Source organism: Caretta caretta, chromosome 6, assembly GCF_965140235.1.
Source record: "Caretta caretta isolate rCarCar2 chromosome 6, rCarCar1.hap1, whole genome shotgun sequence".
In the NCBI taxonomy this organism is placed as follows: domain Eukaryota; kingdom Metazoa; phylum Chordata; order Testudines; family Cheloniidae; genus Caretta; species Caretta caretta.
In genome coordinates this window covers 131,456,313-131,528,401 of record NC_134211.1, presented here as the reverse complement: position 1 = coordinate 131,528,401, position 72,089 = coordinate 131,456,313, and positions in this window count along the sequence as shown.

Genomic DNA, 72,089 nt, shown 5'->3' with positions numbered 1-72,089 from the left:
CAACCAGGAGACCATGAATGATATCTCACTCTCCTGAGGATAACACAAAGAGATAAAGAACGGATGTTGTTTGAACGCCAGCAAACATACACTGCAATGCTTTGTTGTTCAATGATTCCCGAGTACGTGTTACTGGCCTGGAGTGGTAAAGTGTCCTACCATGAAGGACGCAATAAAGCTGTCCTCCCCAGAAACCTTTTGCAAAGGCTTTGGGAGCACATCCAGGAGAACCGCGAATGCCAGGGCAAAGTAATCCTTTCACATGCTTGCTTTTAAACCATGTATAGTATTTTAAAAGGTACACTCACCAGAGGTCCCTTCTCCGCTTGCTGGGTCCAGGAGGCAGCCTTGGGTGGGTTCGGGGGGTACTGGCTCCAGGTCCAGGGTGAGAAACAGTTCCTGGCTGTCGGGAAAACCGGTTTCTTCGCTTGCTTGCTGTGAGCTATCTACAACCTCCTCCTCATCATCATCTTTTTCGTCCCCAAAACCTGCTTCCATATTGCCTCCATCTCCATTGAAGGAGTCAAACAACATGGCTGGAATAGTGGTGGCTGAACCCCCTAAAATGGCATGCAGCTCATCATAGAAGCGGCATGTTTGGGGCTCTGACCCGGAGCGGCCGTTCGCCTCTCTGGTTTTCTGGTAGGCTTGCCTCAGCTCCTTCAGTTTCACGCGGCACTGCTTCAGGTCCCTGTTATGGCCTCTGTCCTTCATGCCCTGGGAGATTTTGACAAAGGTTTTGGCATTTCGAAAACTGGAACGGAGTTCTGATAGCACGGATTCCTCTCCCCAAACAGCGATCAGATCCCGTACTTCCCATTCGGTCCATGCTGGAGCTCTTTTGCGATTCTGGGACTCCATCATGGTCACCTCTGCTGATGAGCTCTGCATGGTCACCTGCAGCTTGCCACGCTGTCCAAACAGGAAATGAGATTCAAAAGTTCGCAGTTCTTTTCCTGTCTACCTGGCCAGTGCATCTGAGTTGAGAGTGCTGTCCAGAGCGGTCACAATGGAGCACTCTGGGATAGCTCCCGGAGGCCAATACCATCGAATTGTGTCCACAGTACCCCAAATTTGAGCTGGCAAGGCCAATTTAAGCGCTAATCCACTTGTCAGGGGTGGAGTAAGGAAATCGACTTTAAGAGCCCTTTAAGTCGAAATAAAGGGCTTCATCGTGTGGACGGGTGCAGGTTTACATCGATTTAATGCTGCTAAATTTGACCTAAAGTCCTAGTGTAGACCAGGGCTTAGTGCTAAAGACAGTTAAATGCTTATGTAATATCAGTGTCCTTCAGGGGTTTTATTCAGTTTTAATTGATGAACCGGACAGATATAAAAAAAGGGACTTACAATACACTTTAACAGGGTCCCTTCTCATGTCAGCTGGCTGGTTTGAAACAGAGTGAAGAATCTAGTCATATCAGCCAATGTAAATGATGTCCATAGGTAAAAGAAATCACTGAGTGTGTTCAGTAAAACTTTCCTGGCATGGTGAAAGGTAAACCAAGTGCAGGATATTCCTTCCCCTCGTCCTCTCCTGCACAGAACAAAAGACATGAAGGCAAATGCCTGCTCAAAGCCAAGTCGAGGCACTAAAATTGAAAGGCTGCACTCTGCCACCCATACATTGAGTAGTGCTTTACTCCATGAGTGAAGTCAGCAGGACACTCACAGACGGAGGCTTTACTCAGTGTCAGGAAGGGTGGTAGAAGAAGGGCTATGGTCTAAAGATTTTGCCATCTGAAAGACCCATCTAACAAGAGTTCTGGGCCAGATTCTGATCTCAGTTATACCATTTTAAATCTGGAATAACCCCACTGATGTCAGTGGTGCTGCTCCAGATCCAAACTGGTATATCTGAGAACAGAACCTGGCTCAGAATTTCTGTTAGCATCCCTGCTGACAGTCAACCTGAGATCATAGAATCATAGAATATCAGGGTTGGAAGGGACCTCAGGATGTCATCTAGTCCAACCCCCTGCTCAAAAGCAGGACCCATCCCCAATTAAATCATCCCAGCCAGGGCTTTGTCAAGCCTGACCTTAAAAACTTCTAAGGAAGGAGATTCCACCACCTCCCTAGGCAATGCATTCCAGTGTTTCACCACCCTCCTAGTGAAAAAGTTTTTCCTAATATCCAACCTAAACCTCCCCCACTGCAACTTGAGACCATTACTCCTTGACCTGTCCTCTTCCACCACTGAGAATAGTCTAGAACCATCCTCTCTGGAACTACCTCTCAGGTAGTTGAAAGCAGCTATCAAATCCCCCCTCATTTTTCTCTTCTGCAGACTAAACAATCGCAGTTCCCTCAGCCTCTCCTCATAACTCATGTGTTCCAGACCCCTAATCATTTTTGTTGCCCTTCGCTGGACTCTCTCCAATTTATCCACATCCTTCTTGTAGTGTGGGGGCCAAAACTGGACACAGTACTCCAGATGAGGCCTCACCAATGTCGAATAGAGGGGGACGATCCCGTCCCTCGATCTGCTCGCTATGCCCCTACTTATACATCCCAAAATGCCATTGGCCTTCTTGGCAACAAGGGCACACTGCTGACTCATATCCAGCTTCTCGTCCACTGTCACCCCTAGGTCCTTTTCCGCAGAGATGGGTTGGACTAGGCCCAGTGCCCCCCTGCTGGAGGCCTCATTATAGAATCATAGACTATCAGGGTTGGAAGGGACCTCAGGAGGTCATCTAGTCCAAGCCCCTGCTCAAAGCAAGACCAATCCCCAATTTTTGCCCCAGATCCCTAAATGGCCCCCTCCAGGATTGAACTCGCAACCCTGGGTTTAGCAGGCCAATGCTCAAAGCACTGAGCTATCCCTTCCCCCACACTTGTCCCAGGAAAGAAGCAATAGAGAGGTCCTCCAAGCGGCCTAGAGTGGCTGCAGGAGAGGCAGCCAATGAGTGATGCTGCAGGGAGCAGCCAATCAGGGCCCAATAAGGCCCATATAAAAGGAGCTGCGGCGCCTGACTGAGAGCAGTCTGCTAGTAGGGAGTGGAGGAGGAAGAAGCGTTCTGGCTAGCTTGAAGGGCTACAAGGGCCAAGGCAGGTAGTTACTGGTGGAGATTAGGGGAGTGAGGGACTAGCTTCTGGCTGGCTGTGGGGACTCAACTAAGACAGGCTATGAGGAAGTGGCCCAGGAAAACATAGAACAACAATTACTAAAGGGACGCTGTATGAGGCTGCTATACTTCCAGGGTCCCTGGGTTGGGACCAGGTTCCCTGTCCCCACCAGCCGTGGGAGGGAGTGCCCATGCCCTAAGGAAGAGAATTAGAACTGTGGCACCCTCGGGAAGGGGGCTGCACTGGACTGACTCAGTGGGGAGCTGTGGTCAGCAAACTGAGCCCAAGAGGGGCAGCTCAGCAGGAAGCATAGGCACCAACTTTCCAGTGTGCCGGGGGTGCTCAACCCCGGCTCTGCCCCAGGCCCCGCACCTTCCTCCAAGCCCCCACCCTCACCCCATGATGGGCCCTGTTGGGCTAGTTAGAGACTGAGCCCAGGGAGGGCTGCAGGACATTGAGGACATTTTGGATTGTGTACCCCAGAAAGGGTTTGCCTCTTTCACACACGGACAGAGTGTGACTTGGCTGGAGGGCTGATTCACCAAAGAGCCACCCGACAAGCGTAGTGGCTGACGGGGTACCGTAAGTGGAGAAAATTCAGAAAAACCTGCAGGCATACACACACTCGACCCGGGGGCGCTCGCTCGAGGTGAGTGCACCCCGTTATTCAACCACAGCAAACTTAAATGCCAAAAAACATATTTAGTGGTGAATATATTAATAGTCTGGGGGTATCTGTGTATCATTGTGAGCTTATATATAAAGACCTGTGCAACTCCAAGTGCAAAACAGGACTGTACTGGACTCTCACTGAGTGAAGTAATTGTTCTCTGTTTTTTGTATCGTGTTTAGAAAGTCCGTTAACATACTGGAAAAATGCAAAGAGGTTTTTCTTTTCTTGTGAAAAGTGAGGGCAAAAATTTAGAAACCAAATGCTTCATACATAATGGGTTAACAGAAATACTTTTAATCAAATATGTCAACAACTAGAACGAACAGCAGCCGCACTGCTTCCTTTGTGATGATACTGCCCGACGTTGGCTATGGCAGGGATATAGCACCATGTTCTCTTTGAGTGCTTCCATAAGATTGTCTTGCATCAACAGAAACAAGCAGCTCTGAGATTAATACCTTCTAAATTTCACCCAGCTCCTGCAATAATGCAGCATGTCATTAGGCAGGGCCGTCCTTACGATTTATGGGGCCCTATGCAGTATTATTAAACTGGTGCCCCTGTGCCCGACAGCAGCCCGGGCTCGCATGTGTATTTTAGATAAGGGTGGTCTTCAGACTTTTTTTTTTTAAACAAATCCTTCAAAATAGCCAAGCATTTAAGGCTAAAGATGAATACTCAGATTGTGCATCTAAAAATCTATGCAAGAATTTTTTAGAGATGTGATTTTTATGATCTTCATCAACATACTAATGAAATATTTTTAAAGCAAATTTTAAACTAAGGTCCGGTAGACTGACATGTCATGAGTAAATATTACAGTAATGCACAACTGTTTTTGTCAGTAAATTCAGAAACTGACAGTATATACCTCCAGGTTGGCAAATGCCTGTTAAAGAGCCATTCAAATGGTCATGAAGCCATTTAACAGTTTCAGTGTCGTGCTAACCATAGAATATCAGGGTTGGAAGGGACCTCAGGAGATCATCTAGTCCAATCCCCTGCTCAAAGCAGGACCAACCCCAAGTCATAGTTCTGGAAGGCCTTTTCACTTTTAAGTTACAAGATCCCCTCCAGAGTAAGACTCAATAGGCTGCAGCAACTAGCTGTGGGAGCCTGCAGGAAGGGTCAGAACAGGAATAGGAAGAGGCGGATGGTGGACACAAAGACCCATGGGTGCCCCAAATTTTCAGGTGTCCTACACATCCGTGTATGCCGAAGGACGGCCCTGCATTAGTGCTTGCTTGTTTCATAGGAGGTTAAAAAAAGGGCGGTTGGGGGAGAGGCCTTGAATCCCAGCCCTCTGAATTGGTGAGAGTCGAGGCCCAGCTATGTGACAGCTCCTCCTTGTTCCTTTCAACCAACTGCTAGGAGGAAGCAGTGATAAGCCAACGCTCCATCCCATAGCTTCTGGCATGTCTCCTTTTGCTAGTCGCTCTTCTCCCTCACAACTGCATGGTCAAACAGGCCGATTTGTGTCCCAGGCTCTAGAAGGACCGCTGTCCAACCTGGGGCATGAAAACTGAGGTGAGCAGATGGTAGAATATTCTTAGCAGCTGGCAAAATGAGTATAGAGTGGTGGGATCCCCTTTCAGACCCTTCTACTGCCAACTGATGTGAGGTTAGAAAATTCTCCCTGTTTCGGCTCCATGAAATCACAAGTTTTATAATATGTGTTTTCATAGAATTTCAGGGTTGGAAGAGACCTCAGGAGGTCATCTTGTCCAACCCCCTGCTCAAGGCAGGACCAATCCCCAACTAAATCTTTGTGGTGTTGCAAGGACGTATGGTTAGCACCTGATTTAATCTGAATTTGGAAGTTTATCTTTGTAGGCAGAGGGAGCTCTTCATCATCATGTCTCTTTCTCAAATATTCATAGAATCATAGAATATCAGGGTTGGAAGGGACCCCAGAAGGTCATCTAGTCCAACCCCCTGCTCAAAGCAGGACCAATTCCCAGTTAAATCATCCCAGCCAGGGCTTTGTCAAGCCTGACCTTAAAAACCTCTAAGGAAGGAGATTCTACCACCTCCCTAGGTAACGCATTCCAGTGTTTCACCACCCTCTTAGTGAAAAAGTTTTTCCTAATATCCAATCTAAACCTCCCCCACTGCAACTTGAGACCATTACTCCTCGTTCTGTCATCTGCTACAATTGAGAACAGTCTAGAGCCATCCTCTTTGGAACCCCCTTTCAGGTAGTTGAAAGCAGCTATCAAATCCCCCCTCATTCTTCTCTTCTGCAGGCTAAACAATCCCAGCTCCCTCAGCCTCTCCTCATAACTCATGTATTCCAGTCCCCTAATCATTTTTGTTGCCCTATTTTTGTTGCCATATTGTCCCATCCAAGAGTCTTTTGAGGTCAGTGAGAATCTTCCCATTGATCTCAATGTGCTAGAGATTGGGGCCTTAGGCAAATTGGAAGGAAGTTTTCTGTAAAGCCAGCTGTGTCAAGGTACTAAGCAGGGCCTGCTGAACCAGCCCTCTGTCACACCAGCTCCAATTAAGGGAGGTAAATTGGAGCTGGCTAGAGAAACCTGTGCGTCATTGACAAAGGGGAAACAGCTGCCATCCCAATTAGCCTGGCGCTATATACAGGTCTAGAGGAAGGAAGTGGGGGGAGCCAGAGAGGGAAAGGAGAGGGGTAGTTCTTCCCTTGTGGGTGCAGTCCTCAAGGCTGAAAACCCCAAGCTGTATAGGGTGAGAAGGTGGTGGGATTGCACCCTGTAAATAAACTGCACTTGTGATTGCTGAACCTGAGGGTCTCTGAGTGGTTTTTGGAGCAGAGCAGAGGCAGGACCAAGGGGGGGGGGGGCCTTTACAGAAGTTGCCAGCTGGTGTAACATGTTTCAGCTTCCTGACCAGCTCAGCCCTTGGGTAAATTGGGTTTTGGTGCCTGGTTGTTTTCATACCTACCTCCACTATCTCTGTATCCTGGAGGGCTCTTCACTGGAGGCAAGAGTTATGCAGGAGGAGGCTCTGACTCAACTAGATGCAATCTATCTAAAATAGAGAAGATGCTGCAATAGGGAAAGGCTGAAAGGTGACTGCTCAATATTGCCGACTCGAAGTGGTGGACTAAGTGTAACTGAATGAGTCAGTATATCAGCATGAAAAACAATGGTTGGTTTAATGGAAAGTTGAGAGATTTAGTATTTCCAATCAATAGGCTTGTTATTATCATAATCACTTGCATATCCTGATCAATAATTATAAGAACATAATCTGCTTACAACTGAATGACAGATACAGGGATGAAGTTAAGTGGCAACTTGCAACTTTATTAACATTACACTGGTGAGCGGTGTTATTCATGCCTTCCCCACCCCTCCCCCTTTGCCAGCCATTTAATTGGGCCCAGTGTAGAGTCACAGACCTTCCACCATATAACCAATACTTGGGGTAGCCCCTCCTCAGCCAGACCGCAGGACTCAGCTCACTGCTGACTCCTCTCGTCCTTTACCCGCCCTGTCAGGGACAGGATACATGGGGGGTCTTCAGTCTGCCAAGGTCCAGGTCTCTTTCCCCTTATGGCAAAGCCCCCCCAGCCATATCCCAGGCCCTGTTCCCCTCTGGGAGCTGGCCCTGGAAGCCTCTATCCGCAGGGGACACCAGCCACAAGTGGTGATGAACTCAACGTTCCCTTGTTATTCCTAAAGTTTGCATTCCTATTCGTACCCCTCCGGACCAGAGCTGGGCCTCCACCATACTGCCAGGAAGGTGAAAACCCTCCAGTCCCCGCCAGTTTATCCCACCAGAAAAAAATCCCTTCCTGATCCCCAAACAGGCACTGGATCAGCCACCCTGAATCCTGCAAAAACAGCTCAGTATCCCCCAGCCGCAGGGTGGGGGAGGGGAGCAGCATGGCAAGATGCCCCATGGAAGCCTCGGGAGGCTTTACATTTTGGGGGGGCATGAGAGCCAATCCGCTCCCCTCATACCCCGCTCTGGCAGGCTGGCCAATGGGGGCAGAGAAACCCTGGCTACTACATACAACCTGAGGCACAAGGAGGGACTCGGCTCCAGCATGTCCCAGGAGCTAGCCCACTTCCTGTTGGTCCAACCAGCTCCCCCTTAGCTGAGACTGGAAGGGAAATGCATTTAGTTTCCTCCCAGCGAAGGTCTGTTCTACCCAGCTGAATGTAGAATAGCTCTAAGGGAAGAGAGATCAGCAGGCAAATGCACCTCCTAGGATTTTAAACATTGTTTCTAAACAAAAAGGGCATTTTACTATCACTGCCGAAATGTTTATAATTCAAATATGAATCAGTATCTGTACTCGCATTGTGAATACAAATAATGTCTCCTTTCCCCTCATTGGTGGTCTATTTACCTTATGACTTGCACCAGTAACCTTAAATGCTGTTAAGAGTTTTGCATAGAGATTGCATATCAGATGTGCTAGAATGAGAGAATGTAGAAAGTTTTTCAAGGTTTTTTTTTTTACTTTGAGTTTGAACTCACAGATGCATTAAACAAATCCTATCCAAGTATGGGAGAATACTCTTGGTTCCTGCTTTCCATCAAACCTATACATTTACAATTTATTTATACATTTAATACAAATATTCTCCCTCTGGGGTGGGGCAAGCTGCTTCTTCCCTCAGGCACAGACCCAGCCATCCCCACCATGTACATGAAGACAAAGGCAGCAATGTGAAGTAGCCACTTATTTTAGACTTTCACAAAGTTTGAATCATTTCAAATGATGTTTTTCAACTGACATTTCCCAGTTGGGTGAGAGGCAGACTTGAATTATAGCCTGAGGTCCTGGGATTTCAGAAAGCACTCAACAGAGGAGACTGTCGTCTAAGTCAGGAGGAAGTCTCTTAGTGAAGACCTTTGTCGTAAATCCTTGAGGGCTTTTACCTGCTCATACCGAAAACAACATATTGGGCTCTGCAAAGCCTCTGACTTCCCTGCTCCAAGCAGCTCATGCATTCACTACATGTATTTAGCCTCTTTCACTGAGAGTATTTTTTCATACTTTTTGTCTTCATCTCTCCTCCCTCCACCTCGCTTCTTCGTTTTTTTGGAATCTCTCACTGGAAGCATGGGCGTAGTGCCAATGATTTCAAGGAAGACAAAAAAAGAGAGCTCATTTTTAAAGAGAATTCCATTTGGATTTACATTTGTTTTCTCTTGTGTATGACAAATGAAGGATCATTTACATTTTTCAAAGGGAAGCACAAACAGTCAGTGGTTGTTCAACAGAGTGAAACGCATCTGCCAGGCTGCATTGAATCAAGACTTGCAAACCAATCTCCTGGTCTCAGCCTTCTGCCTAATGCAGGAGCTCTTTTCATCTCGCTCAGCTGCTGGTGCTGCTGGAAATATCCCAGTTGCTGCTCTGCTGATCATGGCGGTGAAGGGAAGACTCCCATCACTCCTTTTTTTTTTTTTTTGGACAAATGCTGCTTCCTCCTCTGCCTTTCATAAAGGCTTCCCAAATCTCTGGGGCATTAGTTATTTAAACCTATGTGACAGGGTGGGGCCAGATGGCTACAAGAGAGTGATAGAAGGCAGATATATTAGCCTCAGGTTAAGTAGGTCCCTTTTCCCTGGGTAAGGTAACAGGGAAGGTTCCAGAACGGCAGATTTGAGCCACAAAAGTGGCCAAACTGAGGGCTGCTGTGAACCTCTGAGGCGAGAAAATCCACCAATAAGCACAGGACCCACCAAGACAGAGGAGGGACTTTGTCACATCTACTAAAACCAGGTGTCAAATTCTATTAGAAATAAAGGACCTTACATGATACAAATCTTCAGAAGAGTAACTCCCTGTGCCCTCCCTATACATTTGCTCATATATATATATATATATATATATATATAAAGCAATAAACCATATTTTGACAGTATATTTCCTGTCTTCAAGGTATATTAGCACCTCCAACTAGCTTTCAACTCTGATAAAAAAATGAACAAATCCTAGCCCTCCAATTTCACATTGGCAGCAATCAAGGACAGTGGCCAAGTGACAGTTCTCTAATTCCTCTGAGAGTGGAGAAGCGGAGACCATGAAGAACCCATATTCAGTTTCTCAGTCTCCCGATGGTAATTTCTCAGATGCCTTCAACTGCCAACAAAGAGACTACACTGTTGTACTTGTGACAGGTTTTTTCAGGTGCAGGCAGGTTTCTTATAACTGTGAGCTTTTACTTGCAATTACTTCATTGCATAATGTTGAGTCTGGCAAATACTCTGCAAGGCTGAAAACGACCTTGTGACATGATGAGCAAAGAGAGCCATTCACAACTACAACCTTTGCACATGCTTGGTTCCGGGCATTGAAAATGTACTACCACAATGCCCTTAGCTTTCTGGTTTTGTCTGCCTTCAGTACCCCCAACTAGAGTGGTTTTGTGACTACCCAGAGAGACTTATTATTCAAATGTGGACTTTCAGGAGTCTCCTTTCAGTGCCAAGGGGCCATGGGAGGCTCTCTCTATGTTGTTCCCTGAAAGGCGGGCATCTGTGGGCTCATTCGCCCCCCCCCCCCGGTACGTGATGGTTGAGTGTGTAGGTGGCGATGGAAGGGAGGGTGAAGGGGATTCTCTTAGAACAGAGGGCTGAGAAAGGGCACAATGAGGGGAGGGAGGAGAGGATAGAAAGGAGTACAGAGTGAGATTGAAGAGAAGAGACTGCAAGGTAGCAGAAGAAAGCAGCCAATCGGGCTAGGAGATGTGTCCAGAGTAAAACCTGTAGTAGGTCTATCATGCAGACCTCATGGCTGTCCATAGTGACTCACCCTGCAGCTGTGTCGGCACCTGCCAGCTGGAGTTTCTGTCTTGGGGTGTCTGCTTTCTTTAGGCTCCCTGCCTGGGGATGGAATGGGCCCCCATGGGACCTGGTGCCTCCTGAGGGAGGGTTTTCATTCCAGCACAGTTCTGGTTGTGGGGAGTTGGGAGGAGGGATCGCCCCATCTCCTCATGCCCCAGGAGATGCCGCTGAAATCCCCTCTCTGCCTGTGCCTGCCTGTTTGATTCTCTGGTCCCTGGGCTGCCTCCACCAGTCTTGTGTTGGTAGATATGAGGACACGAGGTGCAAGCTCAAAGCAGAAAGCCAGGTTCACTGCATCTACCGCATCGAGACCAGTAAGTGTTAGGTAATAAGGATCGGAAGGGAACAGCAAGTGGTAGGCGTTTGCAGTTGTTAATCCACAAGCACTGTTAAGGAGGATATTCTCCATGGGAAACATTGCAAAATGAAATATCATTCCACAGGATTTCATTGACATTCAGGGTTCGCTGCCAAATCTCAGGATACTGCCAAACTTGGCCGGTACCAACAATGCCCTGAGAAAGTGAACCAAACCATCTGCATTAGCAGAGCAGTCAGCGTCTAAATGAATAATGGGGGTCTGAAAAGCCTTTTTCTGATACTTACAAGAATATTGAAAATAGAATGAATTAGTTCAGTAAAATTTTCATTTCCATACAAATCAGCTTGTTTCTATGCAGCATGTGAGAAAAAATCTAGACAATGAAGATACCAGTACCTTCCACAAAAGCTGTATCACTTAACTGTAAGATTGCCAATATTAAACCTTGCCTTGTCTGATGTGCTTTATAGGAGGACATTTAATTGCTATGTTAAACCCTCAGACCTCCCAAAACATAAAAGCACAAACCACAGCCAAATCACTACAAAGATTTCCTTGGAAGGAAAAAAAGACCCTACTACATATAAACCTATAATTTTCAATTGCAGAGAACAGAACGCTCCCTGGGTGAAAGAGTAGGCTTATATTCGCAAGAGAGTCCATTGATTCTGCTTAAATATATTCAGACATCAAGCATCTTTTTAGCTCTAATAAATTAAATTTCAGGTTAAATGCAAATATCCTAGCTTTTAAATAAATAAATAAATATAAATATATATATATAAAACCTGGCGATTGACTCTGGGGAGTTTTAAACTTTACTAGAAAAAGTATTTTTGTATTCAAATGCCCAAAATGTCTTTTTTTCCTTCTAGTCAGTACTTCTAAGAATAGGACATATTTTCAAAAAAACCTTTACCACGGTTTGGGGTTTATTGTCCAAACCAGCATAGTAAATATCCGGATTAAAAAAATCATTTTTTAAAAAAAAGATCTAGATGGATGTTACAGTAATAGCTGCATACAATCTGAATCAGTCGTTAGGGTAGATCTTTACAATTTGGGTACAATAAAATTTCTCTTCTGCCAACGGTTTTCAGATCACAGCATTTGATTTTCACTTTCAGTGTTTTGATCAAATGAATCTTTCCTTATCCCCCTCAACCTCTCTTTCTCTCCCTCCCACCCCCCAACCCCACGCACACTGTTCTTATGTGGCTTGGTATGTGGGATTTGTAGCTGTTTTTTTTCGGGGGGGGAGGGGTTGTGGTGTTTGTTTGTTTGTTTGTTTTTTCAGGGAAAAAATGTCTTTTTGGTGTGTGTGTGAAATGAACAATTTTCTCTTTCACTTAGATATAAAAGAAATAATCTAAAGTCACTTCATTCAATGATAGGCAAACAACCTGCCCAGAGAAAGCAAAATGGGCAGCCCCTGTCTGCACTTTGTGCAGCTTGTGATGCTCCACACAAATCACGTTGGAGAACCAGGATAAAACTGCCCTAGACCTGGTCAGCATGTTAATGGCAGCACCTCTGTGCCCCAGCTGCCCCACTGATTTTAGTCCAAGTGTTAGACAGCATGACACCAACGCAGAGGTGAGGAATGGACAGATTAGGGGTCTGCCAGGCAGCCGTGGGCTAGTGTCATTCAGTGATACAGCTCAGTGAATTATTCCATTTGTCTGATACAAATAACCAGGGGAAAAGTGATATCCAAAACCATTGGCCTGGTTCCACGTTACCATATGGGAAACCCTGTTTGTAGTACACGTTTAGGGCGCTCTCTCCCTGGGAGAATGGAGACCTTGGGAGACTGGGCTCACTGCCCAGGCCGAGATCTGTCTGCGACTTCTCACTTACAGGTTTTGTTGGTGGAGAGCTGAAACATGAACAGCAGTGGAAAAGGGCTCCAGAGCTGTGGTGTCCAGGTGACAGTCCGGAGGGTGGGTGAGATGTGAGCTAAGGAGATTCATAATGCAACCGCTGGAACCTCTCTCTACTAACTCACTCTAACTAACCCTCCAGTCCTGGACCCCTTGTTCAGGTGAGTGATCCTCACTCGTGTGAGTGCTGCAGCTGAATGAATGCAGCCGCTTGGAGAGCGAAGGGCTCTCAGAACCAGCCCAGTCACTGCTACTGGTATTCAACAGGTAAAACAAGCAAGGGCTGTGCTCGCAGAATGGCCTGTGAGTGAGGAGCGCTCGGTTCTATCCGAGCCGAGCTACAGACTCCATGTCACTATGGACATGTCACTTCGGCCCAGGGTTTTAAAGGTCTTTGGAGGTTGTTTTTTTTTTTTTTTTTAAACGTGTTTAGGCATTGTTCTGCTCAGCCCCGTCTCACTGAAAGGCACTTTGGAGCTCAAGTCCCACTGACTTAATCACTTTTGAAAAGATGTGGGCTCCTAGGTCTCATAGGCCTTGCAACACTCAGCAGAGCTACTTAAATGCAGGCCTCAGTCCTCCACTATACCATGTGGATAATGATGATAATAATAATTAATTAATACCTGCTTTCTCATCCTCTGTCTTTTCTGTTTAGCCTGTAAGAGGTAGTCCCCACCCCGAAGAGCTATCTCCGTGTCCATGTTCTATGTGTGGTGCACAATGGGGCCCTGATATCGGCGGGGCCCACCAGGTGCTATTGTAAAGTCACGTTTTGGGGCTGATCGCAGATTTCTTGTGTGCCCAAACTCTTGACTGCGCTCATGACAATTTTACATGTTCCATAAAAGGAAGCTGGGCCTTTGTTTATAAAACAAGTTTAAGTGTAAAACTGGGATGTGTACACATTTAGGATGGGATTTTCCAAAGCTAAGGTTAGCCTAACTCTGCTCCGGAAAATCAACTGTACCAACACACAGTGCGTTCCAAGATCCAACCTTTGTGGTTTTTTGCACTGTCATCTTTGAAAGTGCACAGCCTGCTGGACTAGATTGCTGAAACCATGCAGCCATCTGCAAGGAATAAAGCATACTTGTCTACAAGTAGTTTATGGGAATGGTTTAACTTTTCACCGTTCTTTATTTGTTAATGTGGATTACATGATCTTTGTTTTTGTGGCTCTACACAATACCTCAAAGTATTCATATGTCCAAACTAAAGTAATATACAGTACAGCTGAATCATAGAATCATAGAATATCAGGGTTGGAAGGGACCTCAGGAGGTCATCTAGTCCAACCCCTTCTCAAAGCAGGACCAATCCCCAACTAAATCATCCCAGCCAGGGCTTTCTCAACCTTAAAAACTTCTAAGGAAGGAGATTCCACCACCTCCCTAGGTAACGCGTTCCAGTGTTTCACCACCCTCCTAGTGAAAAAGGTTTTCCTAATATCCAACCTAACCTCCCCCACTGCAACTTGAGACCATTACTCCTCATTCTGTCATGACTATTTATGATTGGATCAATCAACATGTTTCATGTTGATTTCAAACTTTTTAATTTTTAACCCCTTTTTAGTATAAATTCACAACATTTTGAAAAAGAAAATAGTTTCCAGTTGAAAAAATGCAACTTTTCAGCTAGAATATGTTGGAACAGGCCATTTCGACATTTTTGTTTCCAATTTTTTGTGTGAAAATCAGTACATCTCACAGTTTTAGTTTTAACAAATTGATATTTCCCAATGAAAAGGTGTTTCGAAAAATTCCCGACTAGCTAAATAGAGATTTAGCCAGGTTCAGAAAATGTGATCGAAACTGCCGTATATGGTTACCTGCTCACAAAACCACTGCTGGATGAAGCAGTGTGAGGTGGCGCACCATGCAATTCATGTGGTCTCAGCTTCTCTGGCCCTGGCCAGCTCTAGTCACAGCTCCTCTATGTCCAGCCAGCCCCACCTCTCCCTGTATTCTGTCCTGCACATCCCAGCTCGCTTTCAGTGATGGAGCTGCTCCAGTCCTCCTGCCAAGGGACCTGCACAAGCAGCCATCATATCTGACCCAAAATTATTTTTACCCTTAAATAAAGGCTGGCTTCTGAGTTGGTTTGAGCATACAGCACAAGTTCAGGGTTTTGTTCAGGAATTAGCATTTCTGCATAACACTTATTACATGCAGAGGCCAAATCCTGCTCTCATTGCCAAATGCAGTGGGGTATCATTAACATATTTCAGGGCGGGCTTTGGGCCTCCATATGAGAGATCTCTAATGATGACCGTCCAGGGCCACTGCCAAACTAACCCTACCATGTACTTAACGATACCGCTAGAGCTTGTGTCTTTGTGCACAGTCGAGAGAGGCCTGCAGGAGTCATGGGCAGCACTGCGGGTCAGGCCTTGTTGAAGTATGTGACCAATATTGGCTGGGCTTTCACTATCAAAGTTAACAATGAAGAGTACCCTGCTAGGCACAAGGCAACTCAAGGGACATCAGCTGGGCCTGCCTAATGGCAATGGGAAAGGAAGAGAAAAATATCCCCATCAGAGTTCCTATGGCTGTGACGGACACCAATAACATCAGAACCAAGATGAACATTATTTCTTACAGGGAGGCTGGGGTGAAGGAACTGCAGGAGCAAATGTAGAATGAGGAAAGAAGAGCAGAGAGGAGAGTGTGTGTGTGGGGGGGGTGAAGATTCCCCCATGACCTTGTGGCCTTGACAACACAACTTACTGCAATGTCAGGACAGTAGATTAGGGAACAATGTCAGATGGGTGCATCATAAAAGTAAGGAGAACTGGATAGGGGGCAAGGACAAGCTCTAAGAAGTTATTTTAGAATCAGCTCATACAGGTACATGCAGTCTGAGTGGTGCAGCTTTGGAAAAAATGTGGATGAACCAAACTGGATTTACCAACAAGAACTGGCCAGAAAATAGGGCCAGCGGGGGTTTGGAGGGTGTCATAGAAAAAAATGGACACAAACTTTAATTTTTTTTTAAAATTTTCTACAGAAATATTCGTCTTTTCAAATGTTCAAAATATTTTGGCTGAAAACTGAAATATTTTGATTAAAAATGGCATTCCACTGCCTCCTGGGAGCTGTAGTTCAAGGCTCAGTTCTCTGTCTAGACTGCATCTCTCAAGATGCATCACTTTACTCCCTCTTGGTGAGGCCTTAGCCATGTTGCATCATGGGGGAAATAGTCTGGCCAGGGAGCCTAGCCAATGGGGCAGGGTGGTCACATTAGGCACCACAGCTCTCCTGAGGGGGCACAGGTTCACTTTTAACAGAAATATTTCAGGTTTTGGACACTCTTCCCCCCCGCCCCGTGTTCAGTCGTCTGATGAAACATTTTCTGTAGCAAAACACTTTTAGTGAAAAATTTCATGGTGTCAAAAACCCCGTTTTTCACTGTAAATTTGTTTTGATAGGAAATGTTCAGCAGCCCTGTTACCAGCTACGGCGGTTACGGACACCCGCATTCTACTGAGGTGACTGTGGCTCAACACATGCGTAAGTGAGTGCAGGCCGAGGGCTGGCCGCCTGCCCTGGGGTGCATTTCACTCGACGGGAGCGGAAACGCCCGTAGCGCTGAGAGCCGCTGTGTTAGTTATTGAGCAGCACAAATTCAGTTTGAGTCCAGTGTGGAAAGACCTACACTCCATTTATTTTTCTGTACTTCAAAAACAGATTAAAGGCATGATAGCGAAAATCTTTATTACTAGCTTTGTGAAAACCAGTTGGACATTGACACATGCCTGATAAACAGTCTGGCCAGGCTGTGACAACAGTTTAACCAATCCCATAACTATTTTCCAGCAGTCTGGCCTCTAACACTTTCTTAAATGACAGTATTTCTCTATCCTAAGTATTAATTTCCAACTCCTGCAAAGCCTAAGCTGTGCGAGTTGTATATATCCCATCATTCCAGCCTATCTGCTACTACTCCGCTAGAGAAAAATGCTGCTTTTTAATCTGACAGTCCATAAATGAAGCAGTTATGTGTCAAATAACATCTTATGACAAACTTGCCAGAGGAAAGACTTATTTCTTTTGCTGGTGGTTTCACCACATCTTTTTCTCAATTATTTCTGACATTTTGCCCACGAAATTATGAGGAAGTTCTTCAGAGGAAAGGAAGTAATATCTTCTTCCCATCAAGAGCACAGTGCAAATGTCATGCAATGAACATTAGACAGAAAAAGAGCTAATTCTGCAAAAGTAATGTAAAGCTGAGTGAGGGTTAGTGGATCTATTATACTGCTAATGAACGTGCATGATGACTGTTTGTGTACCTTTCTCTGGTTATGCTATAGTATATGTTCCAAGAAATTAAAACCATGTCGGTACTCTACTGACCACATTTTCCAGAGGTTGCAGGTGCACGCATCTTTGGGTTTTTGGTTTTCTTTTTCTCTTTTTCTTTTTTTTAAAGACTCTCACCTCCATCCTCTTGTAAATGAGTCAAATTCTGCCATCTTGATGCAGTCAGTGGGAGTTTTGCTTGCATAAGGACAGCAGAACTGGCAGCTGGCGGAGAGAGAAGGGAGTGAGCTACTGCTAGCTCATTGAATGGAAGAGGAATACAGTGCGCCCTTTGGTTACCTGGCCAAGGCCAGCCCTGTAGGTGCTACAAACACAACCACTGGCAGGTTCTAGCAGCTGGTGGTTCCCCAACAATCCTCACCTGGGAAGCTCTTGAAAGAGTGGCTCTTCCTCAGGCTGGCAGAAGGGAATGAAGCAAACAGTCGACACGTGCAGATGTGCTAGCTGCCTGAAAGAAAACTTCTCATAGGGGAGTCCCATCTGAAGCTCACAAGTGTTCCCAGGAGCCCCACAAGTGAAGGGGAGTTACATTTCATAGCAGTAGTCCAAAGAGTTTTAAAAAAACAAAAAACAAAACCGCCAGGAGCATGTAAGAGCATTGTACACACTGCCAGGGCTCCTACAAACCAAGTGTTTCTCAGCAAAATGACAGGAGGAAAGCTGTACTCTGAGTGCTCCCACAGTGAAATCTCCCCAGTGCCAAACACTCACACTAGCCCCGGTGCATCTCTTAAGCCTCATATTAAGGGCTTAAGTGGTACACAAAGCCTTGTGCTGGCTCTCTCTGTTGCAGTGTATTTCTCCCCATCGAGCAGAGCTGGAGCACTTCAACTCATTTTTCCCCTTTATAAAGGTGAAAGTCAGCTCAGGCACTGCCCTAAGGAATGTAGACACTTTCTGCTTTCCACAGACATGCTCCTCTTTATTTAAAAAAAAAATCCCCTGCACTTTGCAACTTCCTTATTATCCAAGAACTCTTTTCTCTTAACAAAGCAAGTGTTTCCTTTGCTTCTCTCTCTTAGGGCTACCCAGGTTCTTAGAACAGGGGTGAAGGAGTTCAACAGAGACGTGGGAGAACTTCTGATCCAGCTCCATCAGCCACTGTCAGCTGATGCCGAGGCAGCAGGCATTCAGGCTCCTGGAATGAGCTGCTGACAGATTCCCCGTCACTTAACAGACGTGCCAGTAAGCGTGAGTTTTTCTAGGGCTCACAAGACCTTGGAGTAGGTCTCTCACTCTATTTTTTGTTGGGGTACGTAAGGGTTAATTAAAAACCTGGGTAACTGCAATAGGGAGGAAGGGCACAGGCAGGCACTGTGTCTGTGCTTGATAGACAGAGTTGCCACCCTTTCCCCTCCCCTTCTGCTTGTGAAGGATAGATAAGCGTTTCAGCTGCATGAGGAATGAGCTTGTCTGAGGGATACCCTTTGAGTGAAGAAGTGTTATCTTCCCCCTCCCTTCCTTTCCCAGCTACATAACAAGCTCGGGGTCATGGCTCCTTCCTCCTTCCCCTGTGAATTTCTGATTAAGGGAATGTGTAGCTACAATTACTGCAAAGAAATGTATCTTCAAGGTAAAAAATGTCTGTATAATATGCTTAATGCTGTAAAGAGGGGTGGGGATAATTATATTCAGTGTAAAGCTATTAATATTCATTATATGAGCATTCATATTACTAAATAAGGGTTTGCAGAGTGTTGTAGTAGATGTGGGTATTTACATATTAACTTTAAAAAGTATGATGTAAACACGTCAGAGCTTATTCGACAAGTGGGTCGAGGGGAACAAGTACCACAATAAAGAAGCCCATTTACTCAACCCGCCTCTGGGTCAGCTTGCTCATTCTTTTCATCTCTAACATTTTCCACCACTGTGGGCTGCTGCAGGCAGGTAGAAGATAAGTGAAAAAGAATAATCGTCTTTGGCTAGCTGAAATAGATAGAAGGCAGAAGATGATGCCTCCTTATCCATACTTCCTGGCATAACCTATCACCTGCCCAATGCCCCTCCCCCAGCAAACCCTCTCCTTCCTGTTGTCTTCTTTGCGAGATGGCTAAGCAGACCCATTCCCCATCCACAATGATATTTGTTTCTGGGGGTGACTGGTGGGCTCACTCCCTCAGTCTGGGTCAGCAGAACCATTCAGTCAATGATTCCTTCTATGTCTCATGCTGCCCCCACTCTTTATTAGCTGAAATACTCAAATTTCTGCCTGAGAGGGAACCAGGAATTCGTAAAATCGCCATCCTCACGAGATCCTTCCATTCTCTGTTCCGACAGTATTACCTTTGGTCTAATATTCATCACATACAAATCACCGCAATTACTTAAAAAATGTTTTGTGGGTGGGCAAGTCAAGCACTGGAAAGAATGGAAATGCCAATTTGCGGTTGCCCGTGCAATCTTATTACTTCCCTTTTTTTTGCATCCATTCTATGCACTGAATGAGGTGGAGGTCCTGTGGGGAAAAACAGTGTGTGATTGTGTTGGTAAAGGCTATAACAGTGCATGCATCCTGGACATCTTTCCCCATTCAACATAAACTCTCACACTCACGCTCGAAGAATAAATCTAGAGTGTGCCCCAAGACAATGCAGATGTCTACATGGTGCAGGGAAGTAATACTCCTCATTCTCTCATACACTAACAGGGATTAGGCAGATTTTGGGCAGAGACAAGGTGGGTGAGGTGATATCTTCTATTGAACCAACTTCTGCTGGCGAGAGAGAAGCTTTCAAGCCACCTACAGCTCTTCAGATTTTGAACAGATCCACCAAGCTTCCATTCTAGTATCAGATCCTTCTCCTTCCTTGGTGATGGAGCTAGAGCCTTCAGCAACCTCTTCCTTTTATCCCAGCCTATTAAAGCCACCTGCTTTTCAGCTTTTGAAATCGTTGCTTTATATTTTGTAATGAAATGTCTTGTGAATGTGAGAGGCAGGAAAAATATGACTATAGATTTTCATGGGTCTTTTCTGTGAAAAGAAAGAGGAAGAGCTCTGACTCTAAAGAAATGATGTGGTTATTATTTCCCTCTGAATTCAGAATGGTGACACTGCTTTTTGCTTAATAACTTATAGCTATTAGGTTATGCTTCCACAAAGCTAGCAGTGGCGGTATTGTAAACCAGTCCTGCAGGTAGGCTTGAGTCTCTAAGGTTTTCTTTCATGTGTGGAGCTCAGGGGGAAAAAAATAGACATCTGAAAACTGCACAAAGAATTGGGTCAATCCTGTCAAGTTTGGATAAAAAAGACACCACCTCCCAAGTAAATACATTGACTATGTGCGTCTTGTGCCACAGGGTATCTGGAAACATGCACTGTACTGATGTCACAGCAGCAATCATTTAATACAAAGTCATCCACAGTGCAGTCTTCTTCCAGCTTCCAACTCAGGGCACTGCAGTCAGGTGCAGGTCACGATCTGTCACACTTCAAGTGGCAACACAGGCTCCCTTACACCCCCTGTTTTCACTCAATGGTAATTTTCTGAAACTATCCCTAGGGGCTTTCCAGGCTTGGGGTCTGCACAGAGGTAAATTATTTTGTGTGTGTGGAAAGGTTGGGCAAGAACAGTTCAGCTCCTTCTGAGTATGAGCATACTAGGTTTGAGGAAAATGCACACCTTTTCCCTAGATATGTGATTCTTGTGACATTTTTTTTTTAAAGAACAGTTTCACAGATTAAGGTTTCAGAGTAGCAGCCGTGTTAGTCTGTTGAAGTGAGCTGTAGCTCACGAAAGCTTATACTCAAATAAATTGGTTAGTGTCTAAGGTGCCACAAGTCCTCCTTTTCTTTTTACAGATTAAGGAGACATTGTCAAAGGCTTCCAAGTGACTTTCAAGTGGAACTCTCACTGACTGTGAGTCTCAATGAAACTTCCGAGTGCTTACATCATCTTGGAATATGAGACTTGCCTGCTAAGTCACTTAATTGCTTTCAAAAAGTTCCCTCAAAACAGAATGTCTGGGAGTTGCACATTGAGATCTGTGCTGGAAATAGCCACCGCTGAGGACTAGCTCGGTGGAGCGCGGTGGTGAGAATCGGTTTGATCTGACTGACTCCACTTCCGACCATCTCCTGCTCTGCCCATGCAGAGGGTCTGGCACGTTTTCTCCCTAAAGGTAAAGTGCTCAGCTGTAAATGACTGTACGAGATGGCAGAGGAGCGGAGGCATAAGTGCAAAGCAGCCCATCCAGAGTAGCCTGCTTTCCCCTCCACGTAGATGGTCTCCTATGGGCCGGATGGTCAGGAGGTGGTGGCTGAGGAAGGGAAGCAATGTGGAGACACTGTCCGCAGCTCCGTAGTTAAGGTGGAGCTGAAGTTTGCACTGAAATCGGGCATCCAACCTCTTTGTTATGGATGAAGACTGCAATGTATCCTCCTGAAAACTACCGCTCTTGCTCAATAGTTTGTATTTAAAATTAATACAATTTTATTTTAAGGGTCTTTTAAGAAATTGAGCTGTGGATTCCTCTGCTACGCACATACAAATGGGCGTGACCCGGAAGTTACCTACTATCTCTCATTCACTTTCCTGTGTCCAGTAGGCCCATGATGGCAGCCTCCATCATACAGGAGTTACGTTCTCTAGCAAGCACTTCCTGTTTTCTCCCACACTGCCTCTCATGGTCGGGAGATGCTCTCCAAAAACGTCCATAAAACTACTTCATTATCCTCCTCCTCAACACCCTCTTCAAAACTCTTCTTTGCCATGGAGCCAAACTGTGTCAACTTTTTTTTTTGGGGAGGGGGGTAGGCTACTCCTGAGAATGCTCCAGACAGCCACTAAGTAATGGCTGCTACATTTCTGCAAAAGCATGTGACCCGATCACATGACTCTGGACTCCATTTTGGGTACCTGTATTTTTCCACAAACTGGGCTGGGAGCTGTTTTTGAAACAAAGGGTTCCCGCCATGTGGTAAAGCTAAATAAGGCCGTGGTTCTTCACTCCCCCACAACTCAACACCTGAGAGAAGCTCCGAAAGAAAAGGACTTGGAATGGTGGTAGGGATTCCAAGAGGCAAAGCAACTGCGGCTTGTGCCTCGAGAATCTGCGAGCTTGCTTGTATCATCAATCAGGGTGAGAAATTGCTAATTCATTTCCAATCCTTCTAGTATTTTAAGAGTTAGTGAGCAGGTTTTTTTATTTACAAGCTAATCCAATTTGATCTGTTTGGTATAACTTATAATTACTTAAAATCTATCCCTTGTAGTTAATAAACTTGTTTTTATGTTTTAATCTAAACCAGTGTGCTTTTAAGTGAAGTTTCTGGGGAAAAATCTCAGCCTGGTTAACACAAGTCATAGAATCATAGAAGAGTAAGGTTGGAAGAGACCTCAGGCCTTAAAAACCTCTAAGGATGAAGACTCCAACACCTCCCTAGGTAACCCATTCCAGTGCTTCACCACACTCCTAGTGATATAGTGTTTCCTAATATCCAACCTAGACCTCCCCCACTGCAACTTGAGACTGTTGCTCCTTGTTCCGTCATCTCCCACCACTGAGAACAGCCGAGCTCCATTCTCTTTGGAACCCCCCTTCAGGTAGTTGAAGGCTGCTATTAAATCCCCCCTCACTCTTCTCTTCTGCAGACTAAATAAGCCCAGTTCCCTCAGCCTCTCCTTGTAAGTCATGTGCCCCAGCCCCTTAACCATTTTTGTTGCCCTCCGCTGGACTCTCTCCAATTTGTCCACATCCTTCTTGTAGTGGGGGGCCCAAAACTGGACACAATACTCCAGGTGTGGCCTCACCAGTGCAGAATAGAGGGGAATAATCACTTCCCTCGATCTGCTGGCAATGCTCCTACTAATGCAGCCCAATATACCGTTAGCCTTCTTGGCAATAAGGGTACACTGTTGACTCGTATCCAGCTTCTCATCCACTGTAATCCCCAGGTCCTTTTCTGCAGAACTGCTGCTTAGCCAGTCTGTCCCCAGTCTGTAGCAGTGCATGGGATTCTTCCATCCTAAGTGCAGGACTCTGGACTTGTCCTTGTTGAACCTCATCAGATTTCTTTTTGGCCCAATCCTCCAATTTGTCCAGGTCACTCTGGACCTTATCCCTACCCTCCAGCATATCTACCTTTCTGCCCAGCTTAGTTTCATCCGCGAACTTGCTGAGGGTACAATCCATCCCATCATCCAGATCATTAATGAAGATGTTGAACAAAACTGGCCCCAGGACTGACCTCTGGGGCACTCCGTATGGTACCGGCTGCCAACTAGACATGGAGCCGTTGATCACTACCCGTTGAGCCCAACAATCTGGCCAACTTTCTATCCACCTTATAGTCCATTCATCCAATCCATACTTTTTTAACTTGCTGGCAAGAATACTGTGGGAGACTGTATCAAAAGCTTTGCTAAAGACAAGATATATTACGTCCACTGCTTTCACCATATCCACAGAGCCAGTTATCTCATCATAGAAGGCAATCAGGTTGGTAAGGCATGACTTGTCCTTAGTGAATCCATGTTGACTGTTCCAGATCACCTTCCTCTCTTCCAAGTGCTTCAAAACATTTTCCTTGAGGACCTGCTCCATGATTTCCAGGTGCACATTGCCCTCTCCACATTGAGAGAGGGTCAAGCTTTATTAATGAGTTTACACCGTACAGATCCCTGTGCAGTGCCAAATGGTAAAATTGTGGGTTTATACTCCAGTGTGGGTGTGGGTTTATACTCAGTTTTGGTGTGTGGGTGATAACTGGGCCTGGAAAGGCTGAATCTCCAACATAGCAGGGTGAGCAGGCCAACCCAGCTCAGGGGTTAAAGCCCATATTGGTTCCCAGACTACACCCAAGGGTGACAACCTGTCACAGTTCCCTTGTACTCTCCTGTCTGTATCCATCTGTTGTCTTGGGTCTTATCATTTAAATGGTAAGCTCTGTTTGTGCAGCTCCTAGCACAGCGGCCCATGACTGAGTCTGCTAGCAGCGACAGCAATACAAATAATAAATAACAGAAGATGAGCATCTGGCCCAGTGTCTAACTAATAAATCTCCCCAAGAAGGCTTTGGGTTAAAATGGTATTTTAATACAATGTATGAGCAGCAAAATGGATTAGGGTGGAGCCCGCAGTGTGCTAGACACTGTATACACGTAAAGACTGTACTCCCAGGTAGAAAAGGGCCATGCTATAAGAGGATTTCAATGTGTAGTTTTTATCTTTCTTTTCTAGTTTCAAAGATTTCACATAAAAAAGTAGTGCACGTATCATTTGAACTTGCTCCTTTTATAAGGGAATATAACTGGAGTCGTTTTCAGACATAGTCCCCAGCCTAACTGGCCGATATTGGATTACGGCAATGCAGTTCATAGACAGACATGCAAGCTTGTCACTTTCTAACGCAGTGGATGTGCTGTGTAGCAGAATTGCTAGGATTTGTGTTCAGTTGCAGCTTTGGGACCCATCATTGTGAGATGTTATCCTCTATGAATGGGCTTTCTTTATCTCACAGAAGGGAGAACCATAGCAGCATATGCAATTGTAATGGTTATTTCAGCACCCTGAATGTCTGATCGAATCCTATTTGTATTCTCTCCAGGATGTGTTTAATAGATCATTTTCTATAGTGAAAATGATGACTAATTATGAAAATATAGCTCTTAAATCTTTTGTTGTTTCTCCTATAAAAATAGATTTCCCTTCCCTGGAAGTAAATAATGGCTCTTTATTTATTTATAAAAGTAGAAATATATTATAATTTCTTGTCACTTGCACTGAGATGTAACTGTGTGGGTTTCTGCTAATTTTAATTATGTCTATGAAAGTTTGTAGCAACCCCCTGATAATGTATTGAAAATGTATTAGTGGGCTTATTTCTACAAAGAAATATTAAAACTATCTGTTAGCAGCATACTGTCCACGATGGAGGATTTCTGAAGTTAAGAACTAATTGTACATCAATACACAGATTTTTTTTCCCATTTGTTTCTTCTTTGCAAAATGCATCACCATCCAATGTAAAACATGGGAATCAAGCCAGTATACCCTCAGTACAATGCAGTTTGTGGAATAAGAGTACATAAGAATGGCCATATTGGGTCAGACCAATGGTCCATCTAGCTTCATATCCTGTCTTCCAACAGTGGTCAATGCTTCTCTTGGATGGTTTAGACACAACAAATCCTGCATCTTGGCAGGGAGTTAGACTATATGACCCTTGCAGTCCCTTCTAACCCTGTGGTTCTATGATTCTAGGTGCTTCAGAGGGAATGAACAGAACAAGCAATCTTTGAGTGATCCATCCCCTGTTGTCCAGTCCCAGCTTCTGGCAATCAGAGGCTATGGATGCCCAGAGCATGAGGTTGCATCCCTGATGATCCTGTATAATAGCCATTGATAGACCTATCATCCATGAACTTATCTAGTTTTGAACGCTTTTATAGTTTTGGCCTTCACAATGTCCCCTGGCAATGAGTTCCACAGGTTGACTGTACGTTGTGTGGAGAATTTCCTTTTGTTTGTTTTAAACCTGCCACCTATTAATCATAGAATCACAGGACTGGAAGGGACCTCAAGAGGTCATCTAGTCCTGTTCCCTGCACTCATGGCAGGACTAAGTATTATCTCTGACAGGTGTTTGTCTAACCTGCTTTAAAAAATCTCCAGTGATGGAGATTCCACAACCTCGCAAGGCAATTTATTACAGTGCTTAACCCCCCTGACAGTTAAGAAGTTTGTACTAATGTCCAACCTAAACCTCCCTTGCTGCAATTTAAGCCCATTGCTTCTTGTCCTGTCCTCAGTGGCTAAGAAGAATTTTTTTTCTCCCTCCTCCTTGTAAAAACCTTTTATTTACTTGAAAACTGTTATCATGTCCCCTCTCAGTCTTCTCTTTTCCAGACTAAACGAGCCCAGTTTTTTCAATCTTCCCTCATAGGTCATGTTTTCTAGACCTTAATCATTTTTAATCATCAACTATGACCCCCAGATCGCTTTCCGCAGTACTCTTTCCTAGGCAAAAAGAAAAGGAGTACTTGTGGCACCTTAGAGACTAACAAATTTATTTGATCATTTTTTTTGTCTAACAAATTTATTAGGCAGTCATTTCCCATTTTGTACGTGTGCAACTGATTGTTCCTTCCTAAGTGGAGTACTTTGAATTTGTCATTATTGCATTTCATTCTATTTACTCCAGTTTGTCCAGATCATTTTGAATTTTAATCCTATCCTCCAAAGCACTTGCAACCCCTCCCAGCTTGGTATCTTCCACAAACTTTATAAGTGTACTCTCTATGTCATTATTTAAATCAGTGATGAAGATATTGAACAGAACCGGACCCAGAACTGATCGCTACAGGACGCCACTTGATATGCCCTTCCAGCTTGACTTTGAACCACTGGTAACTACTCTCTGGAAATCATTTTCCAACCAGTTATGCACCAACCTTATAGTAGCTCCATCTAGGTTGTATTTGAATACATTCTTCTCTTCACAATCTTAGTTATATCAGTTCAATTTGTTTGAGGTTGTTCTGCATTTGTCTTTTAGCATCCTTCCCTTGGATTGTTAGTTTAATGACCCCCTGGCTACTCCAGCTAAAAGATGCTTGTGAGATGCAGGCTGTCACATTTCATGTAACTCTCTCTCCCACTGGAATGTTCCACAAAACCAAAACCTGGTGAGGTTTTGTCTGTATTCGGTTTGATTAGACATAGACTTGTGTGTTTTGTTTTATTTTATTTTGCTTGGTAATTCACTTTGTTCTGTCTGTTACTACTTGGAACCACTTAAATCCTATTTTCTGTATTTAATAAAATCACTTTTTACTTATTAATTAACCCAGAGTATGTATTAATACCTGCAGGGGGAGGGGGAGAGACTGCAAACAGCTCTGCATATCTCTCTGTCAGTGTTATAGAGGGCGAATAATTCATGAGTTTACCCTGTATAAGATTTATACAGGGTAAAACAGATTTATTTGGGGTTTGGACCCCATTGGGAGTTACCAATCTGAGTGTCAAGGACAGGAACACTTGCTAAGTTGCTTTCAATTAAGCCTACAGCTGTTAGGGAACTTGGTTCAGACCTGGGTCTGGGTTTGCAGCAGGCTAGCAGGTCTGGCTCAAACCAGGCAGGGTACTGAAGTCCTAAGCTGACAGGGCAGGTGTCAGGGTTCCTTTCCCACTCTGAACGCTAGGGTACAGATGTGGGGACCTGCATGAAAAACCTCCTAAGCTTATCTTTACCAGCTTAGGTCAAAACTTCCCCAAGGTACAAAATATTCCACCCTTTGTCCTTGGATTGGCCGCTACCACCACCAAACAAATACTGGTTACTGGGGAAGAGCTGTTTGGAAACGTCTTTCCCCCAAAAATACTTCCCAAAACCTTGCACCCCACTTCCTGGACAAGGTTTGGTAAAAAGCCTCACCAATTTGCCTAGGTGACTACAGACCCAGACCCTTGGATCTGAGAACAATGAACAATCCTCCCAACACTTGCACCCCCCCTTTCCTGGGAAATGTTGGATAAAAAGCCTCACCAATTTGCATAGGTGACCACAGACCCAAACCCTTGGATCTGAGGACAATGAAAAAGCATTCAGTTTTCTTACAAGAAGACTTTTAATAGAAATAGAAGTAAATCGAAGTAAAGAAATCACCTCTGTAAAATCAGGATGGTAGATACTTTACAGGGTAATTAGATTCAAAACATAGAGAATCCCTCTAGGCAAAAACTTAGTTACAAAAAAGATACACAGACAGAAATAGTTATTCTATTCAGCACAATTCTTTTGTCAGCCATTTAAAGAGATCATAATCTAACACATACCTAGCTAGATTACTTACTAAAAGTTCTAAGACTCCATTCCTGGTCTATCCCCGGCCAAGATAGAATATAGACAGACACACAGACCCTTTGTTTCTCTCCCTCCTCCCAGCTTTTGAAAGTATCTTGTCTCCTCATTGGTCATTTTGGTCAGGTGCCAGCGAGGTTACCTTTAGCTTCTTAACCCTTTACAGGTGAGAGGAGCGTTCCCCTGGCCAGGAGGGATTTTGAAGGCGTTTACCCTTCCCGCTATATTTATGACAGCAGGAAAGCAGGGGCAGAAGTAGTCTTGGCACCCCAGGTGGCAGCTCCCAGGGGGGTTTCTGTGATCCAGCCCGTCACAAGGGGAATCCTGAAAAATCTGTTATCCCGGTGTGGGAAATGTTGGTAAATGGTGGGTTTGTAACAGAAGCCACTCTAAGTTACCTTGACCAGTTCATTCATTGTTAGCCTCAACCCTTTCCTGAAGTGCCACATCTAGATCTGAGTCATCCTGACAGTCATCCTCCAAGTTAATGTAGGTCTTAATCCTACTGTCTAGGCACAGCCTGAATTGCTTAGGTCATCAGGCCCCCACAGAGAAGTTACTGGGAGCGTTACTATGTCTCACAGAATTATCGTAAGGTTGTCATGCACCGCTGAAAGTTGCCATGAAAAAGAGACTTCTACATTGCTCTGATTTCTTTCTAGTTCTGGTCTGCATTGCAAGCGCAGTTTAGAAGGGCAGTCAGGCTAGCAGTGGCGAACAATGACACACCATTTCTTCGTACTTACCGCAATGAACAAATAACAATGAGCGTGTTCTTCATTCCCTGGGGCTTACCTGGTTTATGGCAATCGATTTGCTTTGATAAAAGTAGGTGGCTAATAATGGAGCCAAAACTACAAAAGAATTTGACCAATGTCACTTGTGGCCTGAGAGTTTTCAAGCATCATAACGATACAGCTCTGACTTTCTCTCTCCAATTAATTGTTTGCTTTTTCCCTTGTGGAAAACCAGGTCAGCGGTTCGTCTGAACTGGAACTAATCTAAGCCAGTCATCCATTGCACAGCTGAGAAGTCTGACTCTCGGTCCTTGGAGTGACAATGGGGCTGAGTGCCCTGCAGCTCCTGTTCAGAAAATGCTCTGAGAACAGTGGCACCCCTGGGGGTGCTGGGACCTTCCAACAGGTGCCCCGGCATGGCCAAGACTGAGGATTTCGGGTTGGCCCAAGGAAAACTTCTGTATTCCCATTTATTTATTTTTTAAAAACAAAAGTGCCAGAGATCCACAGCTGTTGGGGCCTTTGCAGTTTTTTAAAATAATCCAACCAGCAATATAAACTCAACAGCAGGGACTCAGAGCACGGAATATACCCCCTCTACCAAAAAAAACAGCAACCAACCATGCAAACGAAAACCTCCCACCTGTGCCCTCCATGTGAAATGTCTAATTTTGCTGTCTCTATGGCTCAGTTTCTTTCTAAGGTGATTTTCCAAAATGAAAAGTGGTGCTTTCCCTTCTGTGTGACATTTGAATACTGACATACAGGATTGGGTGTCTGTCTCCCTGTAGCATGAACATTGCCTGGCTCGGAATCCAAATAATTCCCAGTGTTTGCTGGTGTGATGTCCTGTGTTAACTCCTGTATGATCCTGCTATAACATGGCCACCAGCTAATGCTACAAAGGGAACCACGGCTTCTTGCCATGTTTTCACTAGAATAAATTGAGTGGTTACCACTGGTTGCTATGTTATACCCAGCAACGTCACAGGTCACCAGCATGGTGCCAGTGAGGGACGACTTTGCCTCCATTACATCAAATGAGAAATGTTTATAATGAAGGGACGGTTTTTTAAACTGTGGAGAGATGCACGTAAAAGCTGTGCTCATTTACAATCGTCGTGCACATGGATTGAGTACAAGTGCATGCAAATGTCACTTGCAAAACAAGAGCCTGGTCCAAAGCCTATTGACGTCAATGAAAAGACTCTGCTTGATTTCGGTAGGAAGTTAATCAAGCTCCTTCTAACCATTTGCCATTGCTACTTGAGTTGTGAGTGCGGTTGCTCCTTCTTCCTGGCTGCTCACAGTAGCTACACACTCAGCACAATTTTAGTGTATCGAAAAGCAAATGGAGAGAAGACTTGATTACAGTGTGCAAGGACCTTCACAGGGAGAAAATACCAGGTACTAAAGGGCTCTTGAATCGAGAGAGAAGGGCATTACAAGAACCAATGGCTGGGAGCTGATGCCAGACATTCAAATAGGAAATAAAGTAGAAATGTTCAACTATATGTGTATTAACCACTGGAACAAACTATCAAGGGAAGTGTTGGATTCTCTCTCTCTTGTTGCCTTCCGATCCGGACTAGACCCCTTTCTGAAACACGTGCTTTACTCAGACATAAGTGATTTGGCTCAGTTCAGGGGTAACTTAGTGAATTGTACTGGCCTGTGTGATACATGAGGGCAGACTCGATATTCTTATGGTCCCCTTTGGACTTAAACTCTGTAACTCAAGGTGTGGGCCAACACTAGCAGTCCTGCTTTGAGCAAAGTTCCCTTCCCCCTCAGGAAACGTTGCAGGATCTGGTTCCAAGCCCTTTACTAAAAGTTTGTTTTTTTCTATTAGCTGATCATGGATGGGCTGCTGGAATGAGCAGATTCATTGCAAATACGAGCACACTTTGGCAACAAGACGTAGAAATGATAGTGTAAAAGTCGGCAAATACTGAACATATAAGCATTGCACAATAACTTTTTAGAGACCTATTGAGCAGCTTCTGGGGTGTTCGATTTCCACACACAGTGCCCCAGGCACCCAGCTGGAACCCAAGGAAAGCTGTCACTCTCTACCAGTGATCAACACAGCCATACCCTGCTTTTGAATAAATTTAGAGTCGCAGCAGCAAATAATAGCCTTACCCAGTGGTGGAACTGTCAGCTCCAGAAAGAACACAGTGAAGTTCCCTTCCCCCACAAACAGAATCTAAAACTATTCATTTAACTCATTGTAAGACATTTCCTGCTCATGTTAGTGCAGCTGAGGCCAAGGTAAGCAATCAAATATACCTATTTAGTTGTATAGTTGGAGCCAACCAGGTGGAGTCTCTGATCTTTACATTCTGGCTGCAATTCTGTGGCCACCATGCAGGATTACAGTAAACCCTCCAGCATGGCTCTCTCTCACTGTACAACAGAACAATTGTACACTTGTTTTACAAGAAGCCCCTAGTCAAAAAATAACTACTGGGAAACCCTTTTTTATTCACCCCCTCCCCCCCGCCAATTTTAAGCTTTGTCAAAAGCAAATTGTCTCCTCCTGCTTGCTGCTGCTTTGTTTATTTCCATGATATTTTGCTTTCACATTTTACAAGTTTTAATTCATTCTATTTTCCTGATTGTATTTTAATTGCTTATGCAGCTTTTGAAAGACCCTTGACAAAGGGGTGCCTCCTAAATAAAAGTATTATAATTAAATATAGATACATAATGATTCCATAAATAGCATATAAAAACAATTAGATATATTTTATTTTAAGACTAAATGTGGGACTCAATGACAAACGATATAAGCCACTTCACTAATAGGTTCTATAATTCATTTGCATCAAAACTCACAGATGCTTTAGGGCTAAATTGGTTAGCACAGCACTGCAATTCCCCAGTGCCCAGTCAAACTACTGGTCACTGGGGCAGAGCTGAAGTTATTTTCATTTTACTTCCTTATTTTTCGATCAATAGCTCCCCCACCAGTAACCACCTTTAGAGGCCTAGCTGTAGACCGCAACACCAGAACTGTATTCCCAAATCTGTTCAGCTGTAGTTTAGTGGGGCTCAGGGAGAAGGATACATCCCCTGACAGTGCTCTGTGAATCACCTCACACTGGCTGTCTCTTGAAGTGGGATGTGAGTCTGCGCCCATGTTGAGTCATTCGAGTTTCCTTTACACATACACTGCACTCACTGGCAGGGCTGAATTATCTATACGATTGCTTTATCATATGGGCAACCCTTTGCTGGGGATTAAGGCCAGACCAATAAAGTCATTGCAGTAAAGCACCGAGTGTGAACATGAGGGTCGGTCCTGGGGCCGGTTTTGTTCAATATCTTCATAAATGATCTGGAGGATGGTGTGGATTGCACTCTCAGCAAATTTGCGGATGATACTAAACTGGGAGGAGTGGTAGATACGCTGGAGGGGAGGGATAGGATACAGAAGGACCTAGACAAATTGGAGGATTGGGCCAAAAGAAATCTGATGAGGTTCAATAAGGATAAGTGCAGGGTCCTGCACTTAGGACGGAAGAACCCAATGCACAGCTACAGACTAGGGACCGAATGGCTAGGCAGCAGTTCTGCGGAAAAGGACCTAGGGGTGACAGTGGACGAGAAGCTGGATATGAGTCAGCAGTGTGCCCTTGTTGCCAAGAAGGCCAATGGCATTTTGGGATGTATAAGTAGGGGCATAGCCAGCAGATCGAGGGACGTGATCGTTCCCCTCTATTCGACATTGGTGAGGCCTCATCTGGAGTACTGTGTCCAGTTTTGGGCCCCACACTTCAAGAAGGATGTGGATAAATTGGAGAGAGTCCAGCGAAGGGCAACAAAAATGATTAGGGGTCTGGAACACATGACTTATGAGGAGAGGCTGAGGGAGCTGGGATTGTTTAGCCTGCAGAAGAGAAGAATGAGGGGGGATTTGATAGCTGCTTTCAACTACCTGAAAGGGGGTTCCAAAGAGGATGGCTCTAGACTGTTCTCAATGGTAGCAGATGACAGAATGAGGAGTAATGGTCTCAAGTTGCAGTGGGGGAGGTTTAGATTGGATATTAGGAAAAACTTTTTCACTAAGAGGGTGGTGAAACACTGGAATGCGTTACCTAGGGAGGTGGTAGAATCTCCTTCCTTAGAGGTTTTTAAGGTCAGGCTTGACAAAGCCCTGGCTGGGATGATTTAACTGGGAATTGGTCCTGCTTCGAGCAGGGGGTTGGACTAGATGACCTTCAGGGGTCCCTTCCAACCCTGATATTCTATGATTCTATGATTCTATGAGTCAGCCTGTTTCTCAGCCTGCCTTCTAAGCAGGAAGTCAAGACATAGCCATGGCAACCTGAAACTACTGGCAAATGAGAAAGGAAAAGTGCAGCTGAAATATTTCTTTAACTTTTCTCCAGCACTTCCTGGGTTGGGCTAGGATGGAAATATGGGAATAGCCATGTCCAGGATACTTTGCTAGTTTCAGGTTGGTATCCAAAATACATATGTGCATAAGTATAGAAAAACAAGCCCACCCCCCACCACCCTGCCCTCAAAAAACCCTGCATAGGAATTGCCCGCTTGGCTTAGACCCTAGGTCCTCTTGTCCTGTATCCCATCTCCGAGAGTGGCCAGCACCAGGTGCTTCTGAGGAAGGTGTAAGAATCCCACAGTAGCAAATGTGCAATAATCTCCCCCACACCATTAGGTCTTATTTTGTTCTTTAATAGTTCGAGATTGGTTGAAGCCCTGACTCAGGATGTTTTACATCCCTTCCATAATATATTAGAATTAATGATGGATAGTCTTTTTGGACATATAAATGTGCCTTTTTGAATCTTGCTAAGTTCTTGGCCTCTATCACTTCCTGTAGCAGTGAGTTCCACAGTTTAATTACACACTTTGTGGGGAAAGTATTTCCTTTTATTAGTTTTGAATTTGCTGCTCTTTAATTTAATCAAATAGCCCCTTGTTCATGTGTTAGGAGAAAGGAAGTACAGAAGTTCTCATTCTACCTTCTTTAGTCCATTCATTATTTATATAATTTTATCATGTCTCCTCTTATTTGACTCCTTTCTAAGGGACTATCCTGATGTATTTGATCTCTCTTTATAGGAGAGTTTGTCCAGGCCTTTGATCATTCTCATTGCTCTTCTCTGAATCCCTGGTAGTTCTCCAGTATCCTTGGAGATAGGATGATGAATACTCCAAATGGTCAATTTTCATTGTGACTAATGGTTAATAGCAGGAGTCTGAAGGTTCCATACAAGGTCCTGTATTGTTTAATACATTTTGCAGATGACATAAAGTTATTTAGGTTAGCCAGGACCAGTGAGGATTGTGAACTTCAGAGAGACCTAAAGAAGATAGGGGAAGGGGCAACAAAATGGCAAATGAAATTCAATATTGATAAATGCAAAGTAATGTGCATGAAGGGGAAAGTGAAACTATGTCCATACCTTTCAGGGTCTAAATTAACTGTATCAATTCAAGAAAGGGACCTGAGTGTTATCATAGACAACTCACTAGAGATTTTTGTTCAATATGCAATTGTGGTAAAAAAAAAAAAAAGCAAACACAGGAATGGGATTGTGAACAATAAGGAAAATATTGAATTTTATTTGTATTGGGTTGCCCATTCCCCTAGCTTCTTTAGGTCTCTGTGAAGTTCCTCAAATCCTTCTCTGGTCCTGACTATCTAGAATAACATTGTCATCTTCACATTTTTCCCCCTCAGTCCTCAACACTCCTTTCAGGTCATTAATATGTTTATTAAACAACAGAGGACCTGGAACCTTGAGAACCCTGTTGTTAACCTTCTGCCATGATGAAAATTGACCATTTAACCCTACTCTTTTCTTTCTGTCTCTTACCCAGTTTTTGATCCATGACAATATGTTGTTTCTTGCCCCATGTCAACTTAGGTTCATTAGTAGCCTCTTGTGAGGGATCTTGTTAAAGGTCTAAGCAAACAAGGCCTAGGCTTGTTGTCTTATTGCGGGTGAAGTTTGAGGTTTGTTCTTGCATAATTAGGTCTGATTGCAGGAATGGGGCTACAGAATGTCTTAAGTATTTGGGGACACATTCATCCATGCTTTCTGGACAGGGAGTTACGCATTGGATAAATCTTGCCCTTTGCTTTCAAATATGTGAAGCTTTATCTCACTTTAATCATTCTGAGGAGATGATCTTGTCTGAGATTAGAGAAAAGTATAGACAGAAATAGGAAGGAAAATTGGGAGGCTGTTAAAATCAATAAGCTGTAACTTGGCTGTTTGAATACCTCGGTTTTCCCATCGTTGGAAGAGTGGAAAGGCATTGCTCAGTTCTATTCTATGTTACTTTACTGTATTGCATTTTACATGTGGTAGCTGAATGTTGGGTTGTGATCCGGAAAGGAGAGGTGCAAAACAAAAGCAGGAAATTCTCCCCAACTCAAAATCCTCATGGCTTGCTTTAATTTTAAGGGACAAAGCTGAATAAGATGAGATCATCACAGCAGCGGGCACACCAGAAGCAGAGAGGTCTGCTCTATTGCCAGCTCGAGGAGTAGAGATTTCACTGGCTGCAATGGGACACGTTCCGACCTGTTGTACATTACAGAGGCTTCACTGATTTAAAACATGGCTGGATTCACTCATGGTATGATGCCAATCACTTTTGTTGGCAGTACTCACCTGCCAATATTGGGAGGTCAGATGGCATACAGTCTGGGTCTAATACAGTAACTATAAATTATACACTATCCATCTCTAGTCCAAAGACTTAGCCTACTAGTGGTGTCTTTTACAATAACTTACACCTCTTCTTGTTCTTCTCTGGGCCAACACAGAGTTGTTATGTATGACGAGCATATAAGCACTATTAGTCTGATGGTGTAACAAACATAGGGAAGCCAGTTAATGGAAATATACCAAACCAAAAAGTCATGCAAAACTAAATTAAATATATAATTAAAGCAACAAATACCATCTGTTCACACTCTCTAAAGGCCCAAGTAACTGAGATGAAGGCAATTGCAGCAGGCAATAATGAAACTCTGCTGTAGAATTGCAGGCTCTATGCTTCACAGTTTATTCTCCATTTCTTAAATGATTATCCTAAATCATATGAATACTATTACCTTCACCCATATATTACCTGCCCTGCCTTCCTTTTGCCTATTAAATCCACCAGACTTCATCAGTGCAATCTAGAACAGAAGTCTTTAGCTGAAGAAATAGAGTAGGAAATTGTGTCGTTAATTTCTCGGCAGCAGTAATCTCCAATACTCTGTACGTTTTTTCAGTAAGAAGCTGTGCAAGCAAAATGGGTGCTAAATTATGCATTTGACCCACCTGTATTACGTACTTAATATAGTTATGTTTGTTGTGTTGAGTTATACAATTCTGCACCACTGAACAGCTCCTGCATGCTTTTCACTGACATGTACAACAGTCAGGACAATTCCAGCCAAGACAACAGTTATCAAAGTTCTAAGTAAAATGAAAACCTATACAATTAAAATAGATGTTTGCTGAGAGCTCAAAATTTCATTTATTTATGAGAGACCCAAATGCCAGAGATATTAGCTAGGAAGGGATTACCTGATGACTGGGAGCATGCCTAAAATACCAAATACTTTTAGTTATGTATGTTAAGATGGGGCAGTGAATTATCAGCTGAATACAGGCTGATTAGGACAGAAAGGAATGAGTCTACTTAACAAGGTCATTGTGGGTCAGGCGGTGTAATTTTCTCTGAAATATCAGATTTTGGCCACTGGGGAAGGCTGGATGCTGGACTAGATGAACCAAAGATCCGATCCACTGTGCGGAGTCTGTTCTGCGGACACTTCTTGTAGACATTCCTAGAAATATTGCTCGAGCCTGCAGGGGTGTAATCAGGAAGTCCAAAGCACAGTTGGAGTTGCAGCTAGCAACGGATCTGCAGGGTAACAAGAAGGGCTGTTAGCAACAAGAAGAAGGTCAGGGACAGTGTGGGACCCTTACTGAATGGGGGAGTCAACCTAGTGACAGATGATGTGGAAAAAGCTGAAGTAATCAATGTGTTTTTTGCTTCAGTCTTCACAGACAAGGTCAGCTCCCAGACTGCTACACTGGGCAGCACAGTATGGGGAGGAGGTGAGCAGTCCTCAGTGGTGAAAGAACAGGTTAAGGACTCTTTAGAAAAGCTGGACATGCACAAGTCCATGGGGCCGGACGTGCTGCATCCGAGGGTGCTGAGGGAGTTGGCGGATGCGACTGCAGCGCCATTGGCCATTATCTTTGAAAACTTGTGGTGATTTGGACAACTGGAAAAAGGCTAATGTAGTGCCCATCTTTTAAAAAGGGAAGAAGGAGAATCTGGGGAACTACAGACATGTCAGCCTCCCCTCATTCCCCGGAAAAATCATGCAGCAGGTCCTCAAGGAAGCCATTTTGAAGCACTTGGAGGAGAGGAAGGTGATCAGGAACAGTCAACATGGATTCACCAAGGGCAAGTCATGTCTGAGCAACCTGACTGCCTTCTATAATGAGATAACTGGCTCTGTGGATGAGGGGAAAGCAGTGGACGTGATATAACTTGACTTTAGCAAAACTTTTGACATGGTCTCCCATGGTATTCTTGCCAGCAAGTTAAAGAAGTATGGATTGGATGAATGGACTATAAGGTGGATAGAAAGCTGGTTAGATCGTCAGGCTCAACAGGTAGTGATCAACAGTTTGATGTCTAGTTGACAGCCGGTATCAAGCAGAGTGCCCCAGGGGTCGGTCCTGGAGCTGGTCTTGTTCAACATTAATTTCTGGCTTCATTAATTATCTGGATGATGGGATGTATTTCACCTATAGCAAGTTCATGGATGACACTAAGCTGCAGGGAGAGGTAGATACGCTGGAGGGTAGGGATAGGGTCCAGAGTGACCTAGACAAATTGGAGGATTGGGCCAAAAAGAAATCTGATGAGGTTCAACAAGGACAAGTGCAGAGTCCTGCACTTAGGATGGAAGAATCCCATGCACTGCTACAGGCTGGGGACCGACTGGTTAATCATAGAATCATAGAATATCAGGGTTGGAAGAGACCTCAGGAGGTCATCTAGCCCAACCCCCTGCTCAAAGCAGGACCTGCCCCAACTAAATCACCCCAGCCAGGGCTTTGTCAAGCCTGATCTTAAAAATCTCTCAGTTACGTGGCAGTTTCGCAGAAAAGGACCTGGGGATTATAGTGGATGAGAAGTTGGATATGAGTCAGCAGTGTGCCCTTGTTGCCAAGAAGGCTAACGGCATATTGGGCTGCATTAGTAGGAGCATTGCCAGCAGATCGAGGGACGTGATTATTCCCCCTCTATTCGACACTGGTGAGGCCACATCTGAAGTATTGTGTCCAATTTTACACACCTCCCACCCCCCCAAATACAGAAAGGATGTGGACAAATTGGAGAGAGTCCAGCGAAGGGCAACAAAAGTGATTAGGGGACTGGAACACATGACTTATGAGGAGAGGCTGAGGGAACTGGGATTGTTTAGTCTGCAGAAGAGAAGAATGAGGGGGGATTTGATAGCTGCTTTCAACTACCTGAAAGGGGGTTCCAAAGAAGATGGCTCTAGACTGTTCTCAGTGGTAGCAGATGACAGAACCAGGAGCAATGGTCTCAAGCTGCAGTGGGGGAGGTCTAGGTTGGATATTAGGAAAAACTATTTCACTAGAAGGGTGGTGAAGCACTGGAATGGGTTCCCTAGGGAGGTGGTGGAATCTCCTTCCTTTGAGGTTTTTAAGGCCTGGCTTGACAAAGCCCTGGCTGGGATAATTTAGTTGGGAATTAGGTCCTGCTTTAAGCAGGGGGTTGGACTAGAGGACCTCCTGAGGTGTCTTCCAACCCTGATATTCTATGATTCTATGAAATGCATCTCCTGGAAGAGACATTCTGCAGTAGCCAGCCAGAGATTTAAAGCATCAGCTCTGCTCTGAGAAACACTGTGTTTGACTAGGCCTCTCCTATAGTGACTGAAGAAAACACAGCATCATCCATAGTTTGCAGCAAGAGGGAAGATATTTAGCTTCCAAAGCTACCTACAAGCATTCAAACAATCTCATGTTTACAGATAGCATCACTCTGCTGAATTGATTTAGCTTATCCTCCCTTTGCACAATCTCTCCTTTGATTTCCCCAAGTCAGCAGCTGGGTAAATGGACCTGGAGTGTTCCGTTGTTTGTCTAAAATATAGCTCATTCACTGCAGTGTGATAATGTTGCTCAGCCATCTCTCATCTCCCTGCTAGGTAAATCAAAGAAACAATTAAATGATAAGAATGATTGCTCAATAACCCATCTCCTTCTTTGAAACCTGGCCCTGGCTTTTCTGACTCCAGTGAAAGTGGGATCAGGCCCTAAATTAACAGGCAGGGTGGCATTTTTCTTAATTTGAAAAATAACACGAAACACCTCTCCCAAACTGAACCCACAGTGCAGTGTCCAAAAATCAGTCAACATTTTGAATACACACTATTAAGTATTCATGGCTGGGTGTTGACTGCGTATTCCTGCATCAGTGGGGCTGTTTGTGTTTTAGAAGCAGACGACAGCCTGCAATTTGTGGGTTATTCAAGAATGCTGCAGAATGTGCTTTTAAGTATGAAGGCAGACAACTAAATATTGACTAATTTTATAAGTGCTTGTGTACAAATGCTGGAAGTCTAAATACGAATATGGGTGAACTTGAGTGTCTGCTGTCAAATTAGGATATTGATATAATAATCATCACAGAAACTTGGTGGAACGATGATAATCAATGGGACATGGTAATACCAGGGTTCACAATATAAAGGAATGACAGAATAGGTCATGCTGGTGAGGGAGGAGCACTGTATGTGACAGAAAGCGTAGAGTCAAATCTGCTAAAATTTTAAAATGAATCAAACTGTACCATAGACTCTCTATGGATTCGCAAAAAGAAAAGGAGTACTTGTGGCACCTTAGAGACTAACCAATTTATTTGAGCATGAGCTTTCGTGAGCTACAGCTCACTTCATCGGATGCGTACCGTGGAAACCGTCTCTAAGGTGCCACAAGTACTCCTTTTCTTTTTGCGAATACAGACTAACACGGCTGTTACTCTGAAACCTCTCTATGGATTGACATTCCATGCTTGAATATTAAGACTATAATGGTAGGAATATATTTCTGACCACCTGTGCAGGATTGTGACGGTGCTTATGAAATGCTCAGGAATATTAGAGAGGCTACAAAAACAGAAAACCCAATAATAATGGGGGTTTTCAATGATCCCCACATTGACAGGGAATGTCAGCTCAGGAAAGATGCAGATATAAAATGTCTAGACACCATTAACGACTGCTTCTTGGAGCAGGTAGTCCAGGAACCCACAAGAGGAGAGGCAGTTTTTGATTTAATCCTAAGTGGATCTGGTCCAAAAGGTGAATATAGCAACATCTGTCAGTAAAAGCAACAATAATTATGACTTAATTGGCATCATGGAGACTTGGTGGGACAATTCCCTTGATTGGAGTACTGGCAATGAGGGATATCATTTGTTCCAAAAGATTAGGTATGGGGGGAAAGGAGGAGATTAAGGGGGATATGATAGCGGACTTCAAATATTTGAAGGGCTGCCATAAAAAAGGATGGAGAAAAATTATACCTTTTTGCCATCGAGGCAGGACAAGAGGCAATGGGTTCAAACTACAGCAGAACAGATTTACATTAAATCTCAGGAAAACTTCCTAACTGTAAGCACAGTAGGACAATGGAACAGACACCTAGGGAGGTCATGGAAGCTTCATCTCTGGAGCTTTTAAAAAGGAGCCTGGATAGTCATGTGTCTTGGACAGTTTAGCCCCAACAAATCCTGCATCTTGGCAGGGGTTAGACTAGATGACCCTTGCAGTCCCTTCTTACCCTATGATTCTATAAGAACATAAGAATGACCCTACTGGGTCAGACCAAAGGTCCATCTAGCCCAGTATCCTATCTAGTGACAGTGGCCAATGCCAGGTGCCCCAGAGTGAATGAACAGAACAAGGAATCATCAAGTGATCCATCCCCTGTTGGTCATTCCCAGCTTCTGGCAAACAGAGGCTAGGGACACCATCCCTGCCCAGCCTAGCTAATAGCCATTGAATTTATCTAGTTCTTTTTTGAACCCTGATATGGTCTTGGCCTTCACAACATCCTCTGGCAAGGAGCTCCACAGACTGACTGTGCATTGTGTGAAGAAATACTTCCTTTTATTTGTTTTAAACCTGCTGCCTATTAATTTCATTTGGTGACCCCTAGTTCTTGTGTTATGAGAAGGAGTAAACCACACTTCCTTATCTACTTTCTCTACACCAGTCATGATTTTATAGACATCAATCTCAATCACATCTCCCCTTAGCCATCTCTTTTCCAAGCTGAAAAGTCCCAGTCTTATTAACCTCTCCTCATACGAAAGCCGTTCCATACCCCTAATAATTTTTGTTGCCCTTTTCTGAACCTTTTCCAATTCCAATATATCGTTTTTGAGATGGGGTGACCACATCTGCACACAGTATTCATGATCTGGGTGTACCATAGATTTATATAGAGGCAACATGATATTTTCTGTCCTATTTTCTATCCCCTTCTTAATTATTCCCAGCATTCTTTTCACTTTTTTGGCTGCCACTGCACATTGAGTGGATGTTTTCAGAGAACTATCCACACTGACTCCAAGACCTTTTTCTTGAGTGGTAACAGCTAATTTAGACCCCGTTATTTTATATATATAGTTAGGATTACACTTTCCAATGTGCATTACTTTGCATTGATCAACATTAAATTTCATCTACCATTTTGTTGCCCAGTCACCCAGTTTTGAGAGATCCTTTTGTAGCTCTTTGCAGTCTGCCTGGGACTTAACTATTTTTAGTAATTTTGTATCATCTGCAAATTTTGCCATCTCACTGTTAACCCCTTTTTCCAGATCATTTATGAATATGTTTAATAGGACTGGTCCTAGAACAAACCCCTGAGGGGGACACCACTATTTACCTCTCTCCATTCTGAAAACTATCCATTTATACCAGCCTTTGTTTCCTATCTTTTAACCAGTTACCAATCCATGAAAGCACCTTCCCTCTTATCCCGTGGCAGCTTACTTTGTGTAAGAGCCTTTGATGAGGAACCTTGTTAAAGGCTTTCTGAAAATCTGAGTATGCTATATCCATTGGATCCCCTTGGTCCACTTGCTTGTTGACCCTCTGAAAGAATTCTAGTAGATTGGTGAGGCATGATTTCCCTTTACTAAAACCATGTTGACTCTTCCTAAACAAATTATGTTCATCTATGTGTCTGAATATGATTCATCAATATGAATGACTATGATTCTATCACGTAATCAAATTTAACTTCCTTTTTTTGGGGTGGAGGGGAGAATACCAAAGAAATCAGCCACAGTATTATTATATTCATAGAATCATAGAATCATAGAATATCAGGGTTGGAAGGGACCTCAGGAGGTCATCTAGTCCAACCCCCTGCTCAAAGCAGGACCAATCCCCAATTAAATCATCCCAGCCAGGGCTTTGTCAAGCCAGGCCTTAAAAACCTCAAAGGAAGGAGATTCCACCACCTCCCTAGGGAACCCATTCCAGTGCTTCACCACCCTTCTAGTGAAATAGTTTTTCCTAATATCCAACCTAGACCTCCCCCACTGCAACCTGAGACCATTACTCCTTGTCCTGTCCTCTTCTACCACTGAGAATAGTCTAGAACCATCCTCTCTGGAACCACCTCTCAGGTAGTTGAAAGCAGCTATCAAATCCCCCCTCATTCTTCTCTTCCGCAGACTAAACATCCCCAGTTCCCTCAGCCTCTCCTCATAAGTCATGTGTTCCAGACCCCTAATCATTTTTATTGCCCTTCGCTGGACTCTTTCCAATTTCTCCACATCCTTCTTGTAGTGTGGGGCCCAAAACTGGACACAGTACTCCAGATGAGGCCTCACCAATGTTGAATAGAGGGGGACGATCACGTACCTTGATCTGCTCGCTATGCCCCTACTTATACATCCCAAAATGCCATTGGCCTTCTTGGCAACAAGGGCACACTGCTGACTCATATCCAGCTTCTCGTCCACTGTCACCCCTAGGTCCTTTTCCGCAGAACTGCTGCCGAGCCATTTGGTCCCTAGTCTGTAGCTGTGCATTGGGTTCTTCCGTCCTAAGTGCAGGACCCTGCACTTATCCTTATTGAACCTCATCAGATTTCTTTTGGCCCAATCCTCCAATTTGTCTAGGTCCTTCTGTATCCTATCCCTCCCCTCCAGCGTATCTACCACTCCTCCCAGTTTAGTATCATCCGCAAATTTGCTGAGAGTGCAATCCACACCATCCTCCAGATCATTTATGAAGATATTGAACAAAATCGGCCCCAGGACCGACCCCTGGGGCACTCCACTTGACACCGGCTGCCAACTAGACATGGAGCCATTGATCACTACCCGTTGAGCCCGACAATCTAGCCAGCTTTCTACCCACCTTGTAGTGCATTCATCCAGCCCATACTTCATAAAGGGGAATTACACAGAAATGAGAAACCTAGTTAAACGAAAATTTTAAAAGGAATAGTCACAAGAGTGAAATGTCTGCAAGCTGCATGGAAACTATTTTAAAACATCATAATAGAAAGGCTCATATTAAATGTATACCCCATATACAAAAAAAAAAACCAGCAAGAGGACCAAAAAATGTCACCATGACTAAACAACAGAGTAAAAGAGGAAGTTAGAGGCAAAAAGACATCCTTTAAAAACTGTAAGTCAAATCCTAGTGAGGAAAATATAAAGGGTCATATACTCTGGCAAGTCAAGTATAAAAGTTTAATTACACAGGCCAAAAAGAATGTGAAGATCAAGTAGCAAAATCCGCAAAAACTAACAACATTTAAAAAAAAATCAGAAGGTGAAAGTTTGCCAAACAATCAGTGGGGCTGCTAGATAATTAACGTGCTAAAGGATCATTCAAGGAAGACAAGACCATTGTGGAGAAACCAAATAAATTATTTGCATTGGTCTGCACCACAGAGGATGTGGGGGAGATCCCCACACATGAGCCTTCTTTTTAGATGACAGATCTTCAGAAATGGCCCAGGCTGAGGTGTCAATAGAGGAGGCTCTGGACTCAGTGGATGAAGTGAACCGTACTCTCACCAGGCTCTTCTACTTGTACTGCAAACTCTTCAGGGCAGGGGCTGTATCTTACCGTGTACATGCAGCATCTAATTCAGTGGGGTCCTCATCTTGACTGGGGCCTCTAAAGGTATGTCCAGGCTGGAATAAACCACCTGCCCCTGGCCCATGTCGGCTGACTCAAGCTCCTGAGGCTCAGGCTGAAGGGCTATCAAATTGCACTGTAGAGGTCTGGGCTCGGGCTGCAGCCCTGGAGCAGGACCAGATGGGATCACCCAAGAGTTCTGAGGGACCTCACGTGAAATTGCAGAACTAATAACTGTGGATTGTAACCAATCACTTAACTCAGCCTCTGTACCAGATGACTGGAGGATAACTAATGTAACAACCAATTTTTTTTTTTTGAAAAAGGCTCCAGAGGCGATCCTGACTGTGACAAGCTGGTAAGCCTAACTTTAGTAGGGAAATGGTTTGAAACTATGATAAAGAATAGAATTATCAAACACAGAGATGAACGCAATACATTGGGGGAAGAGTCAACATGGCTTTGATAAAGGGAGGTCATGTATTAGAATTCTTTGGGTCAACAAGTATGTGGACAAGGGGATACGGTGGATATAGTGTACTTAGATTTTCAGAAAGCCTTTGACAAGGTCCCTCACCAAAAGCTCTTATGCAAATTAAGCTGTCATGGGATAAAAGGGAAGGTCCTCTCATGGATTGGTAACTGGTTAAAAGATAGGAAACAAAGGGTAGCAATAAATGGTCAGTTTTCAGAGTGGAGAGAGGTAAATAGCAGGATCGCTCAAGGATCTATACTGGAACCTGTGCTGTTCAACATATTCATAATTGATCTGGAAAAAGGGGTAAAAAGAGAAGTGGCAAAGTCTGCAGATGATACAAAGTTACTCAGGATAGTTACATCCAAACTGACTGCAAAGAGTTACAAAGGGATCTTACAAAAATGGGTGAATGGGCAATAAAATGCCAGATGAAATTTAACGGTGATAGGTGCAAAGTAATGCACATGGGAAAACATAATCCCAGCTATACATACAGAATGATGGGGTCCAGATTAGCTGTTACTACTCAAGAAAGAGACCTTGGACTTATCATGGAGAGTTCTCTGAAAACATCCACTCAATGTGCAGCTCAGTCAAAAAAGTGAACAGAATGTTAGGAACCATTAGGAAAGGGATAGAGAATAAAACAGAAACTATCCTGCTGTCTCTCTATAAATCCACGGTGTGCCCACATCTTGAATACTGCATGCAGTTCTGGTCTCCCTATCTCAAAAACAGATGTATTAGAATTGGATAAAATACAGAGGAGGGCAACAAAATGATGAGGGGTATGGAACAGCTTCCATATGAGGGGAGATTAAAAAAAATGGATCTTAGAAAGGAGACAACCACGTGTGATATGATAGAGGTCTATACAATCATGACTGGCATAGGCAAAGTGAATAGGGAAGTGATATTTAGCCCTTCTCATAACACAAGAACTAGGGGTCACCCAATGACGTTAATAGGCAGCAAGTTTAAAACAAACAAAATGTACAATTGACCCTGTGGAACTCATTGCTAGGGGATGCTGTGAAGGCCAAAAATATAACTGGGTTCAGAAAAGAATGGGAAAAGCAAGATAGCTCCATCAATGGCTATTAGCCAAGATGGTCAGGGACACAATCCCATGCTCTGGGTGTCCCTAAACCGCTGACTGCCAGAAGCTGGGAGTGATGACGGGATGGATCATTCAATACATTGCTCTGTTCCGTTCACTCCCTCTGGGGCACCTGGCATTGGCCACTGTTGGAAAACAGGATACTGGGGTAGATGAACCTTTGAACTGACCCATTCTTAAGAGCTTATGTTCTTAGACAGACCAGAGGCAGGTAGGGAGTGTGGCTGGAGCAGTCTAGGCTTCTTGGCACTCTTGGAAACCCCACTGGGTGCCTCTCTGCATCTTTCGGCACCTGAATACCTTTGCCAGTGACACTCAAAGCACCCCTGCTACACTGGTGATCTGGTTTAGTGCTTTTGCTGACAAAGCCACTAACTTATAAAGAACCAGAAAGTTTGTGGAAACTTTGATGTAACCGTGGACTTTTAAATGCAAAACATCAAGTAAAAATATGTATCTCCCAACACTGTGGTTTCTCCAGCCATCTCACCCCTGGGGCAAACGCCTGTGGGCCTGGTGCTCAGTTCCAGCATGGCTTTTGCATGGTGCCAGAGCAGTGTAATGTGGCCTAAACAGGACGGAAATGCCACCTGTGAATGCCCCTGTGCAGGGGAGCAGTAGCTGGGGCAGAGATGGCATCAGAGCTCTCTGCAGGTCCTGACTCCAGCCTCTGACATAGGGGTGAGTCATAGGCACAACTGAAATACATTGTGCTGTGGCTAGGCTTTGCTTACCAAGGCTTATGGGGACCTTCACCCCACCCCCACTCCATCAGATCCCCAGTGGAGGGACAGTCACTGAAAAGCGGGGCCCTACACTCTGTGTGTCTAGTCAGGGGTTTGAAGGCTCTATTTAATCTGCTTTTTAAAGCAACTCTTTGGCCCTTCTTCACTCTGCAGCCAGGAATGGGTTTTGTGGAGCAGGATAAATGGTCAGAGAACCAGGGACCATGTACCTGTCAATATTATTGAAAAGTCATTTGCTCAACAGCGCTACACTGAATAAATTAAACCTCCCTGTTGGAGATAGCAGTTCATTCAGCCAGTGCTTTACAAGCTATATCTTGAATTTTCTCAAAAATTCAATTCATGATCCTAGCTCACTTCTTTATAGCACTATCTCCCTCCCCACCCCCCTTGGATCTAAACTCCTTTTGATTTTTCCGAGTCTGGAAATCTCAGGATGCATAAGGTGTGAGTAACGCTTGCGGTGTAACCTCTGTGAAAATGGCGTGCCTCTCCTCATCAGGTCATGTGAGTTCCCCTGCGTAACCCTTGTCAGAGCGTAGTAAGAACCGTGCGCCACAAAGCCTGGTCCCCGGCTCCTGCAGTGATCAGCGGTGTGCTTGGTCTGTGAGACAACGTCACCCCTGCCGCTGCCAGGGCCAGCACCCTCACTGGCCTGAAACACAAACTGAAAGTTTTTAAAGGACGCCTGAGGGGAATGAAATATTGAATGCCGAATATGAGTTGCACCACAAATCGTTATCTGTGCGAGCTGCAAGCTCTTCAGCTGCTGGAACGTGCCAGCTGTGGAAATGTTGTGTTCTCTTGGCTCACCGGATCGTCCAGTGTGCAGGAACTTAGAGCAGTGGGGTGCAAACTTTTCCAGTCACCCCCCCTCCTTTGTTATTCACAGAATTTGTCATGCCCCACTCCTCCATTACTTGTAATCTGCAACTGGGTTTCACACGGGAAGGTGGAGGGGAAGCCCGGGGACAAGACTGTTCACTTGGTTGAGTGGGCGAGCGTTGGACTCACTCGAGAGGTCCCGGGCTCTCAATTATTATTATATATGTTGCCAGTTTATGTCTTTTAATATCAATTATTAATCATTAGATGCGTTTTAAAATTAATGAGAATCAAAATGAATTGTAATGGCATTGCAGGCCTACCCTAGTTTTGAAACTTACCAAATTGTTGAAAATAAGCCAGCCTGTGCTTTTATTTATATGCTGGGTTTTTAAAAGAGCAAAAGGCGAAAGTTTATTCACCCTCCACCCAGATAACCTCTTGCACCTTCCCCAGGGGGCTCTGCCCCCAGTTCCTGCACCATTGGCCTAGAGTGGCAGCTGCATAACATGGCTTGCCTGTCACTGCTGAGACAGTGGAATTCCCCAGTTGTGCCATAGGGATGGTGCATTGCTCTGTGAACCATGTGCAACCTGCCTAGGGGAAGGCTGCATGTCCATGGAGGGATGGACCAGTGCCCCTCTTCCATGCCACGAGAAGGTCTCTATGCCATCAATGCACAGAGGCTGATGGGGAAAGCCACTTGGATGATGGGTAACCCGTGAAGAGGAGCCCCCAGATCCACACATACGCTGTTCTGGGATATATCTACACTGAATTGTAAACCTGGGCTCAGACTGAGCCTGGAGCCAAAGCCCCTACTGTCCACATGCCAACCTGTGTCACTCGGGTCAGCAGTCACTCAGGACCCGACTCCTAGGGCCAACTGGGGGGATGGGACTGAGCCTTGAGAGTCATAGAATCATAGAATCATAGAATATCAGGGTTGGAAGGGACCCCAGAAGGTCATCTAGTCCAAACCCCTGCTCGAAGCAGGACCAATTCCCAGTTAAATCATCCCAGCCAGGGCTTTGTCAAGCCTGACCTTAAAAACCTCTAAGGAAGGAGATTCTACCACCTCCCTAGGTAACGCATTCCAGTGTTTCACCACCCTCTTAGTGAAAAAGTTGTTCCTAATATCCAATCTAAACCTCCCCCACTGCAACTTGAGACCATTACTCCTCGTTCTGTCATCTGCTACCATTGAGAACAGTCTAGAGCCATCCTCTTTGGAACCCCCTTTCAGGTAGTTGAAAGCAGCTATCAAATCCCCCCTCATTCTTCTCTTCTGCAGGCTAAACAATCCCAGCTCCCTCAGCCTCTCCTCATAACTCATGTGTTCCAGACCCCTAATCATTTTTGTTGCCCTTTGCTGGACTCTCTCCAATTTATCCACATCCTTCTTGAAGTGTGGGGCCCAAAACTGGACACAGTACTCCAGATGAGGCCTCACCAATGTCGAATAGAGGGGAACGATCACGTCCCTCGATCTGCTCGCTATGCCCCTACTTATACATCCCAAAATGCCATTGGCCTTCTTGGCAACAAGGGCACACTGCTGACTCATATCCAGCTTCTCGTCCACTGTCACCCCTAGGTCCTTTTCCGCAGAACTGCTGCCTAGCCATTCGGTCCCTAGTCTGTAGCTGTGCATTGGGTTCTTCCGTCCTAAGTGCAGGACCCTGCACTTATCCTTATTGAACCTCATCAGATTTCTTTTGGCCCAATCCTTTAATTTGTCTAGGTCCTTCTGTATCCTATCCCTCCCCTCCAGCGTATCTACCACTCCTCCCAGTTTAGTATCATCCGCAAATTTGCTGAGAGTGCAATCCACACCATCCTCCAGATCATTTATGAAGATATTGAACAAAACCGGCCCCAGGACCGACCCCTGGGGCACTCCACTTGACACCGGCTGCCAACTAGACATGGAGCCATTGATCACTACCCGTTGAGCCCGACAATCTAGCCAACTTTCTACCCACCTTATAGTGCATTCATCCAGCCCATACTTCCTTAACTTGCTGACAAAAATACTGTGGGAGACCGTGTCAAAAGCTTTGCTAAAGTCAAGAAACAATACATCCACTGCTTTCCCTTCATCCACAGAACCAGTAATCTCATCATAAAAGGCGATTAGATTAGTCAGGCATGACCTTCCCTTGGTGAATCCATGCTGGCTGTTCCTGATCACTTTCCTCTCATGCAATGCTTCAGGATTGATTCTTTGAGGACCTGCTCCATGATTTTTCCAGGGACTGAGGTGAGGCTGACTGGCCTGTAGTTCCCAGGATCCTCCTTCTTCCCTTTTTTAAAGATTGGCACTACATTAGCCTTTTTCCAGTCATCCGGGACTTCCCCCGTTCGCCACGAGTTTTCAAAGATAATGGCCAATGGCTCTGCAATCACAGCCGCCAATTCCTTCAGCACTCTTGGATGCAACTCATCCGGCCCCATGGACTTGTGCACGTCCAGCTTTTCTAAATAGTCCCTAACCACCTCTATCTCCACAGAGGGCTGGCCATCTCTTCCCCATTTTGCGATGCCCAGCGCAGCAGTCTGGGAGCTGACCTTGTTAGTGAAAACAGAGGCAAAAAAAGCATTGAGTACATTAGCTTTTTCCACATCCTCTGTCACTAGGTTGCCTCCCTCATTCAGTAAGGGGCACACACTTTCCTTGGCTTTCTTCTTGTTGCCAACATACCTGAAGAAACCCTTCTTGTTACTCTTGACATCTCTGGCTAGCTGCAGCTCCAGGTGTGATTTGGCCCTCCTGATATCATTCCTACATGCCCGAGCAATATTTTTATACTCTTCCCTGGTCATATGTCCAACCTTCCACTTCTTGTAAGCTTCTTTTTTATGTTTAAGATCCGCTAGGATTTCACCGTTAAGCCAAGCTGGTCGCCTGCCATATTTACTATTCTTTCGACTCATAGGGATGGTTTGTCCCTGTAACCTCAACAGGGATTCCTTGAAATACAGCCAGCTCTCCTGGACTCCTTTCCCCTTCAAGTTAGTCCCCCAGGGGATCCTGGTCATCCATTCCCTGAGGGAGTCGAAGTGTGCTTTCCTGAAGTCCAGGGTCCGTATCCTGCTGCTTACCTTTCTTCCCTGCGTCAGGATCCTGAACTCAACCAACTCATGGTCACTGCCTCCCAGATTCCCATCCACTTTTGCTTCCCCCACTAATTCTACCTGGTTTGTGAGCAGCAGGTCAAGAAAAGCGCCCCCCCTAGTTGGCTCCTCTAGCACTTGTGCCAGGAAATTGTCCCCTACGCTTTCCAAAAACTTCCTGGATTGTCTGTGCACCGCTGTATTGCTCTCCCAGCAGATATCAGGAAAATTAAAGTCACCCATGAGAATCAGGGCATGCGATCTAGTAGCTTCCGTGAGCTGCCAGAAGAAAGCCTCATCTACCTCATCCCCCTGGTCCGGTGGTCTATAGCAGACCCAAGCTCTGTCAGTTTGCAGTGTGGACGCAGCTCAGGTGGCAGACCCGAGTCAGAGGGCCTGTGTAGTGGAGAGTGGATGTGTTAGCATGTTTCTGACACTCAGGCCCAGCAATCGCAAACCCAGGTTTACCATGCAGTGTGGATGCTCAAGCACGAGCTTGGAAACACTGAGTCCACACTCCTGGGTCCCACAGACCTGGGTTTCCAGTGCAGTGTGGACAGATCCTCTAGTGCCTCAGGACCCAGCCGAACTGGCACAGTGGGCCTGTGTCAGCTACCCCAGTCCTGCAGCCACAGGGTGGGGTGGTGGCTGCTCTGCGTTTCACCTTCCCTCCCAGACGCCACGGGCTTGAATAGTCAGGCGTTAGGTGGGTGGAGGACTCTGGCAGGCGTTACAACGTCAGCAAAGGGGCTCTACAGCATGAGTGTAGCTAGGCTTGCCAACTCTGTGATATTTAAAAACCAGACATTCCAGCAGGAGAGCCAGAACCTCCCCCTCCCCACCCCTTCCCCGAGGACCTGCCCCTGCCCTGTATTGTCCCCTGAGGCCCCACTCCTGCCCTGCCCCTTCCCCTTGAAGCCCCGCCTCCCATTCGCTCCTCTTTCCCCCTCCCTGCATCGCACACAGCTTTTCCCCTCTCCCTCCGTCCTTGCGTGGGTCAGTGGGGACTTGCTGCCGAGCCAGGGCTGGCAGCTGCAGCTGCCTGATTCTGGTAGGAGGAGGTCCTGGCTGAGTAGGGGCTGATGCAGGTGGTGACTTGGGGCCTCTCCTGCCTGCAGTAACCGGACTTTGGGTGTCTGGTCAGTAGACTGGACTTTTTGACTGGACTTTCCAGTTGAAAACCGGGCACCTGACCACCCTAAGTGTAGCCTAGCCATGAAGAATCCTAAACACACAGACTGTTGCCATGGATGATAGGTGGCTGTAACTCTGAGTGCAAAACCACACCATTTCTGCTGAAAGACACAAAGATGTAAGCTGAAGCCTGTGATGAATCAGGTGAACAGGACAGCCATCCAGCTCGTAGGTTGGGTGAAACAGTCTGTGTGTTTGTGGGAGGGGAGAACCTACTGTGCACCACCGTGTGTGCCAACGATGGCTTGATTCCCCGAACCAGCCTCTGGCTGCGGAATATCCAACCACTTCAGTGGATTTCAGTAGCCATTCTCTGAAGGAGGGCAGTACTGAAATATCCTCTTAAGAGTCAACTTGGCACTCAAATACAGCATGGGGCAGGGTGAAGGGCACTCAAAGTAGCAACAAGGGCCAAATTGTCTTCTCAAATCAGCAGCGCCGATCTTTCATCCACAGCAAGCTTAAGAGATCCATAGTGTGGTTGGATGGGGAGAGAACACAACATTTAAACAAATGGGAACATTAGGAAGAGAATAATAGAATCTATAAGCAGGAAAGATTAGAACAGGGCTTTGGCTATGAAACGCCTTAATACATGAAGTGCAACTGTTCTTTATATGGAGGGAGTCATTTGCCTGCTGTTCCTCAGCTCTTCTACTCATTGTACATATGGCCAATTAGAGCAGCATTGGCTATGTATGAAAATGTTTGAAGTTTGACGTCTGTTAAAACAGCACTTTAGCCATAGGCCATGGCACATAAACCAATAAATAAATACAATGTTTAAATTGACACAACTGCAAAAAACAGAGACAAAAAAAAAACAAACCCAGAAGATTAACCCTTCCCTAACGTCAGTGATATCCCTCAAAGGGTATACGAAAAATACAATAAAAGACTAGGCATACACTATTTCAATTAGGTCAACACTAGCCTCTCCTTCACATGCTTACAGAAATGTTATTACTCTACACTAGGCTCTCAGAACTACATTTTTACTCTCAATAAGCTTACTAATACTTTGTCATTTTGCAATTTCTAAATAAGATAAAGAAAAGTGTAAAACTTTTAAACAAATTCTAAGGTCATCACCTGCTTGTTTCACTCACAGATCTCGTCCCACTCACAATAAATGAGCATTAAGATAAAAGCCTTTTGGCCTTTATGTTGTTCCAAGATTATTTTCAAGCACATGCATTTGCTGACACTTCAAAACTATTCCCGAACTACAGAGCTCCTGTCTGCCTTCCCCCTGTGTTATGCCACACAGACTTCTCTGTGAAGACCTGCTTTACTCTTTTGGTCAAAAAGAAAAACATACCATAGACAGGTTTCAGAGTAGCAGCCGTGTTAGCTACATTCGCAAAAAGAAAAGGAGTACTTGTGGCACCTTAGAGACTAACCAATTTATTTGAGCATAAGCTTTCGTGAGCTACAGCCCACTTCATCGGATGCATGGTGTGGAAAATACAGTATAAACACCCATTTTTTCATGGTTTGTGTGTATAAGAACATCTTCTGTATTTTCCACAGTATGCATCCGATGAAGTGAGCTATAGCTCACGAAAGCTCATGCTCAAATAAATTGGTTAGTCTCTAAGGTGCCACAAGTCCTCCTTTTCTTTATACCATAGACAGGTTCTGAGCCGCTCAGCACAGCTTAATTACTGTCATATCAATTTAATAAAGTGTGGGAAAGAAGAGGTCAGCACGAAAACAAAAATAAACCACAGAAGTGACTCGAGAGCAGTAGGAAGGGGGGAAATGGTGCTGCTTAATTATGCTGTGGAGTATCTCTCTAATGGATCCCCTCACAACTCAGTGTAGATTACCATAAATAAGGCAATAGGCTTCCAGTACTTTATGCATGATGGATAGTTCAAAATTCAGCATTGAGAGGAGAGCTGAATATCAGATTTAATTAAAGCTGTACATTCACATGTTCTTTGCATCTTCTTTAGCTATGTTAGTTAATTTAGAGGTACACAGAGAGGATGGGGTGGCAATAATTTGATCTTGTATATTTTCCTGTACCAACAGGGTTAATTAGAATCATAGAATCATAAAATATCAGGGTTGGAAGGGACCCCAGAAGGTCATCTAGTCCAACCCCCTGCTCAAAGCAGGACCAATCCCCAACTAAATCATCCCAGCCAGGGCTTTGTCAAGCCTGACCTTAAAAACTTATAAGGAAGGAGATTCCATCACCTCCCTAGGTAACACATTCCAGTGTTTCACCACCCTCCTAGTGAAAAAGTTTTTCCTAATATCCGGACAAAACCTCCCCCACTGCAACTTGAGACCATTACTCTTTGTCCTGTCATCTGCTACCACTGAGAACAGTCTAGATGAATCCTCTTTGAACCCCCTTTCAGGTAGTTGAAAGCAGCTATCAAATCCCCCCTCATTCTTCTCTTCTGCAGACTAAACAATCCCAGTTCCCTCAGCCTCTCCTCATAAGTCATGTGTTCCAGTCCCCTAATCATTTTTGTTGCCCTCCGCTGGACGTTTTCCAATTTTTCCACATCCTTCTTGTAGTGTGGGGCCCAAAACTGGACACAGTACTCCAGATGAGGCCTCACCAATGTCATAGAATCATAGAATCATAGAATATAAGGGTTGGAAGGGACCCCAGAAGGTCATCTAGTCCAACCCCCTGCTCAAAGCAGGACCAATTCCCAGTTAAATCATCCCAGCCAGGGCTTTGTCAAGCCTGACCTTAAAAACCTCTAAGGAAGGAGATTCTACCACCTCCCTAGGTAACGCATTCCAGTGTTTCACCACCCTCATAGTGAAAAAGTTTTTCCTAATACTATGTCCTAATACTATTTTCCTAATACTATGTCGAATAGAGGGGAACGATCACGTCCCTCGATCTGCTGGCAGTGGCCCTACTTATACATCCCAAAATGCCATTGGCCTTCTTGGCAACAAGGGCACACTGTTGACTCATATCCAGCTTCTCGTCCACTGTCACCCCTAGGTCCTTTTCTGCAGAACTGCTGCCTAGCCACTCGGTCCCTAGTCTGTAGCGGTGCATGGGATTCTTCCATCCTAAGTGCAGGACTCTGCACTTGTCCTTGTTGAACCTCATCAGATTTCTTTTGGCCCAATCCTCTAATTTGTCTAGGGCCCTCTGTATCCTATCCCTACCCTCCAGCGTATCTACCTCTCCCCCCAGTTTAGTGTCATCTGCAAACTTGCTGAGGGTGTAATCCACGCCATCCTCCAGATCATTAATGAAGTTATTGAACAAAACTGGCCGCAGGACCGACCCTTGGGGCACTCCGCTAGATACCGGCTGCCAACTAGACATGGAGCCATTGATCACTACCCGTTGAGCCCGACAATCTAGCCAAATTTCTATCCACCTTATCGTCCATTCATCCAGCCCATACTTCTTTAACTTACTGGCAATTCAGTGACTTGAAGGACTCATTAATGTACTGGTCCTGTATTAAGTCTGGTATTTGGAGTGGGGCACTGTAAACGCCATTGAGAATGAACTGTCTGGTCTGTCGATACTTTTCCTACTTTACAGGATGGGCCCACTCATCGTTATTTGGAATGCATGCTCCAGACACCAGGGTACATGGATAGTAATTAACAACTCGCAAGTGTCCGGTCGATGGGTGAGGTTAGGACACAGAGGTTTAGGCTCTTGTCTGGGCTCCTTTTGTGGGTGTGTGGTTCCAGAGATGGCGGTTTGTATCGTGTGGACACCTTCCCGGGGACCTTGGACTGGGACTGCAACCACCAACTCGTTTTGCATAAACCATTACAAAGCCTCAGATAGCAGCATGTACATTGTCATTGCTTATTCTTTGTTTTGCAACAGCATCTAGATTCTCCAGTCATGGATCAGGGCCCCATTCTGCCAGGCGCTGCACAATCACAGAACAAAAAGACAGCCCCGGCACCCAAACGGCTCCCAGGCAAAGCATAAGCCAAGAGACACAGACACATACAATTCACCAGAGACAGCACACAATGCTGCTAAGTGTACGGTGCTGTGACCATGGCTTCCGAACTGCCAGGGTACCAACCACACACTGCAATTACTAGCCAGGGCTGGATTCAAACAGGTGACCAATGAGGGGCTTTAATTTGTCCCCCACTGCCATTCTCCTAAACCTGCCGTATACCCTCCTTGCTTCACCTTAGTTTTAACAGCACTGCTGGCTGTCGCTGAAGTGATACCTGCTTAAGTTTCCTGCCCTAGAAGGATAAAAGTTAAAAGAAAATATGTCTGCTTTGCCTGTTTCAATAGCTCCTCTATTAATCTGTTGTGTGTTTGTATTAATTAGAACACGAAGGACAGTGAGCACAGCCAGGTGAACAGGAGTGTCAAACAGGGTTTCAGAGGGAGCATGGTTCCATCTCTTTTAGGTATGGCTCTACACTGGGCAGCAGATATGGACACTGAGGGAACAACTGTGGTGACTTGGCCTGGAGCTGCTAGATTTCCTGTTCTGTCACTTTGTTCACACAAAGACAGAAGCGAGTTCTGGTGTATGACCGGCCATACTCAAGGCAAAGATACGTGATGTGGAACCGCGTGTTCCAACACTGTGCAGCATCCAATAAAACAAACCCTTCTTGGAAGAGCAGAGTCGGAATGGGATTTCCTGCCCACAAAAACATTTGAGGGATGGTACATGTTCATTTCAAATCAAACCTGGAGCCGAAAGACCAGGAGATGGGTAGTGTGGAAGTCCAGGCTCCCAATATCTCTCCAGGCAGGCTGCTGAGGAAACAGGAGCCTATGAACCAGGAGTTCCTTAGCAGCCCACCTGAGAGTTGGACACCTAAATGCCTCAGATTCCTTTGACAATCTCAGTCTTGACAAATTGTACGGTCAATTGCTTAGCCACACTTTGGTTTGTTATTTTATTATGAAAAATACTCAGGAGACAAAATAAGCAATGTCAATCAGGTTCTTTAATATGGTACAGGGAAAGGGTTCTATATGATACCGGTCTCTGTGGCTCCATCCTGTATAGCAATATTCCTTTCACCTTATGCAGAAGGTTCACTCCCCAGGTTACACATTTCAGCTGGTATTTTGTATCTGATTTTCAAGATACACATTTCTTTACTCAGCACTAAAATCCAACTTACCAGTTTGTCCCAGTTCCCTAACTTGTTCTTCTGTTCCTCCCTTATGTTTGGATACGAGCATTCCAGGTACCAGTCGGTGAAGGTATTTAGCTCACTTGTACTAAGACATAGAACATGTATCTTGATTTTGACAAATTTCCTATCTGCTTGTGCCAAATGATTACTTCAGCAAATGTGAGGAGTTATGGGTTACTTAGCAGAAACAAACAGGATTATGGTATAGGCCAGTTTAGGCTCTATCACTGTTACAGTGTTTGTGCTTGTACATATTGCAGATAATACACATTATTAATATTATATGTATTTACATTCTAGCCAGCATATAGTACTCAGCACTACCCTAAACATATAGCCTAAATTTTGCTTAGAGTTACAGCTGGGTGTAAGGGCACCGGTCTGGTGTAACAGGGTGCACCAGCCCCAGTCTGGGCCTGCAGGAGTTAATGGGAGCCCATGGGCACAATCGGCTTTGCCCGGCTACATCTGCAGTAGCTGTCTAGTCTGGAGGGAGGAGCTGAAAAGGCTGAACCTGGTTCCGTCAGGCCCTGGCCAGGAAGGAGGGCAGACCTGTGGCTCTCGCTCAGTGAGGAATACCTGGCTGGCGCCATGCAGCTGAGTGAGGCTGCAGACAGACAGACAGCACCCCCATGGAGGAACGTGCCTCTGCACCGGGGAGCCCAAAGCAGCAGGGGAGGATCAGCAGGGAGTGACCCTGCCCAGGATTCTCCACCCTGGTGGAGGGGGCTGCAGGGAGCGGGACGACTCCTGCTGAGCAGGGCGGTCCTGCCAGGGGGGTGGAGAAAACTCCCTTGCAGTAAAAGCAGCTGGGTGGCAAAAGGGCTAGAAGATATGCAGGGAAGGGGTGGAGGGTGAACAGAGCCGATATCTTGGTTGCCTGGGAGAGGCTGAGACAAAGGCCCAAGAATAAGTGAGGGAGGAAGTGGTCTTGGGGGACAACTGGTGTAGCCAGGTCTTGACTGCCCATCCCAGGGTCCCTGGCCTGGAACCCAGTGGAGGGGGAGGTACTGGGTTCTCCTCCCAGCTCACCAAGGAAGGAGGAGGAAAACCGCTCACACAGCAGTAAGGATACTGAAAGGGTAATGACCAGAGAGCCCAGAGTGGGACCAAAGTCCATGGGGATGTGGAAGGCTTGTTCTTTGTTGCATTTGTTGGTTTACCCTCGAAGGGGTGGGGCTTTGTGAGCACGGAGCACTAAAGGAGGAGAAACTGGTCTGCCATGCCCAGCCACCAGGGGTGCGCCGGCCAATGAGACACCTGCTTAAATCCAGATTTACACCAGCTGAAGTGAACAGCAGAATTTACCCCATTAGCTGCAATGTCACTTTCCACGAATCAACCTTCAGGTTCAATTTGGCCTGTATGCAGGAGCAAAGTGACTAATGTACAGGAAGGCTGGCTTTGAATAATTTCAGTATAAATCACTTTCCTTCAGGGACATTAGTGCGGCTTGTAGTGCAAAGTCTGAATTAACTGTCACCTTACGTTCATTTTCCTCCATAGAAGAAAATGATGATGTAATTTTCCCAGAATATATTCTCTAGATGAGCCTGTCATTGTGGGCTTCCTAAAAACAAAGTGCGGTGTTCTTCGCTCCAGTGTGTGCCAGGGGAGTTACCCTCCACGCTCAGGGCTCAAGGTGCTTTCGGTCCTTTTCATGAGCTGCGCTCTTTTTTCCTGCACCACAGCTGAAATTGGCAGCCATGTTTTTTTATCAGCAGAAATATGCTTTTTATTAAAATAAACTAGTTTTTATATTCTCCAAGGATCTACTTGATTCGTTTGTTTGTTTGTTTGTTAGTTATGGAATAATTAATCTTTGGCCCAGATGTACTGCCAATGCACTAAGGAATACCCATCAACGTGTCCTCTTCTTCCAGAATTTCACCTGCAATCGACATTTCCTCAGGAGAGCGAAGAGGTTAACAGCACGCATTGTTGTGCAGCTGGGGGAGCTCAGTACTTGACCTTCACTCTAGAATAGGATGAGAAATCTGGCTGGAATGTCAATTTCTTTCAGTGACTGTGCTGAAGCATTTGTCCTTTGTGATAAGAACACGCATCTTCTGTATTCTGTCCCTTGTGTCTTCTCTCCAAGTACAATTTCTAGCAGCACAAAATAATCTTTCCTGCATCATGTCTCATCCTCTTGATCTTCAGGACTCCATTTTTTTCTGCTCTTTTACCCATATTTAATTAAGTGGAAACTTTTTTTTTTTTAAAGTGGTTTGTGGCTTCAACACTAACAACTGGCTGAAATACCATGAGCAAGCTTAAGCTTTGAAGTTATCTCAAGCAGGGGCCCATGACCAAAGATGTTGCCAGCAGACAAGATTAGGCTGTTAAAAAGACAGCCCAAGCAAACTATCCTGAATTTGTCTAAGGATCAATTTTCAGTTGCCTGGCCGTACCCTTCATGTTTTCCAGCATTAAAGACTATGTGGGTTTTACCATTTAATGTGATCTGCCAAAATGCATACAGAACAGGCACACCTCTGGCGGCGGTCTTTAATGTTGACAGTGAGTTAGGGGAGCTGTGAGCTTGCAATGAGATGCAACAGCAAACCAGGCCAGTGTGGCTTGGGGTATTGTACACTGCAGCTTCACATTGCGAGGGAACGAGGTTATATCCTCTCTCGATATGGATCCAGTGAGGCCACGGCTCTCATACCATAGTTGTCTCTGGGTGCCTCTGTTTGTAATTTGTAGGTAACTGGGGGAAGTTCATAGTCAAACAAGACAAATTAAGGGGCTGGAGGGGACTGACTAGTAGAAGGAATATTTTAAAATGGCCATGCATGGGTTAACTTGACCAACAGATGGACTAGGGCAGGTGGACAACAGGGTACATTTGTAGGAGTGTTTGACAGAGGCAAACACCACAGGTTGGCGTTGAAATCACAGCCTTATGTAGGGGAAAGTCCAGAACCACTCCCACCCCCTGGAGCATCCTGAGATACCACGCTTTGGAGACAGCCTCTCTCGGTGGTGCTCCTTGCACAGTGTTTATTCCCTGGCTGCATCAGCCCCTCATTGCCATGACACTGCCTCCTCCCCTCCCTTCCATTCTTTTTTCCCTCCAACTCTCAGTTTCCTTTCCTTTGAATTCCCCAACCCCCATCCCACCACTGTATCCTCTTCCATCCCTGAGGTGCTCACCATACTGTCTCTCCCTCATCCTAGGAGAAGAGGGATGGTCTCACTGTTCAGACACTGACCCAGAGTGGTGCAGAGCTGCTGGCACAGGGCAGAGGACCTGGCCCTTGACTCAGTGATGGGTCTTTCAGACCTATTGAGCTCTATAATCTGGCCAGGTTTTTAGGGATGTTACACCCAGCCACACATATTGCCGACAACCAAACCTACTTCACCCATCCTGGTCAGCTCTGGCAAAGGGACCTGGGCATCTCAGGTTCAGAGGATGGGAACACTAGCATGGCACTGGTGAACATAGAACCAGCTCTTCTGGATTTCATCACCAGAGCACAGGCCAGGAGAACAAGTGGGGAGCCAGCTAAGGAGAGCTCAGCTCCAGGCTCCCAACCATGGAGCATGGGCAGCAGCTGGAAGACGGACTAGGGTTTTGCAAGCCTGCTGGATTGTTTCGGTCAATGTCAGAAGCCAGGTTTCTCAGGGTTCCCCTCCTCTCTAATCTCCATATTCAGAAAGCTGCACTGGGTATTTGCATGCAGAGTAAACAGGCGTAGGGCAAAAAAGCCTGATGTGCTCAGTGAGTTAAACAATCCCGGGTTGAATTCTTCACTTTGACACAGCTCCTCCTGACTGCCAGAGCCAAACACTGGGGTCTAAGGAGCTGGGGATATTTCAACAGGCTGCAAGAATTTAGACTCTAGCTCCTGCCAGCTTTAACTTTTGAGCCTGTGGATAGTTTGGAATTAAAGCACGTGAGTCCAAAACCAGCTTATTTAAACCCATAATTAAAAAGGGCTATTTAAGAAAAATATGAAAGAAACATTCATTTGGGCTGAAATTACTTTTTCAAAGTGTAGAGGGAATGTTATGACCAAGTTATAAATGACTGGGAAAGGACTTGATCATGGAAACCCTGACATCGCCTTAACTACAACAATGATAAAAGGTGCTGCTGTGAGAGAAATAAATTGCATTCAGTGTGTGTGTTGTGTGTTACCCATTTTCCATGAAAGGAGAGCAAGAATGGAGAGCTTTTACAATTCTATTAGGTTTAATGGATTTGCAGGTTCAACTCCACTGTTTATCATTTGAATTGCACCCAAAATGAAAAGCAATATATACAGCTAATTAATTGCCAGCGTTAGTAATTAACCATTCCCCAGATGTTTATATTTTCCAGAGGCTGGAAAGGATGCCATTTAGTGTGCAATTTTATAGAAATTGAAATAACCGTGCTGTGCGGAGCAGGACTTATAACTGTCTCTAGTAATTCAAACGTAATAAGTCGTCTCAAAGAAGGAGGCTGCCGCTTGCTGGTGGGCCAGCCAAGGTGATGAGATGGAGGCTTTCTGCAGCTTAGTTTGTCTCCTTCTGGCTGCCAGCAGGAACTGAGGATCAGAGCTGCTCCAGCAGGCAGCAGGAAGGGCTAGCCCTCGAGATGACATAGCAGACCAGCTCTTGACTCAGGGGGAAAGGTGGCCACAGATGGCTTGACATTACAAATTCCTCCAGCCTGGAGACCAACTTTCTCCTACCTGCCTTGCAGAGATGCTGGTGGAAGAGCAGGGGGAGGCTTTCTCTCATGCTGCCCATGTGGCATTGTGTGGATGGTGGTGATGGTGAGTTATGATCTGTATGGTGGTAGCACCTAGAGGCCAGGGTTCCTGTGTGTTAGGCACTGTACAGATAAGCTAGGAGTAAGGGAATCTTGTTCTGCCCATTGTGTACATGGGGAACTGAGGCACGGGGAAATGAAGTGAACCAGGTCTCCCGACTTCTAATCTATTGCTTCCTATTACTGTTCCCATGCCTCATCCAGGAGCCTGCACTTCACCCAGCAATGGGCGTTAAAGACGAAAACAAATAGCTTATATAAGTGTGTGTCAATATGGTCATCGCTGGGTGCATCCCAGGCCAGTGAGGGGTTGTCACCACTTGCCCAGGACCCCGGAGTGCCTCACAATGGTTTGCTGCTGGAGCTCCCAGCCTGGACTGCTCATAGCCTGCCTACAAGCGCACAGGACACACCCTGAGTGTCAGTGAATTTAGTGCTGGGTCAGCAGCTCTGACCCCAGGAGCCTGTCTACAGCCCCACTCTGGCCTTCACCAACCTTGGTTATGACTTGCAGCGTGACCCCCAACACACTCCCAAACTCAGATTTTCCCAAAACCATGTGCTCTGCAATGTCCAGCCCTCTCCTGGACAGCACAGAGAAATACATTGGTTCATTTGTTCCTCTAAAGACACAAAAGCACCTCACAGCTGATCACCTTAGCTGGAGTGAATACACCCTTCCCTTTAAACACAGCACTGAGCTGGTTCATAGTAAAATAAAACAAATTGATTAACAACAGGATGTAGGTTAAGTGATGCTAAGTGAAAGGAACTAAGTTAGGAAGAGTTACAAGCAAATTAAAGTGAAAATGCTTCTAAAAGTCTAAAACATAATCTAGCAAGATAGAGACTTTGTTGAAGATGGTTTCTCTCCCCAGGCATTCTTCTTCCCAGCCATGGCTGACTTCTCTCAGTCAGGGCCTTCCACAAAGCACAAGGTGCTGGCTTCTCTGGTCTTCTTAGTTGCAAGATATTTGCTTAAGCAGGTTTCTCACCTATATTCTGTTCCAGAGACGTCAATACCCCCCTGGTGGAAGGACCCCTCTTTCTCAGTGTGCTCTGTCCTCCTGTGTCTGTCTAGTGATGGATGTTAAAGATGGCTTCTGTCCTTGCTGATATCTTCCAAAGTTCAATGATCTTGTTTCAAGAGGCAAGGTGACCTCATGCTGTTCTTCCCTTTCTTGGTATGATTTTTATGTAAATGGGGCTTCCATGGTTTCTGATTCCACCAGGCTTAATTTACATAGGAGACAAATAGAGAGCTGTGACATTCCCTCCTGTCTGGGCAGGCCGTACAGCCTAATATCAAGGTGTATCCATAATTTCTTACACAGTGTTAATACAGACATTACACAATGATACTAATAGCCGTATGGAATTAGTTTTCAGGAAAGACCTCACTTTATACACTCTTATAATACAGTAATACTGCATACCATCAGTTGAGTCAATTGTTTGTCACTTGAGGTTAACACTTCCTGTCTTTATAGACAGGACATTCTCAACATACCTGCTTTAGCTTTAGTTTTCAAATGACACCTCCCAAGGCATGTTTTGTACAAGGATCAATACAAGTGTGTGTAGGGTGTGAATCCAGTGGTGCTGAGTGTCAGTGTGGTCATAGGAAGGGGACCTGGCCCCACCCAGGAAGCACTGACCCACAGGCTGGAGACCATCTCCCCCGGCAGAGCAGGGAACAGCCAGAAGCAGGGTGATGCCCAGTGCTCCTGGATGTCAGAGGATTGCACCTGGGTTCAGGGACACGAAGGGTGCACAGCCATCCCACCTCCTGTTCCCGGGGACAGGGGCTCTGGGGAAGGGCTGCTGGAGAGATGCCCTGGGGATGTTGGACTCCAGGCCCAGATGCTGGGGAATCCTTTCGTGTTAGTTTCCTCCTTGCTAACTGGTTTGGACGTACCTTGATAAGGATTTGTTCGTGCAGAAAATGCTTCTGGCTTATTCCTGTTGAGCCACAATACATGCACTGGGAGGGAGTTCTGGAGAGCTGGCTTCCTCCTTGTCGAGATCCATGGGGGCTGCCTGACTCACCCCAAACTCCCCGAGCCAGGGAGTGGCTTGCGAGGTTACTCCCCAACTTGTGACCTTCACTCCCTATCCCTCCTGAGGGATGGGCTCCATGGACGAGCCCCACAAATAATCCTGGCTGACCTCGCTGCAAACGTCCCGTGGGGCGTTTTACCTGCAGCAGGATCCACATGGGCAGCCTTGGCCCTGTGCCTGCATTGATGCAGTTGCGGGACCCAGGCATTGTTTTTGTATGTAACTAGGTCAGACAGCGGAGGGGGCGAGGCGGGGGGGTGGTGGTGGCATGTTCAGGCCTGGCTCTGGAACCACTTGATTAATCATTTTAACTCTGTTTCATACTGTCAACATTTTCCAAGTATCAAAGCTCCTGTTTCTTTGCTGCATCAGAAACCACGGTGCTTTATAGGCTCAACCACGCAGCAGCGTGGAATTGAAGTCGAAGCCTCAATTCTCCTGAGACCACAGGCTGGATGGATTAAATAAAGTTTTCAAAAGCATTTTTAAAGCTGCAAGCCTAAATAAATAACGAAGCCACCCTACCTTCTAACAGCTCTGCCTTTATGTATCCAGCTGGAATGGTTTATTGCTGTCTTGACTTCCTGTAACTTGAATCGGGAGAACGGGATTGATATGACCGGTTACCCGGGGCTGGCTAAACGGCAGGGCGAAACAAACAGACAAGCTGAGTTTTGAAACAGAACGTCTCCCACGCCACAGGCATTGCCAATCAGCGAGAGGTGCATACCGTGTCAGCAGGCAACGCAAGTTTGTCTAGGGTGAGATGCTAGTGTCTATCATCTATTTGGCCCTGGGCAGCCGGATTATTCAGTTACTGGCCTGTTTGTTCTTGGGGTTTTTTTTTTCCCCTTCTGTTTTCCTCCAACGTTATAGTTTTAGAAATATTGAAGCATCCAACTTTATGTACTTAAAGACTTGACACTATGTTAAAGCAAGTTCAGGTTGGAAATGAGCAGAGGAGAGACACTCTCGAGCCCAGGTCCTCTCTCATAAAGCACCATTCTCTAGATCCTTGGGAGATGCAGGCTAGGCAGGGCGGGGTGGGGTGGGGCAAACAAAGCCACCTTTCTGCTGCACAAATTCTGGGCTGCATCAACCCCCACGATAAGGAGAGGGGCCCAAGGTGCTTCTCTATTTTGTGGCCACCTGTCCCAGCTCAGGTGTGCACTGCTTTGCAGCACCTGGCCCTGAGCATGCCTCCCAATGCCCCCGTGCCAGGGCCTGGTAAGGTGGGCACTGCCGGCCATGTGCACCAGACCAACATGGATTCTCTGTCGGCGGGGGGGGCGGGGGGCTTCTGCCCCAGTGCATTGTGGCTACTTTATAGTCATGTGTTGGGGCCGGCGGCAGGATCCAGCCCCACATATAGATGATCAGTGACACGTTTCAAGGGCACGCTGGCTGAAAACCCACTTGAGCTAGAAGCTCTTTAATCAGTTATCCCTCGGATCTCACCCACCCCGCCCAATTTTCAGCTCATCTCTTTTCCCTTCTATTAAGTTTGGGGCACAGAGGGGGACGAAGGTGGCATCTGATGGTCCGAGTGAGCTTGCAAAGGCCAAGGGGTATTTTTCTGTGTGCAGTATGTACATCCATTTTAACATCACACAGCCTGTGGAAGATTTCAGATGAAAAGTTCTGCTGGCATAAACCGGGGCTGTGTGGAAGCTGGCCTTAATGTTAACTGAATCAGAACTGAAAAGAGTTTGCAAAAGTCACTATCAATGTGCACCCCAGACATGCGTGTCCAGAGAGTTTCGTGTGCAGCCTGGCAGAGGATCTGAAGACTGAGCATAGCATTGGCTGCTGCAAAGGGCGAGTGCTGTTATGGTGCACGGTAATGAAACAGGACGACACGCTCTTCCGTGATTGCTGCTGAATGCAGATTCCATGGTTAATAAAACCATCATCAGCCAGCCGTGAGTTGATTGAGGAGGTCCCTGATTTTGCATACATGTGAGATGTGGTTAGAGGACTCTGTGCTTCTACCATAGTGCCCCGTTCACCCTGCGCCAACAGAAAGGGCACAAAGATGCTGTAGCTGGGCTGTTCTCGTGTGTCCTGAAACCGGGAACTGGCTTAGTGTGTCCACATCATCGGGGGGAGCTCAGGCGATGACTGCATAGGGCTGATCAAACATTTTCCACCAAAGCATTTTTCCTTCTGAAAATTCCCATTCACTGAAATTGAAACTTTCCAGGGGAAAATGATTTTGATCAAAAAACAAAAAGCTTTGACACAGCTGAGTTAGAAGGACCCCCACTTTGAAATGTCAGGATGTCCCGCAGCACGTCACCCCGCTCCGATGCAAGCACAGGTCTCCCCACTTCGCCGCAGTCACTGCCACCATCAGAGGCACCCCTCGCTGTGTTGCTGACAGTCAGCCCTGGCTGCTCACGTAGCTGATGGTGACATGTATGGGCAGACACAGGAGCGTGTGGGTGACATGGCTTCTGTGAACCTATCACAGGTGGCTTCTGCCTCATGCCAAATGGCAGGTCCCACCTGGATGTGGTGTGTGGTCTGTGATTGGACAGAAGGCAGGTGAGGCATATGATGAATGCTGCGTGTCACGTGGATCTGCAGATTATGACATGGCCAGCATTGCCACACGTCTAGTCTGGATGGATGAGGAGCTGCCATTGAATTTATGCAGGACACTGTCCAATTAACTCTCCAATTCATTCTCCATGCCAGCAGCTGGACAGCAGTGGCAAGAGAGAAGAAGCTGCCGTCAGCATGCCCACTAGACACCTACCGGTGTGCAATGTACTATTGTCTACCGTGGCTGCACTCAGTCAGTCAGTTGGCTTTGGCAGAATGAAGAGCCCCCAAAAGCCCCATTGGAGGACAAGTAGGCGTCACTTGAAGCTTGAGCTGTTGCCTTGGCTGGTTTGTTTCGTGTCTGCGTCTCTCTCACCCAGCCTGATCTGGTGACTTGGAGAATAAAACTTGTCAGCTCTGTCAGTGCCACACTGGGCAGTTCCCAAAGTTATAAGCTTCATGCTCTAGACTCTCCTCCTGACACCCTGTGACAGAGCACACTAGATATTATTGTACCATGCGGCGAAACTCGTTGGTGTGAAGCTGGGACCTGGGAGCACCCTGGGACCTGGCCATGCAGCTCTTGGCCGGGCAGAGGAGACGCAGTCTTTCCCAGGACAGCTTTGTGCAAAGCTGGGAGGGGAGGGGACATTCTCTCTGCTGTCCAGACTCCTTGCCAGGTGATCTGTCCCGGGAAGCAGTAAGGGATCACTCTTGGGGTCCCAGGGATCCATATAGTCACCAGCATTCGTGTGGACTGTGCAATCTGGGGGAAAGGCTGCTAATGCCTCATACCCTGCCTTTTGCCCTCCTGCAAGGGCCTGAATGAGTCATGCCAGGATGGAATTCAGATGGGAAATAAGGTGCAAGAGTTTAACAGGGAGAGTATTTAGCCATTGGAATGATTTACCCAGGGCTGGGGCAGACTCTCTGTCACTTGTCGCCTTTCTGAAAAATACCCTCTAGCTCCTCCAGCTTGCTGCAGGCGTCAGTGTGTGAGGTTCTTTGCCCTGCATTACACAGGGGATCAGACTACAGATCTTAATTGTCCCGTCCGGCCTGGAGATCTATGCGGCTATGATCTTACTGAACAGCAAGGATTGATGGCCTTTCTAGCCTGCCACAGCCAAAAAGTAAACACAGATGACAAACCTACCCAAAATTAACCGGCTGACAAATCAGGCAACCTGTCCCCCACTCCCCACACTCCCCCCGAAAAAGAAAGCCAAAATAATAACCAATCAAACCACATATCAAGCAGTTTTTATCCCTAAAAGGAGAAGAGCCAGCTCACAATTAAATCCACTCAGGGAACTCAGCTATTGCGAGCAATTTGACACAGAAGACACTCAGATAGTACAGTGACGGGAGTGTTGTAACCCCCAAAGATAGGACACGGTAGATAAAGAAAATGTCAGCCATTGGCTCTTGGAGGGAACTTTCACTACGAATGTGTAAACGGTCTGAGAGCCTGTTCTGTATCAGTGACACCAGAGCCTCTTGTGCAATAATTATCATAGTGTTTAAGGCCAGAAGAGACCACCAGATATATCTAGTCCAGCAGTTCTCAAACTGTGGGTGGGGACCCCAAAGTGGCTCACAACCCCAGTTTAATTGGATCGCCAGGGCTGGTGTTAGACTTGCTGGGGCCCAGGGATGAAGCCCAAGCCCCCAACCCTGGGTAGCAGGGCTCAGGCTTCAGCATCAGCCCTGGGCAGCGGGGCTCAGATTACAAGCCCCCCACCTGGGGCTGAAGCCCTCAGGCTTTGGCTTTAGCCTCCCTGTCCAGGGCAGCGGGGCTCAGGCGAGCTCAGGCTTCGGTCCCCGTCCTGGGGTCATGTAGCAATTTTTGTTGTCAGAAGGGGGTCACGGTGCAGTGACATTTGAGAACCCCCGATCGAGTCTGAGCTCCAGCATGGCACAGGCCACCGCACCACCCAGCACATAAAACCCAGGAACCAGAATGAGCCCCAAGTGTGCCAGCCCACTGGAAAGTGAACCAGGATGTGCTGTGGACAGAAATCGGGAGGGACTGCAGTGCTCCAGAGCCTGAGGCCCCCGTAGTGTCAGAGACATGATTAAATGAGCTACCCCCGGTAATCCTGGCCAGTGCCCCGCACCCACACACTGCCCAGGCAGGGGAAACCCCACCAAGGTCACTGCCAATCTGACCTGGGAGAGAAATTCCTTCTCAAGCCCAAACACAGCGATCAGTTACGCCCTGAGCATGTGAGTGAGAACCAGCCCAGCCAAGCACAGGAGAGAGAGAAGATAGGGTGCCACCTTCGAGCCCTGGACCTCCCTGCCCAATGTCCCATCTCCAGCCAGGGCCATCCCTGATCCTCAAGAGGAAGGAGACCAAAAGTACATCAGAGTGAAAGGGGGACTCCCTTCCTGATCCTTGCAGGAGGCCACCTGAAGCCCTGAAGCATGAGCTTTTAGGAACGTAAGTCATAAACTTGAAATCCGACCCAGGGTTGTTGAGCCCTGCCCACTACCGTCACAAGCAATCCCAGCATGTAATCACACTCATAACTGTATCTAGTGCTCTCTTAAAACTCACTGAAATTGTTTGCCTCCACAACTCCTGTCAAGGATCCAGTTATTATTATTTTACTGACTTGGTTTCATCCAGTTATCTCTAATTGCAAGCACTTTCAAGCAATTTGGGGGACAGGATTAGAATTCAGAATGACCTTGATGAATTGGTCTGAAATCAGTAACAAAGATAAGTGAAAAGTACTGCACTCAAGAAGGAGAAACCAAATGTGCAAATATAAACTGAGGAATAATTGGCTTGGCAGCCGTACTGTAATACCGAGAACATAAGAATGGCCACACTGGATCAGACCACTGGCCTGTATCCTGTCTTCTGACAGCATCTTTCAGAGGGCATGAACAGAATGTGGCCATTTTTCAAGTGATCCATCCCCTGTCATCCAGTCCCAGCTTCTGGCAGTCAGAGTCTTGGGGACACCCAGAGCATGGGGTTGCATCCCTGACCATCTTGGCCAATAGCGATTGATGGACCTATCCTCCATGAACTGGTCTCATTCTTTTTTGAACCCATTTATAGTTTTGGCCTTCTCAACATCCCCTGGCAATGAGTTCCACAGGTCGTTTGTGTGTTGTGTGAAGAAGTATTTCTTTTTGTTTGTTTTAAATCTGCTATCTATTAAATTCATTGGGTGACGACTGGTTCTTGTGTTATGTAACGGGATAAATAACACTTCCTTATTCACTTTCTCCACACCAGTCAAGATTTTATAGACCTCTATCATATTCCCCCCCTCCCCCAAGTCATGTCTGTGGAAGAGGAGCTGAGGGTTATAGTGGATCACAAGTCAACTGTGAGTCAGCAGTGTGATGCTGCACTGAAAAAGTTTAATAACATTCTGGGATGTATTAACAGGATCGTTGTATGTAAGATAGGGGAGGTAATTATTTCTCTCTACTTGGCACTGGTGAAGCCTCAGCTAGTGTATTGTGTCCAATTTTGGGCATCACACTTTGAGAAAAAATGTGAACAAATGGGAGAGAGTCCAGAGGAGAGCAACGAGAATGATAATAGATATAGAAAACAGACCTACAAAGAATGGTTGTGAGAATTGGGGATGTCTCCTTTAGAAATGAGGAGGCTCAGAGGGAAGACACCAGTCTTCAAATATGTAAATGGTTGTTATAAACAGGGTGGAGCTCTGCTGTTCTCAATGACCACTAAAAGTAGGACAAGAAATATTCGGTTCAGTTTGCAACAAGAGCAATTTAGGTTAGACATTAGGAAAAACTTTCTAACTGTAAGGCTAGTTAAGTACTGGACTAGGTTACTAAGAGGTTGTGGAATCCCCATTGTTGGAGGTCTTTAAGGACAGGTTAGATGAGCATCTGTCAGGGATGGTCTAGTTACACTTAATCGGGCCACAGCATGGGGGCAAGTAGTAGATGGCTTCTTGAGGTCCCTCCCGGCCTACATTGAGTCTGTGACTGATTTGCTGATGAGCAAAGTCTGCGTTGCTTAAACATTCTCTTGCTGAGTGTCATAACAATTGTTTGGCAATTTGGCGTTCACCTTCCAAGGGCCACAATAACAATTCCGATTTATAAATGTGGAGAGCTGTGCTACTGTGTTCAGGGTGAAGATGATTTATAGTCATAAGTCACAGGCAGGAGACACATAATCATTCTTTATGAAATAAACAGAGAATAGCTCCAATGCTGAATGGAACACTAAGAGATACTAGAAAAACGATGGGTCAGATAATGGGGGGAAATGGCAATCGGACAGAAATAAAGACTCAGCAGGACAAATATTATTTTAGGCTCCTGTGCTATTTTTGATAGTAATAAGGATGATGACTTTTGTCTCTGTGCTGGTGCGGAGGGGGACATTTTCTGTACTTATGCCCCAGGATTCTATATTACTGATTTAGAGGATTTGGGTGACTGTGACCAGAGTTCAGAGTAGCAGCCGTGTTAGTCTGTATCCACAGAAAGAACAGGAGGACTTGTGGCACCTTAGAGACTAACCAATTTATTTGAGCATGAGCTTTCGTAAGCTCCAGCTCACTATATAAAATCTCCTCACTATACTTTCCACTTTATGCATCTGATGAAGTGAGCTGTAGCTCACGAAAATTTATGCTCAAATAAATTGGTTAGTCTCTAAGGTGCCACAAGTACTCCTTTTCTTTTTGTTAACAGAGTGCATCTAGTACCTGAGCAGTGGCTTACAGAGAGACCAGTAAATACTGAATCTTGGGCTGCCAAAACATTCCCATTTAGGGAAAGTGCCGTGGAGAGAAGTTTTTGCCTGCCATTGGGTGCCCATGTTGGGCTCTGCGTCATCAGCAGCAATCTGCTGCCTTCTGCATCTGGAGACTTACCTGTTTCCTGCTTCTGCACGTTACCCCCATTGAGGGGACTTCAACAGACTGCCCCTTATTTCAGTTTGTTGGAGAGACGAGGAGGTGGCTGCATGGCTGATCCTGCAAAGTAGAGGCCCATAAGAACCTAGCTCTGGCTTTGGGCTTCTTCAAAATAAACACATGGAAAATGCAGGCAGGGGATTATCATTGTCCACTCTCTTCCCAAATAGGTAAAAGCACCTCAAACTGGACAATAACATCAGAACCACATAAAGCCCAATAGCTGCACTTCTCCTCCCCTGCCCTCCGGGCCACCCACGACAGCGGCTCACGTGACTGGCATCGCCACAGCGGCCGAACTCCTGCCAAAGCAACTGTCTGCAGCAGCTTAACTGGAGCCTGGGGATGCCGGAGTAACAATGCCAAGCTGCAATCACGGGCCTTTGCTCCCCAAGGGACACGTTGCTTTTAGCTTCGCTCAGTGGAAAATTTTCCTTTGCTTACTTTCATTCCCCATCCTCCTTTTCCACTTCCTCCCCACTTTCCTCGCCTTGATTTCTGCTCTTCCGCTTTGATGTTTTGTCTCCACATTCTTGGTTTCTTCCTCTGTCTGTCTCTGTTTATTGGCAACTTGAACGCTTAGTCCCCCTCACACCACTAGCAACTTCTAAATTTCTGCACCCTTCTGGTTGTCCCTTCCACCCCTGCCCTCTCCTACCTCTGAGGATTCCTTTGAGGGTGCAACATCACCCGCCCCAGCACCAGACCTGCTCCTCCTCTCCTTGACCCTTCTCGCCTGCTGTCCCACCCAGATACTCACAAACAGAACCCTAGCTAGCTAAATGCTCCATTTGTTACTACTGCCACTGTTCGTTTCTACCATTCTAGAGTCTTTCTCTGATCTTCAGAGGACGAGCTGTGCCCAAAGGGTGCACTTACACCCAGATATAAAATAACTGGGTGCAGATATTAGCCAGTTAGGGCAGAAGTTATTCCACTTGCAAGCACCGAAACTGGAAGTTTTCTCATGCACCCTGCGTACCTGGCGTTGACTCAATAGCCCTTGCTCTTTTTGGCTTGCTGGATATTCAGCTTACGATTTTTTAAAAAAGCTGTAAACCACCTGACTGATGAAAGCAACATATTAACAGAAAACAATATTTAAAATCTCCATGCCAATGAAACTCTGCAGCCGGATGTGAAAACACGAGCATAGCTTGAAGCAAACGAATGTTGACAAGAGTTTATTACCTGCCCAAAGCATGTCATACATTGTATCTGTGCATTGGCATGCTCTCTAATCAAATTAGGGAACTCCATAGCTACTGCCAGGAAAAGGATGAGATGCTGTTTTGTTGGTTCACATCTGTTTTAAGCTGCTAGGAAATCATTAAATTGACTTTGGAGCTTTTA